Below are 68,654 nucleotides of genomic sequence, written 5' to 3' on the forward strand. Positions count from 1 at the left end.
TGTGACGCAGTGATGGCAGTTTCATGGTGTGATCACTGCTGGCCACACGCCGGAAGGTTGGCTGTGGTTTTGGAGTCAGGGCTTTCTAGAAGTTGTGGAAAGTTTTCTGGTGCTGAGAAAAGCCACGGTAACGATACAAGGGCTGGAAAAAAAAACCTTGTGAGGGGATGTTCAGCAAGCACAGCACACTCCATTGCAAGAGTTCAACAGAGAGGATCCATCTCCTGGTGCTCCCACAGAGACGTCTGGGGCTCAAACTGCCCAGCAACATAGAACTCTGACCAGGCAGCAGTGGAGATCAGGTCTTTCAGTTTCCAGCCTATGACAGACCAGGCTGAAAAGTCCTGAAGGCAGTGCAGAGAGCCACAGCCTGCCAACAGGGCTAAACTACCAGAATTTCAAGAATTTTGGTGATGGCTCACACCAGAAGATGTCATAACCATCGGTGTCAATGGTGCAATGTTTCCTTTTGTCTCCAACCCCAGAACCCACAACCCTGCAGCACCATCAGAGCTCTGCCACACAGCACAGCAAGAGCCAGCACTGTGAGCACCCACACTGTGCCCACAGTGTCACTGTCCCCAGCGGAGCACTGAGGCCAAGAAGGGCATCCAGAGAGCCAAGCTGTGCTGCCCAAAACCCATTCCCCATCCCTGGGCAGGCAGCTCCAAGGCAGCAGGCACCTCGCCTCCTAAGCACACGGTGAGAAGCAGATCAGCACGAGACATCTCCTTAAGCTCATCTGGGAATCGCTGCTATCAACGAGTGCTGCTTTCCCAGTCAAAGATGATTTAGTCTGATCTGCACTATTGATTTTATTGTGGGAAATGCGGTGATACCTTGAGAGAGGGAGAGACAGAGGTTTGACTTATGGGAGCGCGTGGGGAAGGCTCCCATCCCCGTCGCTGCGACGGCCTTTTCTGCATCTGCACCAGAATTATTTGTAGTGTTTTATGCACCCATCTGCTCCCTGCATGCTCTCTATAAATCTCACTGGCTCTCTCTCACACACACATGTTTGCTTTCCATGTAGATTACTTATGATGAGAGTCTAATTAGACCCGGGGAAGCCTGCCTACAGAGTGAGCCTGGGGAGAGCTTAATTAAAGTCAATGGAGAAAATTATAGGTGAAAAAAAAAAAAAAAAAAAAAAAAAAATTAGGGCAGAAAGGAAAAAATATCAAGAATGAAACCAAGGGATAAAAAAAAAAAAAAAAAGGAGAAGCAGAGAATTGAAAGCACCAAGAGCATGCACCACCACCGGGCTCTGAGAGCTGGTGGTGCTGCAGGGCTGGGATCCAATGGGGTTCCCAATGGTGTGGGGTCCCCATGGGGCATGCAATGGTGTGGGGATTCAATGGGGTACCCAGTGGCGTGGGGATCCCATAGAACACCCAGTGGTGTTAGGATTCAAAGGGGTACCCAGAGCTGTGGGGATCACATGGGGCATGCAGCAGTGTGGGGATCTCATGGGAACCCAGAGCTGTGGGGATTGCATGGCACTCAGCAGTGTTGGGATCCAATGGGGCATCCAGTGGTGCTCCATAGGGCATGCAGAGCTGTGGGAATCCAATGGGGCACCCAGAGCTGTGGGAATCCCATGGGGCACGCAGAGCTGTGGGGATCCCATGGCCTCCAGCTGCCCTGCAGCACGCAGCCTGCAGGGCGCAGGTTGGCCAGGCAGAGAAGAGCACTGCCCAACTCTGTGACTTCTGGTGGAAGGAGAACAACTTTTTCAGAAGGACTTGATTTAAAGACCACAAATGATGGAGAACCCGCCACATCCCTTGGCAAATTGCTCCGATGGTTAATTACACTCCCTGTTTAAAAGATGCATCTTCCTTCCAATTTCGGTTTTTCGAGCTCCAGCTCACAGCCATTGAATCTCATTACATTTTTTATCTCCTAGATTAAAAAGCCCTCCATTATCAGAGCTCTCCTCCCTCCGTCAGTACTGATAGATGTGATGGAGCTGTCTCTGAACCTCCCTGCAATCAGCCACACCGCTCCACCTGCTGCCACTGCTCCCACTCACCCACTGACCCGCGTCCCGTGTGGGTCCCTGGGTATGATCTTCCTGGAGAGATGCTAAACCCTCAGTGACACACAGCAGAGAAGGTTGGGTTGGGTTGGCATGGGTTGGGTTGGGTTGGGATAGGCTGGGATGGGTTGGGTTGGGTTGAGTTGTGCAGGGATGGGTTGGGTGAAGTGCTGACGATCTCATGGACGCTGTTCCAAACTCCTGATGCCTCGAACCCGCAGCATCTTGTTAAACCTCATCTGGTTCCTCTCTGTCCAACTCTCCAGCTGTCCAGGTCTCTCTGAATAGCAGTACAGCTTTCCAGTGTCAGCCATTCCTCCCAGCTTCATATCATCAGCAAACTTGCTGAAGATAGATGCTATCCCCTCATCAAGGTCATTGATGAAGATGTTGAACAAGACAGGATCATCAAGTCACCATGAAACCTCTCAGATCCAACCCCAGCCCCCCTGACATGTCCCCCAGCACCACATCCCCACAGTCCTGGTGCACACAGGGATGGTGATCACACTGCTCCATGGTGTCAGTGCATTGCCATCACCATTCTTTCAGAGCAGACGTATTTCCTGATGCTCAGCCTGCAGCACCACCACGCCAGGGTGCTGAACGTTCCCTGCCAGCCTCTCCATACCTCAGCCACCAATGTTTCATCCTCATGGGTAAAACACAATGTTGGCAGAGTGGTGAATTACTGGAGCTGGAATGCATTCTTTGTTCTTACGCCCTGTGCAAGGAGCTGCCCATCTCTGCACACTCACATTCTCAACAAGGCCAGTGGTAAGGGCAGCTGTGGGGAGAGGTAAACCACCAGGCAAGGGTCCCCTGGGGCACTGGGGCCAGACCTCCTGCTTGTGCCCTCTGCACCACCGTCCCCATGCACCCATCTGCTCAGCAACAGCACACGGACAGCAGTGAGAGCCCTCACTGGGGATGTGGGATGCCCACTCTCACCAGCAGACCTCCTGCCCCCCGCACACCCTCTGCCTGGAGATCACCAGACACTCTTTGTGAAGACTGGGAGCAGTTCCCCACACACAGCAGATCCAACCCCTTCCCAGGGCTCTCCAGGCCCACACCTGCAGCCCAGAGCATGCTAGATGGGAAGGAGAGTTTGGGGAGACCGTGAGTCTGAGCTGAGGAAGTACAGCTGAAGGAATGCTCTGTGTGATGTGGGGAGGGCATGTAGGGGTTCCCCCCGCCCAGCACCCAGACACGTGGCACTTCATTTGTCCTCTTCCATGTCACGACCACCAGCATCACTCCTTGGCCGCGGCCCTATACGGGGCACAGCTTCACCCCACAGCCCCAAACCCCACAGCGCTCCCAGCCCTATAGCACGAGCATCCATGGGAAGAACAGCGTTGGCATCCACAGATCTGCCACAGGAAGACAAACCACCACAAACACGTTGCATGCGGGGAGGTTACGGAGCGGTGCTCCCATTGCACGCCCCGCGCGTGTTTGTCTTCATTAGCGTGGTAATTCATGGTATGGCCTTGCTAACATTCAAATCAGAAGGAAGAATATTAAAAAAAAAAAAAAAAGAAAGGAAAAAAAAAAAAAGTAATTATGCTTTTCAAAGTAAGGCTTTATGGGTAAATTGTATGCAAATCACCGTCTAAATCAGGGCGGCATATCTTAAGCGGATCTAAAAGTTGCGAAGGCCTCCAGCGCATCATTGATATGTAATCAGCAGAGATGTATGATTCTGCTCCTCACTTAGGCAAATGTGAGTGGCAGTGCTCCGGTCGGTAATTGCTATTTATCACAGCGGCTGATGCGAGGAGCTGTCATCTGGCTGCGGGTGGGACCGGCCCACCATCCATCAAGCTGCTTGGAGCTGGCTGCTGCACGACGGTGCCACTCTGGGGTTTCCAGGTGCTCTGAATCCCTCATTGCAACCTGGATGCTGGGACGTGCGGGTCCTGCTGGATGGGGCCGGGCTGGGGGAGACCCACAGGTCCCTTCTAACTGCTCTGACCATAAGGTGCGGTGATTTTTGCTCCTGTGCCATTGTGTTTCGTGCCGTAGCTCAGCAAAATGCAAGGCAGAACTCATCCTAAGATAAGGGAAGAGATGTGCTCTCTTGCCAGGCTGCAGCTCAGGTCGGCTCCTGTCCAGCAGAAGGTTCATCTCTGAGTTGCAGCACGTGGGACCGTCCCAGCACAGCACTGCAACACACAGCACCCACCCAGAAAACCACACCTGTAATCTTCCCCCGCAAAGTCTGCCCACAGAGCCTGCACCTGCAAACACCCCCTGGGCAGTTAAAGCAGCTAACCGACCCGGCTGCCAGGCAGGGCTGTGGCAGTGGAGCAGCGCATGGCTGTGGCTCTGCTCACACCACTGTGTCCTCACAGCCCTGCAGCCATTCACCCCCACGCACCCCTCCCTCCTCCTGGTGAGCTCTGTCATGGAGGCAGCAAAGTGTTATGTATTTGCAAGCCCCATCATCCTTAAAAGCGGTGTGATGCACGCTCCAGATGAGAAAAGAGCCTCCATCCCATATGTTAATAGATAGCATTAGGGCAATAATGAAAAGCACTTGAGACAAGTAAGCCCCTATCAAACGCTGAGTAATAGAGATGCACAGAGTGAATCACAATGCACCTCCTCTGCAAAAGATATTAAGACGTCTGCTTTAGTGCAGGGCCCATTCACTCCAACAGCTGCTCCGTTCCTCTGATTGAAGCGGGACTGAGGAGCACTTTTCCAGCCATTTCCACACGCACACAGCTTTGCACGCTCGTCTGCAGCCCCATCCTGCAGCACACGCAGCACGGTGAGGGACGCACAGCGACGGGCGCAGAGCTGAGATCCCCCTGCACTCTGCAGCTCCGACTCCCAGCGCTGACGAAGGCGCTGTCCTGCAGTCGCAGATGGGCGCTGGGTGCGGGCTGCTGATGGGAGCGATGAGTAACTCCAGCAGAGCCCTGTGCCAGCACTGTGCAGGCCGGGAACATGGAGTGCTGCCCGGCACGGGGCTGGGCTCCTCCACTGCACAACCTGATGGGATAGGACTGCACTGAGAGTCTCAGCCCAACCCCAGCCCAACGCCATTCCCATTCCCAGCCCCACCCCCAACCCCAGACCCAACCCTAACCTCAATCTCATCTCCAATCCCAACCCCAACCACATCCCCAACTCCATCCCCACCCCCAACCCCAACACCATTCCCATTCCCAGTCACAACCCACAGGCGCAGCCTCATCTCCAGCCCCAACCTCAACCCCAGCCCCAATTCCAATCCCAGTCCCAATCCCAACGCCAACCCAGCAGCAACCCCATCCCCATCCCCAACACCATCCCCATCCTCAACCCCATCCCCAACCCCATCCCCAACCCCATGCCCATACCTAACCCATCCCCAATGCCATCCCCAAGTCCATCCCCACCCCCAACTCAAAACCAATAACCCCAGCCTCAACACCATCCCTACCTCCAACTCCATCCCCAACTCCATCCCCAACCCCAACCCCATGCCCACTGCCACCCCCAGACCCAACTCCCTCCCCCCCCCAGCCCTCCACATCCCCAGCTGCCAGGTCCCCACGCCTCCACCCAGGGCACAGCAATGCACCCCGAGAAGAAGCAGCATTTGTCACCGGGCTGTGAAATGAAATGCTGAGGAGGACAGGGAGTCCTTGGATGTGCAGCAGGAGTGGGGAACAGCACTTGGCTTCATCACACACGACCCAGCACTTGGCTGGCCAGCTTCTCCCCAGAAATGGCACAAACCTAGGAAATCGCTGGGGCTGAGAGGGGGGAGGAGAGGGGGTCAGGAACCCCAGGTGTGCAGTGGGAAATGAGAACCAGAGGAGTGGGTGTGGATCATGCAGGATCTGGGGGGAGTGGCACCGCTGTGTGTGGGACAGTGGGACAGTGGGACAGTGGGACACATTCTGCCTGCTCTGTGCTGGGCCACACTGATGCCCTATGGTCATGGAACTGCTGCCCCACAGCAGATGGGTCAGAATGAGCGTGGCACGCTTTGCCCTGCTAATTATGGCAGGTGGGGCCGGCTAATTGCCCACACACCCAGCGCTGTGGGGCGGGAGGTGCTGCACATCCCTGACCCCAATGCAGCACTGCTCAATGTGGGGCGAGGGCACAGCTGGGGGCACCTCCCAGACCACGCTGAGCAATCTTGTTGTGTCACATTGCCTCGTGTGGCATTGTGTTGTGTTGTGTCACACTGTGTTGTGTCCCACTGCATTGTGTTCCATTGCGTTGTGTCAAGTTGTGATGCCTTGTGTTGTGTTGCTTTGCGTCGTCTTCTGTTGTGTTGTGTTCTATGTGTTGTCTTCTGTTGTGTTGCACTGCAATCTGTTGCACTGTGTTGTGTTCTGTTGTGTTGTGTTGCACTGAGTTGTGTTGCATTTTCTGTCGTACTGTGTTGTGTTCTGTTCTGTTGTGTTGTGTTGCACTGAGTTGTGTTGCATTGCATTGTGTTGCACTGTCTTGTATTGCGTTGTGTTCTATGTGTTGTGCTCTGTTGTGTTATATTCTATTGTGTCGTGTTGCACTGACAACCCCACAGTCCCACAGACCCATGCCTCCAGTGTCCCCACTGCTCCAACTGACCCCATAACTGACCCCATTTCACCCAGAGCCCCATTGCTCCCAGTGTCCCAGTGCCCTCAGTGCCCCCAGTGCCCCCAAGCCCCACTCTCCCAATGCTCCCAGTGCCCTCACTGCTCCTGCAACCGCACTGCTCCCAGTGTCCCCACTGCCCCCCCCCCCAGTGCTCCCAGTGCCCCCGGTGCTCCCAGTGTCCCAGTGCTCCCACTGCCCTCAGTGCCCCCACTGCTCCCAATGCTCCCAGTGCCCTCACTGCTCCCACAGCCCCACTGCTCCCAGTGTCCCACTGCCCCCCCCCCAGTGCCCTCAGTGCCCCCACTGCCCCATTGCTCCCAGTGTCCCAGTGCTCCTAGTGCTCCCAATGCTCCCAGTGCCCTCACTGCTCCCGCAGCCCCATTGCTCCCAGTGTCCCCACTGCCTCCCCCTCAGTGCTTCCAGTGCTCCCAGTTCCCCATTGCTCCTAGTGTCCCAGTGCCCCCGGTTCCCCATTGCTCCCAGTGCTCCCAGTGTCCCCACTGCTCCCACAGCCCCATTGCTCCCAATGCTCCCACTGCCCCCAGTGCTCCCAATGTCCCATATGCCCTCATTGCTCCCGGTTTCTCTGTTGCCCTCACTTCTCCCGGTGCCCCCAGTGCTCCCAGTGACCCCAGTCCCGCTCCCCCCTCCCTGTTCCTCCTCGCACGGCCGCGCCGCATCCACGGACGCGCAGTGCCCTCTGCTGGGGCCACGGGGCCGCCGCCGGAGCCGCTCGGTTGCCACGGAAACGGGGCCGTCCCCAACAGAGATGGCACTCGGCTCCCCCCTGCATCCTGCATCGTGCATTGTGCACGCTGCATTGTGCATGCTGCACTGTGCATTGTGCATGTTGCACTGTGCATTCTGCGCGCTGCCTTCTACGCTGTGCATGCTGCATTGTGCGCTGTGCGTGCTGCATTGTGCACGCTGCATTGTGCACGCTGCACTGTGCACTGTGCATTCTGCACTGTGCATGCTGCATTGCGTGCTGCATGCCGCTCCCCTGGGGAAACGAGGAGCGCTGACACCGCGCTCTCCCCGGCGCTGCCACGCACGGCCGCACGGTTCCCTCTCCAGCCCCCCCGGGCTCTCCCCTCGGCACAGAGGGCTCGTTTCCTTTTTAAGCCCTGAATGTGCGGATCGGCAGCGGGGAGATGAGCTCCGAGCACAGGGAGGAGGATCGGGGGGAATTGTCCTTTGGTTCTTCCAGAGCAGCTCCGCTCCAGCGCGGCTGCATGCCGACAGCTGGGAACACAACGAGCAGCGCTCGGTGCTCTGCCCTCTGCAATTCCCCTGGGCGGTGTAAGAACCTGCAGGCAGCACGGCGTGCAGGCCAGGCATGGCACTGCAGACGGTGCTCGGTATGGGTGGTACACAGTGCACACAGAGCAGGACACAGTTTGGGTCACTGCGGGTACTGCAGGGCAAACCATGCACAGTGCTGCAGGTAGGGAGTGGTGTTGCAGGTAGAGAATGGTGCTGAGGGAATGCATGGTGCTGTGGGTAGAGCTCAGTGCTCGCAGTGCATGGTGCTGCAGGCAGTGCCCTGCAGATGCACCATGCTGCAGCACTGCATGCAATCTCTCTCCTGACTCCACCTCAGAGCTCAGGGCTGTTGCACATTTGTTCCACTCGCAAAACCCCGACTGCTGTACTGATGAGGAAGTAAGAAGGTACCCTGAGGAACAAGGAGGTTGTGCTGGTAGTGGGGATGCTGAGGGGGTGGAGATGCTGAATGCTTTCTTTGCTTCAGTCCTCACTTCCAAGACCACCCCCTTGGGACCCCTGTACCCCGGGGAGAACATAGAGAGTCAGGGAATGGAGAGCTTCCCTCTGGGTGAGGTGGGTGGTCCTGGAGCAGCTGGGTGGGAGCAGTGTGCAGGTCTGCAGAAGGGGCAGGAAGGAGGATCCAGGAAACCGCAGGCAGTCAGCCTCACCTCTGTGCCTGGAAAGCCACAGAGCAGTGTGTTCTGGGTGCCATCTCCAGGCGACTGGAAGAGAAGGTCATCAGGAGCAGTCAGCATGGGTTCACCAAGGGGAAATCGTGCTTGACCAACCTGGCAGCCTTCTGTGATGGCATCACCAGCTGGGTAGGTGCAGGGAGAGCAGTGGATGTCATCTGCCTCAATATCAGCAACGCTTTTGGTGTTGTCTCCCATGGCATCCTGATAACAGAGCTGAGAAGGCCTGGAGCATCTCCAGGGAGGGCTGTGTGACCTGGAGCTGCTCAGCCTGGGGAAGACTGAGAAAGAATCTGATTAGTGCTTACAAATATATTCAGTGTGGGAGACAAAGGCATGTGGCCAATCTCTTCTCAGTGGTCTGTGGGGACAGGACAAGGGGATGTCCCAGCCCCCCAGAGTCCTGCCCTGTCTGATCACTGCCTTTATTTACATTCTGTCGTGGGGGGAGAGGCAATGTGGGTTGTGCTTTGCTCTGAGGACTGATCCTGTTGGTTTTTCCTAAGGGCATTCCATGCACTGTGGCCTGTTGGCTGGGTCCCACAGGTCAGCTGCAGATCAGCCAGAAGCTGCTTGGCCCTGGGCAGGACCCTGAATATTGCAGAGGCTGCACTGAGTGCACACTGCAGCCAGGACAGCACTAGCACTGCTGCTGTGCTGCATCCTGCCACCAGCAGATGGAGGTCAGCCATCCATTCCTGCCATGCAGAAGTGGGCATTAACTTCCCCAAAGGAAAAGAGAGAAGCATAACAAATGAGCTGAGATGTCTCAGACCTTCCTGCAAGGGTCCCATCCCATCTCATCCCATCTCATCCCATTACATCCAATCTCATCCCATCCCATCCCCATTCTATCCCATTCCCATCCCCATTCCCATTCTATCTCCATCTCCATTCCCATCCTATCACATCTAATCTCATCCCATCTCATCCCATCCCCATTCCATCCCATCTCATCCCACTCCCACCCCATCCCCATCCATCTCCATTTCCATTCCATGCCATCCCATCTCATCCTATCACGTCCAATCTCATCCCATCCCATTCCATCCCAATTCCCATCTTATCCCCACTCCATCCCATCCCATCTCATCCCACCCCCATCCCATCCCCATCCATCTCCATCCCATCCCCATCCATCTCCATCTCCATTTCTATCCCATGCCATTCCATCTCATCCCACCCCACCTCAACCCATCCCATACCATCTAATGCCACCCTACCCCATACCCATCCCTATCTCTATCCCACCCCATCCCATCCCATTCCATTGGTGACTCCAAAGTGTTGTTTCCATATCCCTGCTGAAATCTCTTTGCTGTGTTCATCCCCCCTCAGCCGTCTTACATTCACTGCTGACATGAGCAGCTCTGAAGATGACAGCAGGACTCGTAGGTGAGCTAGCAAGCAGAGAGTGGGCAGAATCTGGTTCTGTGTGTGTGTGTGTGTCTGCCCCATCCCTGGAGGTGTTCAAGGCCAGGTTGGATGGGGCCCTGGGCAGCCTGGGCTGGTGTGAAATGTGGAGGTTGGTGGCCCTGAGTGTGGCAGGGGGTTGGAGCTTCGTGATCCTTGAGGTCCCTTCCAACCCTGGCCATTCTGTGATTCTGTGATTCTGAGGTGAAGGGCCTGGATGGCTGCAGGGAGCTCACACAGACAGAGCTGCAGGATGGCAGGAGATGCTTTGGAGTGCATGGCTGTGTGTGCAGCAGGGCAGGGGACAGCCCAGGGAGAGCTGGTGCTCTGTGTGCGGGTGGGTGGGAGAAGAGGAGGCTCAGAGGAGACCTCATTGCACTGCACAATTTTCCCAATGAAGACAGGCTGAGGGAGCTGGGCTTGTTCAGCCTGGAGAAAAGAAGGCTGCGGGGTGAATCATTGCAGCCTTCAGTATCTAAAGGGAGCCTACAAACGGGAGGGGAATCAACTCTTTGCGAGGGGAGATAACAGCAGGATGAGGGGAAATGGTTTGAAGTTGAAGGAGGAAAGATTGAGGTTGGATGTCAGGGGGAAGTTCTTTGCTATGAGAGTGGTGAGGTGCTGGAACAGCTGCCCAGAGGGGCTGTGGATGCCCCGTCCATCCCTGGAGGTGTTCAAGGCCAGGTTGGATGGGGCCCTGGGCAGCCTGGGCTGGTGTGAAATGTGGAGGTTGGTGGCCCTGCATGTGGCAGGGGGTTGGAGCTTCATGATCCTTGAGGTCCCTTCCAACCCTGGCCATTCTGTGATTCTGTGAGGGGAGGCTGTGATGAGGAAGGGTTTGGCCTCTTCTCCCAGGCAACGAACAGGACCCGAGGAAATGGCCGCAAGTTGTACCAGAGCAGGTTTAGGTTGGACATAAGGAAGAACTTTTCCTCTCAGTGGTCAGGCGCTGCAATGGCTGCCCAGGGAGGTGGTGGAGTCGCCGTCCCTGCAGTGTTCAAGAGGCGCCTGGCTGAGGAGCTGCGAGATGTGGTGCAGCGCTCGTGGCAGCAGTGGCGATGGGAGGGCGGTTGGCTCGGTGATCCCGCAGGTCGTTCCACGATTCAGCGATCCGGGACCACAGAGCGTCAGTAAGGCCGGAAAGCCCAACCAGAGCGCCGTGCCCAACCGCGGCGCCGCCGCCCCCAGGCCGCGTCCCGCAGCCGCCGCTCGCCCCATCGGCGTCAGCGCAGCGCCGGGCGGCGGGGGGCGCCATAACCCGGCGCGGCCCGGCAGGGGGCGGCTGAGCGCCGCGCCGTCCCGGCGGCCGCCGCGCTCCCCCCGCGCCGCCCCCCGCCTCAGTGCGCAGCGCAAACATGGCGGCGGCGGCGGCGGAGGCGGCGCGGCGCTGAGACGGAGCCCGCAGCGCTCGGGGCCGCGCAGGTGAGGGCCGGGAGGGGCGGGGGGCAGCGCGGCCGTTCCGCGGGGCGGGGCGTGGCCGGGAGCGCGGCCGTCGCGGCGGCCCGCTGTGCGCGCTCTGCCCGCCCGCGGCCCTCCCTCCGCGGCGCCGTCGCTCGGCCTGCCCTGCGGAGCTTCGCGCTCCGTGCCCGGCCCCGCGACGTGACGGAGCGGGACGGAGCCGGGAGCGGCACCTCTGCGCCGTGACCCCGCGGGGGGCGTCCCGCACTGCTGCACCGCGAGGCGTCCGTCCTCCGCCGCAGCCCCTCGGGATCCGCGGCTGGAGGGGAGAGCTGCGGGTCGGGGAGGGGCCGGGCCGGGCTGGGGGTCAGGCAGAGTTCGGGTGGAGGGCCGGGCTGCGTTTGTGTGAGGGTCAGGCAGGGTTGGGGTTGGGATTCGGGGCAGGGTTGGGACTTTTCGCACACAGCACAGTGTTAAAAAAAAAAAATAACCACCCTGCCAGGCTGGGTGCTGCCGCACGGCACGCAGGTTTAATCCCTGCGTTCTTCAAAGCCGCTGCGTGAAACTGCGGCCTCTTGCAAGCCGCTGGGATGGCCGTGCTGGGATGGCCGTGCTGGATGTGCTGCAGAGCATCACCCATCGCAGGGCTGCAGCCGGCTGCCAGCCCAGCTCCCAGCAGCTAACGCAGACACCCAGCGCAGGCCCCGGCTTTGATTTTTGCCTCCTTTTCTGTTGACTGTTGTTGTTTATAGCGAGCAGCGGGCGCTGAGTGGCTGCGAGCAGCCATGTGGCAGCTCCTCCTCAGCAGCAGCGGGAAGCCGCTCCCCCACCGCTCCATGGCTGCACTGCTGGCACGCCGCAGCCTCTCCTGTGTCAGATGCTGCTCGCAGACCTTCGCGCTGTTGGGTAAACCGGGTGATGGGATAATTAAAAGAGAGCAAACGAGCACGAGTGGCACCCGCTGCAAGCCGTAGAGCCGCGCTGGAGCCCAGCCAGCCCCTCTGTGCTGCCTTCCTGCGGTACCGTTGGGTAGCGTTGACCTCTGAGTCACCGGCCCAAGGAACTCGATGAGTTCTGCAGCACGGTTGGTGTGGTAACTGGGAGATGCTGCTGGGGTGCAAAGCGCCGACGTTATCCGTCAGCTGGCTGCTGTCAGCAGCCTGGGCTCGTGTCCTTGCCTTACGTTTAGTTTACAAGGATCTATAAAACTTGATGTCAGTGCTGGGGCACGGCATGCCTGGAGAGCAGCTGGGGCGGCCGCTTGGCTCCTGGGTGAGACACAGCCCTTCTGCTTCACGTTTCTTCTCCCACACATCCTCCTGCTGCCCGGGTGCAGCACTCAGCCATCCCTGCTGCTGCATTCCTCAGGGCTGCACCTTCCCTGCTCGTGCTTTGAGCCTGTTCCTTTCTTCACGCGCTCCAGGGCACGTTTTGCTCTCTCCACAGCTGAATTTAACCTCTTCAAAAGCTTTTTTCTCACATCCCAAGCTCTGTTGCTGTCCTCATTTTGTACAGGCCTGTTTTATACTCTGCATATCTCTGCCCTTCTCTGCATGCTGCTGCTGACCCGTGCTGTGGTCAGGCTGGGCACAGCAGCACTGCACTGCATGGGTTTCAGTGACCCCATTCTCAGTAGGTCTGAGTGCTGCTGTGGGATAAAGGAGTGCAGCTCTGGTGTTTGCATACTGAGCAGTGGGTTTGTGGCAAGGGAGCTGGCAGCACTGTGAGCCCCAGCGTGCTCAGTGCTGGGTTCCCAATGGCATTCTGTTTGCACTGGGGCTCTGATCACTTTCCTGCCTTTTGCTTGCTGCAGAAGTTTAGCTTAGGACGAGACAAGCAGGTCTGGAGATGCAAGTTATACATTTATGTTTAAAAACTTTCCTAATACGATGGCCATGAGAAATGGGGCAGGGTGTGCTGGAGTGGAGCAGCAGCTCCAGCTCCTCTTTCTTGCAGGGTTGGTGGCCTCCTCTGTAAGGCAGAAATATCCAAAAGGAAAACCATCCCCAGCAGCGGGCACCAGGGCTGTCTGTACTTCTGTCCCCAGTCCCGAGCTGGGGCTCCCAGCATTGAGATCTCACTGAGCTGAAGGGGAGTTGGAGGGATGCAGCATTGGTGATAGGGGACGGTCAGACTGGATGACCTTGGAGGACTTTTCCAGCTTTGGTGACTCGGTGATCCTGTGCCTTCAGGGAGGGGCTGCTGTGCTCCAGCCCTGTCCCATTGCTGGGGGTTATTACAGTGATGGCTTTGTGGTTTGGCTCGTGTTCCTGCACTCTGGGTTCTCTCTGCCCGCTGTGCTGCTGGCACAGCTTTGGCAACGCTGCTGGCCACGTGTGTTCAGTGCAGCCCGTGTGCCTCACCGCCCCGCGGCCGCTCTGTCATTTCATACTGCTGTCAGCTGGGAGTCTGTGAGTGCTGCTGAGCTTGCTGGCATTATAAACAATGCGAGTGCCCAGCACGGAGTTTAATGGCTGGCAGCCAGGCTGGGTGAGAGCACCATGTTTCAGTGAGCTGCTTGGCAGGCTCTGAGCACGCCTCCATCGCTGCAGGATGGCCTGCTGGTTGCTTGTGGACGTGAATTCTGTTTGTATTGGTGTCTGCAGTCTCACAGCACTGTGCACAGGATGGTGGAAGGCCTCGTGGTGCACTGCATGCTCTGCAACACTGTTGGTTATGTGAGCAGGAACGACCGGCTCTGCTGTGTGCCGAGCTGCCTGCTCATCCTCTAGGGGTTACACTGCTGTGATCTGCCATCTCACTCCTTCTCTTTGGCTAGGAGTGCACAGAAGTTCTGCTGAGCACTTGCTGGATTGCTCTGTTTGCAGCACAGGGTGCGTTGCCTCTCGAGAGATTTGAGTTCCTTCAGTCGCAGCTGAGCCTGGAGTTCTGCACAGGATAAAAATAGCAGGCGGTAATTAATGCACGTCCTCGGCGAGCCCAGCTCTGCTGCTCTCTCCTGACATGTTGCACTGCTGCAATTTCCTCTCCTCCTCCGAGGGAAGAGATGAATTAATCTCTGCACGGGTAGGAAGGAAAACGAGGAGGTCAGGAGCGGGACGGGAGCAGGGCTGTGCAGTGGGACGAGATGGGAGCAGGGCTGTGCAGTGGGACGGGAGCAGGCTCTCCCTGAAGTTCAGGTACATTCACTTCATTAATTACTGCTACAAAGCTCTCGTGCACTTATCCACCACCTGATACTTTTTTTTCCCATATCTCCCATCCCATAAAGAGATTTGTTTTTAACCAGGAGGTGCCTAGCAGAGAGTGAGGCTGATGAAGCAGGTTCTGTCACACAGACAGTGTGACACTCCAGCAACGTCAGCATCTCACAGCACAGAGCTCCCACTCTCCTGGAGCAGCCAGGGATGAGTTCTGGGATATGGCAGTATGAGCAGGGTGCTTCTCCCAGCCGCCTCGGGCTGTCCATCGGTCAGGGCTGCTCTTTGCTGCTTGCTTTGCTGGATTTCTGCTTTTTGTTGTTACCCCTTGAAGCTCTTCCCTCCCCATTTCTCAGCCTGTTCCTGGAATGCACCATGTGTGTTGGTTTTATTGAAGCTCGGTGGAGCAAGGGCTGCTCCTGCCTGGAGCTGTGGCCCGCCTGCATCTCTCAGTTGGCTGTTTTTTGGAGAGAGAAACAAAACTGTATGGGATCCTGCCAGGCTGTGTTCTTTTCTCCCTTAAGCTGCACTCTCCCCAGGCTGTGTCTCAGGGCTGGGAAGCTCACTGCTCATGGTCACATCATCAGCACACCTCTGCATCATAACGTCTTTCCCAGGAGTGCATTCCTGAAAAGTCTGGCATTTATCAGCCTGCCTCTCACGTGGCAGAAAGATGAAAATTCATCCCAGAGAGAGAGAAAAGAAATGTTGGGAACGGCACAGAATCTTAGTAGAGAAGTCATGATTTGCAGCCATCCCACCCCCCCCCCAGGGATCGCTGCCCCAGATGGAGAGCTGCCTTTGGCTGTGACAGCACTTCCTTGGCAGCTCCTGGTGTGATCCATGTGGGCCCTGGAGGGGCAGCGAGGAGAGGTGGCTGTGCTGTGCCAGGCTGCGCTCCCTTCATGCTATCCCTTATTTTTATGCCTCTCTTGAGCTCTCTCCTTTTTACTACTAATCAGACTCAGTCTTTTAAATCCTTCTTTGTGTGATATTTTCGTTGTATGAAAGCTGAACTCGTCTGTATCAGCTCCATTGATATGGTTGTGCCCATATCAGAGGTGTGTGCCAAGTGCAGCCCCGTGCGCTCTGAGCTGAGCTTACAGCGCGCCGTGCTCTGCGTTGCTGTGCCAGGGGGAACGTTTGTTGCAGCAGGCTTTAAATTTAAACTTGGGGTGTTTCCAATGAATTAAATATGAACATAAATAATGCAGCTGGTAACGTAGCTTCTCTGCAATTAAATGCAGATGCTCTCATTTTGTCTCTATGCTTCCAGGTTTAGATGCACTGTGGCATCCGTCCCGACTTTGCTTCTGGTAGGAGCTGGGGGGTGGAGAGCTGCTGACAGCACAGGGGTCTCAGTGGGAGGGGTTTTTTGGAGCTGTGGATGAGGCATTCAGTGTGCAACAACAGCAGTGGTTGGATGGGGCAGCATCCCATTGCAGCAGGTTGGTGCCTTTGGAGCTTCTAGGGCACATGTCATCACAGTGGGTCTGTCCTTGGTCTGTCCTTGCTGCTGGGTGACACTGGGGCTGGGAAGTGCCCTGCCCTGCCGTGATCACTGCCTTCAGGTGGAAGCAGATGGAAAAAGTGAAGAAAAAAAGCATTATAAGTTGTAGATGTAGGTGTGTAGATGTAGATGGCTTTCAGGTATGGAAAGGAAGAGAAGCTTTGCCCTTTTCTTAAGCACACCCAGCCACTCCACTTAGGAGATGAGCAGTAGAAGACTGCCACGTACCTTCTGATTCAGAGCTACAGACAGCTGTTGTTGCCTTTTCCCTGTGGTCTTATTCCAGCACCCAGGCATTGCTCACTGGGGGCCCTTTGGCTGCACTGCTGTGGGAAGTGGAGCTCTGTCTTCCTCTGCAGCTGCATCCCAGGGCCACACTAGAGCTGTACCCCACGGAGCAGAGCACTGAGCGTGGTGTCCCACTGCTGCTCCTCTTATGCCTGCTATCCCCGTGGGGAGAAGGACTGCTGGTTTTGGGGCTGAGGTGATCGGTCTGTGTTCATCAGGAGGTGTTTGTGCAACGTGGGGTGAAAGCATTGCTGTTCTCCCAGCGGTGCCATCAGTCAGCATTGCAGATGTTCGCATGCTCTGCAGCTGGGGGATTTTCTCATGGCTCTTTTCTTTTGTCCTAGGCATCTTCAGTTACGTAAAGGCGAGTCGCTCCCACGATAAAGACGGCAGCGGTGATAGAATGCGGAAACCAGGGCCCCAGAAAGGTGAGCAGTGCTGTGCTGCACAGGGCTAAGCAGAGCCACAGCTGGGGGGGCACAGGGACACAGGGAACGTGTTGTCAGTGCCCCACTAGGAGCAGAGCAGAGTGGAGCAGGAGTGCACATGGACATGGCCACTGCCAGGATACCCTGGCGGGTGCTGGGTCAACCCAGTACAACCCCTTCTGCACACCCAGCAAACCCTGCTGTGCTGTAGCTGTGTGCAGCAGTGTTTGTCTGGCTGTGTGCAGACGTGTGCATGCTGTGTCATAAGTGTGAATGCTGTGCCATGGCTGTGTGCAGCAGTGTGCATGCTGTGCCATAGCTGTGTGCTGCAGCAGCAGCAGGGCTGTGTCCATACCATCTGCTTGTGCTCCCAGCATGCATACACTCTGCTTCCCTACTGATGAGGTGTGCAGCCGTGGAGCTGCCTGCCCTGTGTGGCTGCAGCCATACAGTGCTGGCTGCTGCTGGTCCTGCTGCAGAGACAGGTTGCAGGGCTGTGCCATGCAGGCTGCGTGCAGCTGAGTGAGCTGACCTCGTGCTTTGCAGACCCCATTGGTTTCCTTCAGTGGTGCTCCATCCATGTGCATGGCCATCAGGGAGCTCATCTCAGCACTTCAAGCATGGGGGAAGGGAGCAGCAGAGCAGGGCGCATCCTGCACAGCCCTTTGTTCACAGCTGTGCTTGCACATGGGGCTCCTGGCAGGAGATTGCTACTCTCAGTTTATCTCCTTCCTTTATTTTTCTCAAGCATCTCCTTGGCTTCTCTTACAGTGGTGTTATCCTCTTCCCAGCACTGCTTGTCCTTTAATGAAGCATGAGCTGCAGGGCTGGCTGCAGGAGAGCAGGATGGGGCTGGCTGCAGGGCTGGTTGCAGGAGTGTGTTTTCCTTTTCCTTTTAAAAAACAGTCATTTTTTGGACATGTGAAGATGGATTTGCCAACAGCGACATTATTCTGTAGTGAGCTCTTACCAGGGTTGTCACTGCACGTGGGAGGCAGGGATAGCTGTGCCCCTCACTGACACAAGTGCTTTGTTTCTTGTCATAGCCATAGACTGGAAGGATGGTAAGAAGCACAAGTACGGCCGCCTGCCAGAGTCCTCCTCCCAGTACCAAGGTAAGAGCTCATGTCCCTTCCTTTCCCTTCCTTTTATTCCTTAGAGCATCATTTCAGGAGATTGATGCCCCTTCGGGGGCTGAAATGTACCAATGGAGCCCAAAGCAGGAGAAACTCCATTTACATTCTGAGCTTCAGACCGACTTTAAATGCAGCAGGATGAGAACATGGGCATGAGGGTGCAGAGCTGCACTGCTCACAGCTGCTGCAGTTTGACCTTTGGGTGCCCAGAGTGCTTTGCTTGTGGGAAATATCTGTGAAGGTGAAGACATCAGAGCACAAAGCTGATGCTCTACTGTGAGAACTGCCCATCCATATCCTACTTGGTCTGCTTAAAAGCGCTCCAGGATCAGTCCCTGCTCTACTGAGTGTCCAAATGCCATTTGTGGAGGCACATGGCTGCCTCTGAAACTGACACTGCACCATGTCAGATCGCGCTGAGCAGTGCCTGACAAACAGCTCTTAAGGAGCAGCTGTTGGGAGGGCTCCATGCAATCCCATCTGTGCTGGGCCAGGGCAGCTGTTCCAAAGTCCACTGGACATTGCTGGGCTCTGTTCTCCCCATCGCTGCAGCAGTTAATTTTGTGTGGTCATAAATGCCAGAGGGCACTGCCTGCAAGCAGCTCCTGTGCCAAGAGCACAGAACTGCCTGCACCGACGCTCAGCCTTCCCTCTTCCTGGCTCCTGTTTGAACTCTGTTTTCTCCCCTCAGGTCACTTTACCTGGGAGAAATACCTGAAGGAGACATGTGCTGTCCCAGCGCCCGCCCATTGCTTCAAGCAGGTGAGGGGCTGAGTGAGAATGGGAAACCTGGGGGAGATGGTCTGCAGCCAGGAGTGTTGTGCTGGGGGTGGTCAGCTTTTTGGCACAGAGGATGCTTCAGGGTATCAGAGGCTTAACAGAAATCAACATGTGCTGAAGCAAAGGTGAACATACAGGTTTAGATGCTGCAAATGCTAGCACAGCACCAAAGGGCCGGATGGCAGGGAGCTGTGGGGTGCTCACAGGGCTGGATGTGCTGGCTCTAACTAACGGTCCCCTCTTTCTCTTGGCAGTCCTACACTCCTCCTGCCAACGAGTTCAAGATCAACATGAAACTGGAAGCCCAGGACCCACGGAACACCACATCCACGTGCATTGCCACGGTGGTGGGGCTGACGGGCGCCCGCCTCCGCCTGCGCCTCGACGGCAGCGACAACAAGAACGACTTCTGGCGGCTGGTGGACTCGGCTGAGATCCAACCCATCGGGAACTGTGAGAAGAACGGAGGGATGCTGCAGCCTCCTCTGGGTGAGCTGAGCTTCAGTGAGCCCCGCATCGTCTGTGGGGAGAAGCAGGATTGGTTTTCTCACATTTCTGTCCCTGGGATGGAGCCCATCGCTGTCACAGCAGTGCCATCCCCCGCAGCTCGCTGAGCTGTTGGCCAGGTGTGCCCGCAGATCTGAGTCCTGTGCACACTGTGGAGGTGCTTTGGGGTGGAGATGCAGGAGCTGTTGGTGCACAGATGAGCAGCTTGCACTCTTGCAGTTCAAGTGCGGGCTCAGCATGTGCAGGCCGTGCTCGTGCGCTTCCTGAAGCTTTCCCTGTGTGCGTTAAAGGAGAACTGTGTTCTCAGCTGTTTGTTTGGAAAGGTCCCAGGGCTGCTTACATCTCCTGGAGGGCAAAGGGATTGCAGAGCCCAGCAGTGCTGGAGGCAGAGCAGCTTTGATGGCCTTGCCTAGGCGTTGTCTGTACACAACCAAGACAAGTCCAGGTTCTCCCTCCTTGGGCTGTGTTGGTGGCAGTACCACAGCCTGGCTGCAGAGCCCTGCTGTGCCCACAGCACATTCTCAGTGCTCCCCTCCCCCTCTGCACCAGTATCCACAGCAGTGCTGTGCTGGGGAGCTTGAGCTCCTCAAGCCAGGAGAGCTGTTAGGGCTCAGGCGCCTGCATCATCACTGCTGGCCCTGCCACTCATTGCAAGAGCATTTCCAGTTTCATTTTTGTGCCCAAGTGGCTCAGCAGCTATAGCAGGTTGGCTGGGGTCTGTCTGATGGGGAACATGATGGCTAGAGTCTGTCCAATGGGGGAGCAATGGCTGGAAGTGCTTTCAGTGATTTAAGTGCTATATAGAATGAAGGGATGCTTGCAGTATTCCATCTCTTGGTACTCATTGTACTCATCTGCAGCTTGATGAATAACCGGGAGAGCTGCTTTCTGCTGCCAGCCCCATCTCCACATACACACACATTTTCTAATACTGGCCCAAGAACAGGCTGATTTACCATTTTTCCTAACGAAGCACATTTTAACCGTGGTCTAGTCTGGTCTGGTGGTTGGCAACCCTGCACATAGCAGGGCGTTTGAAACTGGATGATCTTTAAGGTCCTTTTCAACCCAGGCCATTCTGTGATTCTATGATTCTTTTGCATTCTGCTGCTGGTTACTGTTGCAGTGTCTCCTTAAAACCCTCTCAGGGTCCCCAGATTAAATCAAGCCCATCTATAGCTAGAAGAAGCCTTCAGTGGAAAACCTTGAGTTAGAGGGATTTGGGTTTCTGGTTTCCCTGGAGCATCGTTTGTGAGCTGTGCTGGAAGCACATCTGCCCACCTGCCATGCAATGTGGCATGCATGTTGCTTGCATCACACCTTCCCCTTCGTGTTTGCTGCAGGTGGAGCCTGCTGTGAGCCTTAAAGCTGCCATGCTCTGTGTTGCCTCCTCATGTGCTGTTGTGTGCTTGCAGCCCTGGCCCAGGTGGAGCTCAGAGCTCCAGCACAGCCAGCCCTGATCCTGCTCAGTTCCTGCTCTGCCTTCTTTGAGTTTTGCCAGCAGATGGCAATAAAAGTAATCGAGCTGCAGAGCAAAAGTCAGAAATGAGGTCAGTGTGCTGTGTCCAGCTCTGTGCTGTGCCCCCCGCTGGTCTCAGCAGGAGTGATGCTCTTGTACCCAGCAACAGCACTCAGCAGAGCACTGTTCTTCCTGCCTGCAGGCTGTGTGAGCCTGCAGCTCATGGCATGTCATTCCTGCACTCCTTGTAGCACTGTGTGTGCACACAGACAGTTGCTCCCTTTCCTTGCACACTTGGTGTAAGAGATCCCATTGGTTTGTCCCTGAGGTTTGTGGCAGCTGCTGTGGGTCCTATGGGGGTGGCAGAGGGTCTGTGGGGTGTGCCAGGAGGTGTGTGCAGCAATGGGCTGCATGGCATCAGGAGGCTGTTGTGCACACACTGCAAATCTGTGTTGGCTTCAGGAAGACACTGTGTGCAGGGGCTCCTTTGTGCCAGATCCTGATGTGCTTCTCATGATTCATTTCTGCTTTCTCTTTGATCTGAATTTCCTTTTTTTTTTTTATTTCTTTTTTTTGTGTGTGTCTGTGTGCCTTTTCAAACAACAGAGCACGTTGGGCTCTGGCAGCTCTGGACTGAGTGCCCTCAGCCTTCCTGGGGTGCTCCAGCAGTGAGGGGTGCAGGAGGAGCAGTGCCGAGCACCAGGCACAGCCATTGTGCACTCATACACTCAGATCTCAGGGACTTGCAGTTTCCTTCTCACTGATTTCTCCCTGCTCTGTCAGAGCAGCTCTTTGTGGCTGCAGCCTGGGATCTCAGTCTGACAGTGCCCATCTCTGCTCCCTCCCCACAGGCTTCCGGCTGAACGCCTCCTCCTGGCCCATGTTCCTCCTGAAGACTCTGAATGGAGCAGAGATGGCTCCCATCCGGATTTTTCACAAGGTACTTGGCTGTTTGGGGGCACATTCCCCTCCTGCATGGGGGACAAGCACACTACCAGCATTGCCATGTGCTGCTCCCCCTGGCAGTTCGTGCCGCTGCTGCTGGCTCAGGGTAGGGCTCAGTGCTTACACAGCACTGTGTGGGCTATGCCCAGCAGCCTGGGGATGCAAGCTAGGCAGCTCACAGGGCTCACACCCACCCCATCTGCTCCATTTGCTCATGGAGGTGAGTGGCAGTCCTGCTCCAGGTGGGCACTGCCACTCTCTGAGCTCATTTTCCTTTTCTCATAGGAACCACCATCTCCATCCCAAAACTTCTTCAAGACAGGTATGAAGCTGGAGGCGGTGGACAGGAAGAACCCTCACTTCATCTGCCCGGCCACCATTGGGGAGGTGAGAGGTTCTGAGGTCCTCATAACATTTGATGGCTGGAGAGGTGCCTTCGATTACTGGTGCCGATATGATTCCCGGGACATCTTTCCCGTAGGCTGGTGCTCGCTGACTGGAGATAATCTGCAGCCCCCTGGAACAAAAGGTAAGGCCGCCTCATTGCTTAGCACTCTTGCACTTGAGGATACAATAGGGGAACCAAGAGCATTACTGATGTTATGCCGTGGGGCTGCTCCTGTTTGCACTCCTTGTGGTTATCCTGGTGTGCCTTGTGCCGTAGTCTCCTCTGTGAAAATGAAAAAGCACAGGCATGAGCAGGAGCAAAACGTGAATGCTGTGAAATGCTCCTGAAAAGGCCTTCGTGTGTGCTGTGCTGTTGCTGAACTTGCCTTTCCTCAGGGAGTCTGAGCAGCTCCAGCTTTCACTGCTCTTAACGGGTGGAGAAGGAAGCTGCTCCAGGGTCATGAGCAGCAGTGGAGCAAGAATCCAGAGAGCCCCTCTCCATTATGAATAGAGCAGAAAATCGATTCTGAGGGTCAGCCTAAAGAAGGAGGGTCGTGGCTCACTTACTTAAAAGTCACATCTGGAGAGGGTGAGAATGAGAGATGTGTGGCTCAGGGTACAGCAGACTGGAGAGGGAAGTAGTGGCTGTGATAAGAAGGAAGAGATGAGGGTGGGCTAATGGCTGTCAGTTCTGGGCAGTGCCCTGGCAGGAGTGGGTGGGGATGAAACCTCCCATTACCAGAGCACAGCCTTGCAGAAAGAAAATGTCTGCTGCTGGATTGGCATCCCTGGCTCTGCTTGTGCACACAGAGCACATTGCTGCTGAGGGGCAGGGAGGTGCTGCAGCCTTCCCTGCGGTGTGCCCTCCCTGCTGCAGCACTCTGATGGTGAGCAGTGGTGTAGCACAGCGTGCTGGCCTGGGCACAGCTCTCAGAGCAGCCTCCATCTCTCAGCACCCTCGCTGCCTTGGGATGTGTTTGTTAAGTGCTCGGTGTCTGCAGGTGGAGCTGATGCTCAGGCACCAGGCTTTTCACTTAACATGATGCAGCACTTCTCTTTCTGGTTGCTGCTGCTTGGTTTCTCTCCCTCCTGCAGAGGTGCTTGCTGGGAATGCAGGTGAGCACTACTCCCAGTGCTGGGAGCAGTGCCCTGCTGTGGGTGCTGCAGCACAAGTGGCCACACAGAGCTGCAGGTCCATGGCTCGTTGTGTGCAGCAGAACTCCTGTTTGGGAGCTGGTGTCACACCAGCATCACTGCTGCACTTTTCTTCTGTGGTCTACCTTGAAGCTTTCTCATAAGCTGCAGAGTTGCAGTGCTGACTGGGCTGGGAGTGCTGCTCCCTCCCTAACACCATGGTGTAGAAGACAGAGTCCTGTGCTGCTCGATTCTCTCCTGCAGATCAGACTGCTGCTGAAGAAGCAATCCATGCAGCCCAGGCATGCAGTGCTGGCTGCAGTGCTTCCAGGTGCTTTGGGACCCCTGCATTTGCTCCATCCGCAGAGCATCCAACGCTGTGTTCTGTTTGTACCCCATGTTTTGGAAGGGGAAGGAAAGTACCTTGGAACCCAGGCAGCCTCCTGAGCCCAGCTGTGGCACTCAGGGAAGCAGCATGTGTCCTTGTTGGTGCTGAGCATCCAGCCCTGCTCACTGCACAGAGCAGTGTGTCACAGTTCTCCTCTTGATCCTGGTATTTTTATAACTTCTGAACAGCTTTAAAAAGAACAAAAGATGAAACAAAGCACACCCACCCACCGGTCTGCTGGCTCCTTGTGCTCTGAGATATCAGAGGTGCCCGGCTAATGTTTAACCAGGAAGCCAAGGCTCAAAATGCACTTCAGACAAGAGCAGAAACTGCAGAAATGCCCCAGAGTGGCCTGAGCACCACGGGAGTGTTTTGGTTTGACCTGGGGGGTCAGAGTGACTGGGGATCACGCTGCAGTGTGCTTGGGGTGAGGGGGCATGGGGTGCAGTGTGGGGGAGACCTGCTGTGAAGGTGACTGCGGACAGGTGTGGTGTTTTCTTATCACTTGCATTGGAACCGTGAGCCCCGGTGGGCTCAGTGCTGATGGGTTGGGTTGGAACTGGGCTTCTGGCTGCTGCTGGCAGCTGCAGGGCCAAGCCCAGGTGCTGTGAGCTCCTGCGGATCACAAGCTGGGGCTGCCAGCACTGAGAGCTCCTTGCAGGGCTGCAGGCACAGCCGGCTGCAGGCTGCTGCAAACCAGTGCTGCTCCCACACTGAGAAGAATGCACTCTGCAGAGCAAATAACAGCAAAACACCATGCTGAGTTTGCTGGGAGCAGGAGAGGAGCTGGCAGGGGAAGGGGATGCAGAGACGGTGCTGCTGGCAGCAGGAGGTGTTCATGTGAGCTGCAGGTGTGTTGGGGGAGGGGGATGCTGATGGGCAGCTCTGGGGGACGCCTGCTTGGCACTGCCTTGTCCCATACCCAAACACTTTGTGTTGTGACAAAAAGGACATGTGGCTCAGCTCACCCACTGCTTTTTTATGGAAGATGGTTGACTCGGCGGGCAGGGTTCGGTGGGTGGTCGTGTCTGGGAGGTCCTGTGTGCACGTGGAGGTGGTGCTGAGTGCTATCTCCAGAGCTCTGCCTGGGAGCAGTGCTGCCAGCCCAGGGGGCTGTGGGGTCCCTTCCAACCTAACCGAGCTGTGATTCTATGACGTTACGCTGCTGCCTGGTGGGTGCAAAGCACTTCATTTCTCCCGGGTACAGGAGAGAAATTGAGAGCTGGGTTTTGGAGTTAAGCAGATCTGCGTGCTCAGCAGAATGCCTGCACTGGTGACAAGCATCTGGACATCCCCACTCAGCACAGTGCTCTGTGCCTGGTACCCAGCTGGTCTCTCATCTCACCTGGCTTGTTGCCATGCTGATCCCGGGGTGCTGGGATGAATTCTGCTGTTCTGCTGTGCGGCCATCCCGTGTGCTGAGCCACTCGTGGCACTTCACCCTGTGCCGTTGGTTCTGCCGTTCTGTGACACGTGAAAGGTCCCTTCAGCTGTGTGCTCAGCCAGAGTGGTGCAGTGGGACCTCTCAAACATCACCTCTCAGCAAAGGGCTTCTACCTGTGCTGGTGCCCAAAGGAGCACCCACAGAGTTGTGTTCTGCTGGGCTTTGCAGCCCGCTAACAAGGAGCACTGTGTGGATGCTTCTGCTGTGACATCCAGCGTGCTCACCTCACTGTTCTCCACAGCTGTGTCCCTCCCCATCTCCTGTGGGCTGCACTGATGCTCTTTGAGCTCCTCCTGCTGTGTAGGCACTGCAGGGCCCTGCTCTGTGTCGGTGGGGAGGAGCGCTTTGCTCCACTCACTGCTTTGTGCCTGGCAGCAGCGGGGCCTCCCAGCACCGAGCTGCCCAGGGCTGCAGTCATTCCTTCCATCCCTCATTCTGTGAGGAGAGCTGTTTGTCCTCATCTTTTTGACACCGTGGTCACCGCCTGGCAGCCCTCTCCTCGTCCCGTGGCTCTCAACCTGTGTGAAAGTTTTGCAGCTGCTCTGCAGAGCCCTCAATTGTAGAGTGGCTCTGTCAGGCACACTGGAGCCAGTGCATACTGTCCTGCTTCTTTTACTCATCCCTTTGGTGTTTAAAGTCTGTGCCAGGGTTCCCCTCACTCTGGCAGCAGCCCAGGACCTCCTCCTGTGCACACTCGTGTTGAGCACACAGCCAGGCTCCCAGCTCTGTGCAGTGTCAGAGGTGTCCATGTGTCTTGCAGTGCAGCAGGGGTTGCTGCTGTCTCCTTGCAGCAGCAGTCAGAGCAGAAGGGCTGTCCTGCACCACCAGCCCCAGAGGGGCTCAGGGAAGGACTGAGTGGTGCTGGGGGCTGCGGCCGCTCCAGGATTTTCCCAAATGACACTGTTTGAAGATGGAGGCTGCTCTTGTTTTCATCCTCGCTTGATTTAATTACATTTGCTTTCTCTCTTTTTATTTCAGTTGTGATTCCAAAGAGCCCTTTACCTGCCTCCGAAGTAAACTCGGAGAAGCCTAGCATGCACAGTAGCACAAAGACTGTTTTGGGGCATCAACAAGGGCAAGGGCGTCGCAAAGCAGGGAAGAAGCGTGGTCGAACGACCAAAGCGCTCATCCACCAGCCCATGCCTGCGCCCTCCAAATCAGTGGAGCCTTTGAAATTCCCCAGAAAGAGAGGCCCCAAGCCTGGCAGTAAGGTAAAAGCTGGTGCTGACGCAGGCGGGTGCAAGGCAGTGCTGCCATGGGAAGCTGCATGCGTGTGTCTGTGCACGTCTGTCGGCAGCGGTAGGAGAGCAGAGGGGAGCGCGGGGCTGGGAGCACCTTGGAGCTGCCGTGCCCTTTGGGGCCTCCCCATGGAGAAGCCGTGGCTCTGGAGCCGTGTTGGCCGTGGGGTAGCACGGCTCGGGCTGCAGTCGTGGCAGGGCAGCCTGGCACAGGGCCGGCTCTCTGCCCGTGGTGCAGGGCTGGCAGGTCTGGGGCTCGTCTCTCATGTGTGGGGCAGACAGGTGTTGAGTGCGTAGGTTCTCGAGGCTCCCCGTCGTCGCCGTGCCGTGTCCTATGGTGCCTTGTCTGTTGGATGCACAGCAGCATGTAGTAATCGTGGGTGGTGGAGGAGAGTGGGGGTAAAAGGAGAAATATCCTCCTCTTTTTCTGCAGAGGAAACCTAGGACATTGCTGAGCCCAGCACCCACCTCTCCAACCACCAGTACCCCTGAACCCGACACAAGCACTGTGCCCCAGGACGCTGCTACAGTCCCCAGCTCTGCCATGCAGGCTCCCACAGGTAAGGCTCTCGGGCCGCATCCCTGGAAAGATTGCACGCATGGGACTGCAGCCATCAGGACGCCGCAGGGCACTCCTACTTCTTCGTGAGCGCGTGTGCCGGCAGTAGGAGCAGAGGTGGCCCAGCTCTGCATAGGGAGGACAGGAGAGATGCATGAGCTCAGCTCAGCCTTTCCTCCACCCTCATCCATATCAGAGATGTGCAGTGGCTGTGGGTCCGTCTGATGAGCACGGGGGTCCCAGTCCCTGAGCTGCCCCCTGCTTGGCAGAGACCACAGAGCCCTGCAGGGCCTGCACAGCCTCAGGGCAGTGGGCTGCAGAACCTGAGCAGCGAGGCTGTGCTCAGGGCAGGGTGTTGGGGCACAGGAGGGAGCAGAGCAGTGGGAGCTCTGTGCAGCTGGGTGGTAAAGCTGGGTAGGAACGCAGCGCCGGTCCTCATACATTTGAGCAGTGGATGTGAGTAGGGCTCTTTGTTTCCCCAGAGCAAAAGCAGCTCATTCTCAGGCACCTGAAGCATCCTGCTCCCCTGCAGCTTGGGCTGCATCCCTTTGCTTGCTGTGCATGGTGCAGCTGTGCTACCTGGCTGAAGCAGGCCCCTGGGGGCTGAAAGCTGGGGAGCAGCCCCAGGAGGAGTGGCAGCAGCAGAAACACCTGCAGGAACACTCCAGAGTGGTTCCCCAAAGCGAGACTGCTGCCAGTTCATGGGCAGTGGCTGTGCTGGATTCACTCGCGTTTTGGGAGCACTTTGACAGTCTTTGAAACCCAGGCATCCCTCGGGTTGGATGTCAAGCATCTTTCCTGTGCGTTCTTGAGTGGGTTAATGGCAAACACATTTCTCATCTTGGCAGTTTGCATTTACTTGAACAAGAATGGCAGCGCTGGGCCCCACTTAGACAAGAAGAAAATTCAGCGGCTGCCAGATCACTTTGGACCAGCTCGAGCCTCTGTTGTCCTGCAGCAAGCAGTGCAGGCCTGCATCGATTGCGCTTACCATCAGAAAACAGTCTTCTCTTTCTTAAAACAAGGCCACGGGGGAGAGGTCATCTCAGGTGAGAACTGGCCTGCAGCACTTTGCCTTCAGAGATGTTGTGGCAAGAATCTGCTCACTGGAAGATGAAGCTTGGCACAGTCCTGGGCCAGGAGCAGACAGATTTCTGTCTTCTCTTCCTTGCTGAGCAGCTGGTTCAGGGCAGGGGCATGTCCTTGGGGAGCAGGCATCACCTCCATACCAGCACTGCTGGGCCCCAGGAGAGGATGGCACAGCATGGGAGGGCACTCCGCAGCTCCTGGTAGAAGGAAGAGCCGTGCCACGAAGTCTCTCTTCCCCAAGCCCTGGTTTTTAATCCCCCTTGAGCCCCTGCTGAGCTGGCCATGGGAGCACAGCCCCCCCGGATGGCCATTCCTCCCCCCATCCCACGGCCCCACTCCCACAGCCCATCTGGGCTGTGCTGGTGGCTCTGGTGCAGAGCGGCGATGCGGAGATGCAGCAGCTGGTGGTGAGGCCACCTGCCCTTGCCAGGGCCTTACGTGTTGGGCTCTGTTTGTTTCTGTCTCCAGCTGTGTTTGATCGGGAACAGCACACTCTGAACCTGCCCGCAGTAAACAGTATCACCTACGTCCTCCGCTTCCTGGAGAAACTGTGCCACAACCTCCGCAGTGACAACCTCTTTGGGAACCAGCCTTTCTCCCAGCACAGCCACGCGCCGCGCTCACACGAGTACGACCACGACAGGTATCTACCAGGTAGGAGCTGGGGCGGGGGTGGCACCGAGGGGACCCCAGGTCCCGTACCCAGCTTTCCCCATCGCTCGGGAGGCGGCAGGGCGTTCTGCAGCGACGCCGTGCTGCTGCCTGCAGCTCAGGGTGCCACTGTCTGCAGCTCACGGTGCCGTGCTGGACTGGGGGTACATGGGTGAGCAGCAAGCACAGCTCAGCATTGAGCTCTGCAGGGAGCAGGTGCTCCAATATCTTTCTGAGGTTCCCAAATGCAGTGGTTTCTGGTGAGGGTGAGGATCGTTCCGTCGTTTGTAGAGGTTGTGTGAGGATGAGGACGTGCTGAAGTCAGGCTGAGCATGAGGGCTGCTGCTGTGTCACCTCCCACCCTGTGTGCCGCCGTGGGGCCGAGCAGGAGTGGGTCAGTGGGTCAGGGAGCAGTGGAGCTGCCAACAAACAGAGAGCTGATGGCTGCTGGTAGGAGCAGGGCTGGTGTGCAGTGCTATGCACGGGTCAGTGTGAAAGCAAGGGCAGGAGGAATGCCAGGACCACCGTGTGTGGGCACCACTGTTATGTGGAAGCTCTGCTGCACAGCAGCCAGGGCTGGTTCCTAGCCTGCATCTGCTCTTGGCAGCTTGGTAACCACGTCTTCTTGTCTCAAGCAACACTCAGGGTCACTGTGTTCACTGCCATTGCTGTGTCTGCAGCGCCAGCAGTGTGCCCTGCGCCTTCAGTGTCTGCATTGGCTCTGGTGCTCAGCTCCTCATATCTCTCTGAGCAGGCACTGTCCTGCCTGGCCCAGCCTGGGAAGGCAGCAGTGGATCTCTGTAAGTGTGTGCCACACACAAAGACACCGAGCAGTGCTGTTCTGCAGTGGTGTGCAGCTTTGTTGGTGGGTGCTGCACAGCACTGCTCGGCACTGCTGTCAGTGGAGCAGCACAGTGCTCCCACTCTGCCCCATGTGTGCCCGCTGCCTGCACAGCTGTGGGGGCACAGCTCACAGCTCACAGCACTGCGCCCTGCAGCCCACACTGCAGCATCCTGTGGGGTGGGGGCTGGGCTGAGCCCCCTCAGAGCTGCCTGCTGCTGCTCCATGCCTGCCCAGCGAGCGTCTGTGTCCATCGTACCCGGCGTCCTCCTGCCTGATCTCCCCCGCTGCTGGAGGGTCTTCATAGGGTTAAGGTGTCCGTTGCACTGAGGGTGTTTTCCTTCTGTTGTGTCCTACTCTGCCCATCCCCTCATTAGCCCCATCGCTCCTTTGTTGACTGTAACACATCTCCTGCTGGGCGAGCACCCGTCCTCTCTGCCACCGTCCTTTGTGCCATGATATGGTGCCAGCCCCGTGCAACTGGCCACCACGGGGTGACTGACTGGAACCTGCAGAGCACTGCTGGATGGCCTGGGGCTCTGAGATAGAGATGGGACGGGGCTGAGCTGAGCAAAGGTGGCACTTGGGGTGAAGATGGCAAAAAGCACTGTGGCCCCTGGTGAGCTTTGGCCCTGCGCTTTCCGTCTTTAGAACTCACAGAGCGAAATGCAGAGTGCTGTGCGGGCTGGCTGCAACTTGGGGGGTGGTGGGGCACATGGGTGCCTGTGGCACGGCCTGCCTTGCTTCCCAGCAGCTCTGAACAGAGCTTGTTCTCTTTCCCTAGACAGAAGCAGTTCGTTAGACGGCACTCTGCAGGGACCAGGCCGGGGTACAAAGCGCTATTGCCAAGATTCCCCTCCGTACAGTGCTCCTCTCTCCCCAAAGTTACCAAAGAATGACCGTCACCCACTGGAAGGTGAGCACAGCATCTCTTCCCAGCGCTGCAGGCACAGAGCTGGGAACAGGAGGGGTGCAGGAGGGATGCTACTGGCATGGGAGCTGCATGGAGAAGGACAGAGGAACCCCCATAGCAGGGTGAATGGAACATTTAACAAGGTGGTCCTTCCCATCTTGACAGCTGACAGCCAGGAGCACTACAACGGGGCAGTTAACCCACATCTGGGTGCCATTGCTGTGTCACTGCTCCTAATGCAGCCCCATTGCTCCAGTCTGCCTCTGAGGTTTGCTGCGGCATTGTGCATGGGCTGGTTGTGCACAGGTTGGTTGTGCAGTGCAGCCTCATGGCTGGGAGCTGCCCTTCCCTTCATGTTCCTCGCAGCTACGCTGAGCCGTGTGCTGTCCCTCCTTGTTGCACCTCCCAAAGCAGCCGCAGTTGTTGGTTTTGGGAGAAGTGGGAGTTTGGCTTGTGCTGGGGATCCATACAGCCTCACACTGCTTCTTGAGCACACCACTGTAATGTGTGGGAGTGTGGCCACATCAACACAGTGACTCTGTTCATTGTTGGACTGGAGGTGTTATGAGGGTGAGCTTTGCACCCACAGTGCTGCGCCACTGCAGCCCTGCGTGGCCACTATCCCTGCATGGGGGTGCAGGGCCTGGCTGCAGCATGGCAGCCTCACAGAGCCAAGATGGATGCTTGGGTGACGGAGGGAACGACCTCACCTCTCCTCACAGCATTGTTTGTGGCATGGCACAGTGCTATGCAGCTGATGGTGTGCCGCCACGGGTGGCAGCAGCACAGGCAGAGGGGCTCCTGGTGCACAGAATGCCCCATGTGTGGTTGCTTTATGGACACTGCTCACTGTGACATGGGGCACTATGCACTGCCAGGACTTGCTGGGGATTCTTTGACATAGAAACTGCATCTCAGAGGGCAGCTCATGCAGCACTGGGTCTGCCTGGGAGTTGGGTGATGTGTGCTGTAGTAAATGCACAATTGCACTCCTCATGTCCTCCTTTGTGCAGAGAGGTGGACAGCACTGTTCGGTACCCTGCAGGTCCGTGCCATATGCTGCCCTGCAGCCCCACAACCTGCACTGCTGCCCCCAATTTATGCAGGGCTGCAGTGCTCAGGTTCCTCTCTGGGAGCAGTGGCAGGACACTGGGCTGCAGGCAGTGTGGTCAGCAGAGCAGCCACTGCGTGAGTCTGGCTGTGGGGCAGCTCTGGCTGTGGGGCACTGGGCCCAGAGCTGGCAGCACTGCTCACTGCCCTCAAGGTGGGACAGGACAGCCGCATGCACTGACTGCAGCATGTTGCATTCCAGGTGAAACCTTCGTGCTGGGAGACGGCCCTCCTGGGCCCCTGGAGCCTCGCATGGACCCCATGGACTCCGCCCTGAATGCCGTCAATGCCTCCGGTCACAGCCGAAGCTCCAGGGAATTTCGCCTGCAGGGATACCGGCACCTGCACCAGCCCTGCAGCCTCAGCCAGGGTAGCACCTCCACGCTAGGCAGGCTCGGCTCCACGGGTAGGAGCACGTGGAGGCACTGATGGGGGAGGGAGCGCTAGGCAGTGCCAGAGCTGGGGTCCATTGGGGGGCTGCAATGTGTGCTTTGTCCATCTGCGCCCTTGCTTCAGGCAGGTGGGGAACGGGAATGTATGACTGCAGTGCTGCTGCATGCCTTTGGGTAACACTGCTTTGTGCACGTGGGGTAATGCTGCTGCATGCACATGCATAACTCTGCCATGTGCTGTGCCCCAGGCTCCGAGCGGTACCGCGATGGCACACGGCTCAGCAGCCGCGACCCCTCGTGCTGGACGGTGGAGGAGGTGATGCAGTTCATCCGGGAGGCAGACCCACAGCTGGGACCCCACGCTGATCTCTTCCGGAAGCACGTGAGTGTGTCTCTGTCTGTACCGGGGCAGGAAGGGCAGAGCAAGGGTGGCAGGATAGGGCACAGCCCAGCCTGAGCTCTGGTGCTCTTTGTGTTCATGGAGAGCTCAGCTCACGGCAGCACTGAACCACACAGAGCTCTTCCTCTTGGAATCCTAAAATTCACTTCATTGCAAATTTCTTCCAGCAAGAAGCACATTGCAAGTACAGCTTAGAGTGCCCTGCTCTGAAGCTCCTGTAGAAGGGCTATCCGTGTGCCACTGTCAGTAGGGGCTGGGATGGTGCTGGGTTGCCCGGCTCTGACGACACTTCATTTCCTCATCCCGACAGGAGATTGACGGGAAGGCGCTGCTGCTGCTGCGCAGCGACATGATGATGAAGTACATGGGGCTGAAGCTGGGCCCAGCCCTGAAGCTCACCTACCACATCGACAAGCTGAAGCAAGGCAAGTTCTGAGGACGCTCAGCAGGACGGCCCCCGCGCTCACCCGCAGTCCGTCCACACGCACCCACCCACGCCACCGCCACAGCCCGGCTGCAGGGACGCACCATGCAGAGCCCTGAGCCCTCAGCCCCTCCTGCCCCCCTGGATGCTTGGCCACGTGGAATAGGGTGGGTGTCCATCCCCAGCCCCCAACACTGCCTGTCTTCCACGCCAGCACGGAGCGGCTCAGCACTGCCCCCCCCTGGGGGTCTTCCATATTTATTTGGGACTGGGGAGGCCCAGGAGATGGAGCGAGCTTGGAGGCGGAGTAGCAGAGCTGGGCACCATGGGACTCATCAGCCCTTCTCTCCCCCTCGCATTTTTTATGATGAGGAGTTGTTGAAAACTGACTTTTTTTGTACCTGATGTCGAACTCACAGCTCCTGGGGATTTATAGCTGGAGGTGCAGAGCCCATCTCCCCACAGCTGTCCTCTCCCTGCAGCTCCTTCCCAGCTGGGCAGGGGGCTCTGTCTGATGTATTTATTTGCGATGGCACTTGGGCTCTGAGCTGCAGGCCGGGGACTGCAGGGTCCATCCCTGCACATCCCCATGCAGCAGCAGGCAGGACCACCAAGCAGAGCCCCTGCGCTGCCCCAAGAGCAGCCAGGGAGCTCCCCTGAGCTGCTTCATCCCTGGATTACCCCCAGTGCTGCCCCCCACTGCAGCAGTGGGAGTTCGGGGGGAAGGGGGGGTTGCAGGTTTACCCCTAAGGGGAAAATTGCAAAAAAAAAAAAAAAAAAAAAAGGCAAAACCTGCAAACCCAAAGTGATAGAAAGGCATTTATCATACAGCACTGCCAGCACTGAGCTCCCTGCTCACAGGGGGGGTCCCACAGATGGCGGTCCTGCACCCTCACCCGTACCTGCGCCGCTCCCGCTGCAGCCAGGCCCCCACATGGGCTCAGCCCATGTTTTCCTCTGCACTTATTTTACGTCGATTTGTTTATAAATAAAAGAATAACGCAGAGCTGCTGTGTGTGCAGGCAGGAGGGGAGCAGGGGGAGAGGAGACACTGCTGTTGGGAACTTCCTTTCTCTTCCGTGGCCACAGAGCAGAGGGTGCAGTGCTCACACTGCAGCAAGAGGCAGGAAAAGAAAGGAGAGCACAGCTGCTGCCCTAGGAGTGCAGAGCAGAGCTAGGGGCACCCTTCAGTCACAGTGCACTCTCCTGGCAGCTGTGCTTCGTGTGCTCTGTGCTAACAGCATCCCCCCAGGAAAGAAGACAAGATTCCCCCTGTACCCAAACTCTTGTACCTCAAGGATGGAGCACTCTGTGCTATGCTGAGCTCTTTTCCCATTATGATTCAACATCAACGCCGAAGGACAAAAGAAGAGCTGAGGAAACTGATGCAGTAACAAAAGTGTATAAACCATAAGTTAGGGAAGGCAGAAGCGGAGAGCGGTCACATATTGCTGTGAGAGGGCCCAGAAAACCAAACGGGGGCTCTTCAGCCACGACACAGCTGAAGGAAAAGAGGAAAAGGAATCAGTGATGCTGAAGGGCAGCAGACACCCATCCACACTCAGAGCGGAGCAGCTGAGCTTTCCTTTCCATAAGGGAAGGGGTTGGGAGCACTGGGAGTTACCGAGCATCAGTCGTGGTTGAAGGATGGAAACTTGAGCTCTGTTATCTCCGAGTCAGGTGAGCTGCTGCCACTCCTGTCGCTGTAGGTGTCCCTGCAGAGGACAGAGGCAGTGCTGTAGGATGAGTGCTCGCAGAGGGCTCTGCAGTGCCCCCTTCTGCCCGAGGATGAGAAGTGAGGCATGCAGAGCTTCCCAGAGCCGTCCCTCTGGAGATGGGGCTCGGCCACATGTGTTGATTTCAATTGGCAAAACCTAAGATTAATTCTGTAGCAGATCTTCTAAGACCACACTAATCAACACAAAGCTAATAGCAAATCGACTGGTAGCCACCTGCACTGTGCATTCCCTTTCAGCCTCCTGGTGACAGCCAGCTGCCTTTAATCCATCAAACAGCTTTCAGAATCAGTCAGTGGCTCCAATGGGAAGCATCCTGGGAACAGCACAGCCAGCAGTTGGGCCTCACTTACATCTCTGCCTATTCTGCCTCATCCCATCCCACACGTTTATAGTTCTTTAAAAACCTGTTCCTGAGCACTCTGGGATGCTGTCAGGTCCCTGTAAAATCCCTGTGAAGAGAATTTCTCTGGAGCAAAGCCTCCTCCCAGCTGCTGGATACCCAGCACCAGTCCTTCAGGGTGAACTCCTCCACGTGATGCACACACACACATGCTGCACAGTCCCAAACCATGCAGGGATCCTTCAGGATGCTCCCCCAGCACTCTGCATTGTCCCTGCTGGATTCCTTACAGTTCTCTGCCCAACCCTGTACCCACATCCCTCTAAAGCACTCTTCAGAGCACAGACTGTTGCACCCCCTGCTGCCACCTGCACCGGTGTGCAGAGAGGAGCCTTGCTGATAAGAGTTGTGCCAGCACAGCAGTGAGGAACAGAGGCTGTGCTGTAATGACCACACGTGTTTTGTTCTCTGCTCACACCAACACAGAGACTCTCCAGACATTGCAATGCTGCCTTCAGCTGCTGCAGGAAGGATGGAACTTGGTCTCTCTGGATGGAAGGAGCTGCCTCATCCCCATGGCCAAAGCAGGAAATTAAAACATCCCTGCAGCTGCAGGGCACTGAAATGGGGCATCATGACAGGCACTGTGCTCAGAGATCAACCAGAGCACAGGGGATGGCTGCTCCCCAGGCAGCAGCACAGAACAGCTGTGATACAGCTGTGCTGCAGCTCAGTCTGGACAGAGCAGCGCTCTGCATTACACCTTGCACTGTTTCAGTGCTTCAGTACCCTCTGTCTTTGGCACTGTTAATGGTCTTTTGTTGTGCAGTTCAGCGAGCACGAGTGCTCCTACTGTAAAAGCACACCCTCTGCATTGCTCTTTACAAGGAGAAAAGATCTAAAAGGAGAAAATCATCTACAAGAGCAGGCCTGGCTCAGTTTCCTTACAGCTCCCAGCAGGGCACCAGGCTGAAGCTGGCACATCACAGGTTTCCCACAGTGCGAGAAGCAGTGCTGCACACCCCATTATCCTACAGCCCCACAACAAAGCCTGGCTCTGTGACTCTCCAGTTCATCCCATGGGAAGCTGTGCTGCCCCACAAGAGGCCTGCTGTTATCCTCCAACCCACCTGGGTGAGAGCCTGCAGCCCTTCTGCAGGTAATGTGCGAGCCTTCCTGCAGACGCCAGCAGCAGCCCGAAGTATGGCGGGGATGGCTTGATGGGTCTGGAGAGGAATTCAGGGTGGTACTGAACACCCACAAAGAATGGATGCTCTACAAGGGAAAAAAAACAGGGCACGTCACTGACAAGTCTGCAGGCCTGCAGCTGAACATGCTTGTTGATGATAGGGTCTTCCCTACCCTGATTCTTGCTCCTACAAGGGCAGGCCCATGGCACTCATGTTAGTGCAATTCACCATGCATGGAATGGTTGTGAGGGAGCATGGCCCCATGTGGGAGCATGCTGTGTCCCTCAGCAGGTTCCCTGCAGATGCTAACACGCACAATTCACCCTATGACACACTCACCTTCTAGCTCAACTATTTCCATCCGCTCTCCTTCTTCATCCTGGCCGACAAACTTCAAGCCTTGCTCTTCAAAAGATTTCTTCAGCTCTGGATTGACCTGAAGGACGAGAAGCAAGAGAACCCATCTTCTTTTGTGCCTGGGTTGTACAGGGGAGCCCAACACCCACAACAGCAATCGTACCTCAAATCTGTGTCTGTGCCTCTCTTCCAAGAAATCGTGATCGCCATACAGCTTCCCTGCACCAAAAGAAAGGTGAACATCTATGAGCAAACATCAACCAGTTCATACAATGCCATGTTCTGACAAATCCCTATGAGCACCAGGAAGCACTCAGAACACACAGGTAGGAAATGCCTTACTCATGACTGAGTTCTTCGTTTGGAAGAGCGTTCTCCTCTTGCCAAGCCTCATGGTTCCACCCATCTGCCCGGGGTTGTGTTCTGGCATGTCGATCACCTGGGAAATTCAAAGCAGGATGAGGCTGAGGGACACACAGCCTCACAGAGAGGCTGAAACATTAACAGGGGACAAGCAACATCCAGGCAGAAGACAAGCACAGCAGCCCAAGGAACACAGTCCAGACCAGGCAGAGCAGCAAAGAGAGCGATGCTCCAGAAAGGCTGTATGGAACATAGTGTGGGTGTGGTGGGACTGCATGCAGCCTGCAGGCTGAGAACACAGCTCAGAGACCACCCACAGACTTTCCAGGCAATTCCTGTCTGCTTCTGTTAATTACTGAGGTCATCAGTGAGTGATACTGATGGCAATGGACCCAGATATCACCACACATGATCCCATGAAATCAGACAGCAATCCAAGTGCCAGTTAGGAGGGGCAGCTTTGTCTTTCCCCTCTGAAAAAACACCTTGGTTTCTTGAAGAAGTGCAATGAGATAAATCACGTTTTAAAGAAATCCCTGTTGCAGTCTACCAAGCACTGCAGAACCCTCAAAAGCAGCAAGTGCCATACAGCCACACAGGAAACAACACTTTCCATGCAGATAAATAAGTGATGAAAACCAACTTGAGCACAGTGAAGATACAGCAAGCAAGTCATGGCATACTCACCACTGGATGAGTGGTGTTGGGGTCAAATTCTGTTGAGTTCGCATCTGCAATGTTATATCCAGGGGTTAGAAATACCTTTAAGTCCCTCTCACAGAAGTTCACAAACACAACTTGGGACATTCTGCATAAGGTGCAGAATGAGGGAGGGAGGAGGGCTCAGAAACACGTTCCTCCCTCTCACCTTCACTACCCGTGAAGGTTCACAATCAGCCTGAGGCACTGAGTTCAGTTTGGCACTCTGGAGGAAGGTCTGACAGCAGAGACCTGCTCTATTTGAGCCCAGAAAGCACTTCGAGGCAGTAAAGCAGGCACTGCTGCCTGCCCAGCTGAGCTGCTGCTCTCTGTGGCCATGGGCTGTGAGGGCACACAAGCTGACCTGCACACACAGCTCTGCTCATGTCACTCTGAACACTGAGTGAATGCCCCCATGCATTCTGCCTGAATGAGATTATTCTTTTTCCTTTGAGCTGGCAACGGGGGAGGGGAATTTTCTACAAGCCTAGGAAAAATAAAATGCAATCTATGTGCCAATGGAAAATGGAGAGCATTACAGGCGTTACCCAAACATCCAAAAGGAGATGTCCATTGCCTGGGGATGGTTCTGTGCAATTACCTGACCAACCAAGAACATTGCGTGCGAACTCCACAACTGCTAACTGCATTCCCAAGCAGACTCCTGTAGAAGAAGAGGCAGAACACAGATGAGGTATCTTTGAGCCCACGCAGTGAAGCTACGGACACCATCACTGAAAACACAGCAAGACCACCACGGCCTCGTCTGCAGCTCAGACCCCAGCACAGGGATCTGCCATCACAACCCACAGAATCACAGAATGGCCTGGGTTGAAAATGACCACAATGCTCATCCAGTTCCAACCCCCTGCTATGTGTAGGGCCACCAGTCACCAGACCAGGCTGCCCAGAACCACATCCAGCCTGGCCTTCAATGCCTCCAGGGATGGGGCATCCACAACCTCCTTGGGCAACCTGTTCCAGTGCCTCACCACCCCAGCCAGCCCTGACTACATAAGAGCCTGCTACAGTGGCACAGCTCAGCACAGAGCACTACTGCCCTCAGCACTTATCTTTGACATTCTGAAGTCTGGATAGCAATGGAAGTCAGCAAAGCTCATGCTGAAGTCCATTACACTGTTATTCAGTCTCCTTTGCTTTACTTCTTTATATGGATGAAAAACATTTCTCACCTAAGAAGGGTTTCTTCTGTTTTCTTGCCCAGGAAATAGCTTGGATTTTGCCCTCTGTGCCCCGAACACCAAATCCACCAGGAACCAGCACGCCACTGTACCAGGATGAAAGACACCATTCACACAGTGCTCACCAGCACAGCTCCCACAGCCACACACCACTTCTCCTCCACAATATTTTGGAGCTGCCCCTCTGCTCACTTCCTGGGATAACTCTTAGCATTTCTGCGCATTGCAAAACAACTCTTCCCCTCCTCACATCTCCCTACAGAACTGCATGGCACACTTCCACCCTCCTTCCCTCTCCTTTTGGTTTGAGCAGTGCCCACCACTTCCCTTCTCCCTCTGTTTCCCTGTGCATATCAACTTTCCCTCCTGCTGCCCTTCACAGGATCCCCCACTTTGTTAACAGCTTTTCTCCATTCCACCTATCATCTCTTCTGCCTCTATCCTAAATTCCATCAAGAGGACTTTGGGGCAGCATGCCCGTGCACAGTGCCTAAGACACAGGTTTACAGTGCAGCTCTTCATTCCCAGAGCATCAGTAGCAGCAAGCTTATCAGCCATGGCCCAAAGAAGCACAAGGATCTTACTGAGCACCACACAGCTTCTGCCACGCCTCATGGTATCGGACAGGTTCTTCCTGCAGAGTGGCAGGCTCCAGGTCAGCAGAATCAATGTACTGGGGAAAAAAAAATCCAGAAAAACACAATGAGACAGCACCAGAGGGACACCAAGACCAAGACTCTTCAATTCTCCTCCTTCCCTCCCCTGGATTGCTCTCAGTCTGTGTCCTACTCAATGCTTTTGAGTTTTCCACACTCATTTCCCCTTTGCTAGCCAACAGAACTGCTTCCTCCCACTGTCACACTAGGTGTGCAAAAACTGAAGCCATGTCTTTGTATCCTCCTCTCACTGCTGCAAGAGAAAATCCCAAATCCACGTGGCTCAGTGTCACATCTCCACAGAGCACCATGAGATGCAGACAATCACAACGCAAAAGCATCATTCCACAAACACACCTCATCTAACCTTCAACAGGTACCAATGAAACAAGAGGACATTGTGAAACATAGGTCATTATAGTTAAATAATGCTGTCATCAGTGCTAGGCATGGGAAAACTGCAGGTTTTCCAGTTGCAACAACCATCCTGCTCTTCCTGAAGCCTGGAACACAGCTACATAATTCCATAAGGCGATGCAAGGCCTCTGTGTGTGGGCACCAGAACCCCTTCTCCATCATCAAACACAGCTGCTGGGAAGTACCTACAGATTTTGCTGTTCTATGCCTGACTGCAGATGTCTGGATGCTGTAATCCAATGCAGCTTCAAGGCTCGGTGGCATAATCAACTCTCCCACGCGGTTTATGAGAAACCTCATGAAGAGGGGTGGCAGTGCAGGTGGATTTGGGAGTGGGAAACACACACCTTGATGTCAAGTTTATGGTTGATAGCCAGTGCAGAATGTTCCAGTGCTTTAATGACAGAGGCGTAGGAGTCTGAAAACTTGGTGTACTTGCCAACAAGTGCAATGGAGCACGTCTCAAGGAGACGGTCATACCTGAAGGAAAAGCAAAACACAGGGGTTACTAAGAGAAAATGGGGATAAAAATCACTGACGATCTTTTCCAAGTGGCAGAAACAATTCAGCTTCTACAAGTCTGTGGGAAGAGAAACCTCCTGTGGAAAAGCAGGCCTCCCATGGCAACTGGGACCTAAAAACGTCAAAGCAAGAACGTAAGAAACAAAAAGCAAAGTGAGAGGAAAAGCTGTTAGGAATAGATCCAAACTGTCTTTCTGGGAGGATCCAAAAAGTCAGCAGTAAATTACGAGCAGAGAAGATCAAAGCACAACTCTGCATGTTTCTCCTGTTCAGCATACCCACGCTGCTGACAGAGCTCACTGCAGCAGCCAGGAATACAATACAAAAATCTTATGCTGTGCTGCCTCCTTTGTGCCCCTAGCACCTGACGTAGTGAGCTTCCTGCTCACAGCTAAGGGATTCTGTTGGAAATTTGTGCCAGAGTTGCTAGGTACCTTCCATCACACTGCTTAAGGAGGGTTGTCCCTGCCCAAATAAGATGCTCTTTGCAGCAATGCTCTGTTACAATGGGAGGGAAGCATCACTCAGCTCTGCTCCTTCCCAGGGCAGAGACATGTAAGGAGCAGGAAGGACTCAGGTGCAGACTGAAAACCGTCAGCTTGGTGTTTCATGAGGACAGAGCACTGTGGAACCTGTGGTGTCTCAGAATCTCAGAGTTACAGAACAGCTGCCTCACTCTCTTGAATGCACACCCAAAAGGCACTGCTTTTAATCCATACAGCCAATGAATGCCATGCACACCCAGACACGGATTTCAGTGCTTTGCCATAACAGCTTTTCCACCTCCATCCTCTCCCCCAGGAGGAAAATAAGGCAGGAGATGGCACTGCAGAACACTGAATGGAAACGGGGTAACACTCATAACCCAATGAGCTACAAGCAGAGGAATTCCACCAGGCTCCCAACTCCGCAGCTCACCTGTCAGCCATCTCCTTCCACTTCATGAGCATCCTGCGGGGCTGCCTGCCAATGGGGAGGTCCAGCCTGCGCCTGAAGTAATCCACAACCCCCTGCTCCTCCAGCAACAGAGGAACCCGGTAGATAGAAGAGACATCATGAACGCAGATGACCTGTGCAAATACCAGCAGGGTTAGAGCTGAGCTGAGCGTCTGGCAGATTATTTTTAGGCAGTTATATAGAGATATAGGCACAGCTATTTTTAAAGTATCACTTCTCCCGACTCGCATGGAAGCAGAGCTCAGCACCTCACTGATAAAACTCCCTGAATTGTAACTTTTCTCCTTTGTATTCACTTTAAGTGCAACTGCAGATAGTTAACAACCAGGTGAAATTGTATTAAACTTCCTGGGAAGCGTGTGGTGAGATCCAGATTACTCACAGCTCCTGGCCAGCAGCAGGTTAGCCAGCCAGAGCTGAGAGCCCCACTTAACTCCTGTTCAATTCTCTTCACACAGGCTTGGGTGGAGGAATAACAACATGAGAGGAGCAGCAAGCAGAAATGCATTCATATCCTTTTAATTTTGGGCAACTGCCCTCTGGTGTCACAACACTGAAAAATACTCATTCTTCTGTCTTTGTAGAAGGAATAACTGAGGTCAAAAGCTATTCAGAGAATACCTTGGATACCACTGAATTCCAAGCCTAAGTGTATTTACTTATAAAAAAATGCCAGCATAAAAGGGACCATTGTTGTAATGTTTACTGATGTAAAGAATGTAAGTAAGACAAAGAAGCAAATGAATTATGCAGCTCCCAGAAAGGCAAAGCTGGAACACATCAGCTCTGCGCTCAGATACAGCACCCAACAAACAGCCAGAACATTTATTGCATGTATCTGCAGACAGCAAGCCTTACCTGTTCTGGTTCAACATGACAGAACATGGAAATCTTTTCTTTCACGGAGGTATCCAGGGGAGTGGAGCACCTGCAAACGATCTGACAGAACAGCAATGTCACCCTTGTGAAGCAAAACAGCAGCACTCAGGCACCCACATAACAAAGCTGAACAACAGTCTCTGACTGGGAGAGAAAACAGCTCCATTCTGCAGGACCAATGCAAAAGCTCCCAACCTCAGCATTAATGAGGCCAGGCTTCTGCTGCAGCACAGGGACACGCAATCACGAAATGGCTTTGGGTTGGAAGGGACCTGATGGATCACAGAGTTCCAAACCCCAGCTGCTACACTGAGTGCCAGATGACAGTGTCAGCACTTCTTTTCCAAACCCAAAGCCACACAACAAAGCTTACCAGATCGGGGGAGAGACCAAGACCTCTGAGCTCCCGGACGCTGTTTTGGGTGGGTTTTGTCTTCTGCTCTCCTGTGGAGCTTGGCTGGTCAAAGAGCAGAATTGGCTGCATTAACTTCTAATGCTACAAAGCACCACACTGCATTACTGGGGACTCTCCAACCTTACTGGGGACCCTCCACTCTTATTCATCTTCTAAAACTTTGATCTGGCTTCTAGACAATTCACATCAGCTTCAATTACTCCTCTGTATTTTAATGCCAAAGGCTGAGAGCAACCGGAAGAAACCAGAGCTGAAGTCTGCACACTGAGCAGGAATTCATCCAACTGCAGGACGGAGAGCCCACTATTTTTTTCCCCACTGTTCCCTCTGAGTACCTCACATTTTCCATTCCTTGTTTTCTCCCCCTAAATCACCCAATCTGGATGCAAAGGGAAGGAAAGAAAGGACAGCAGAAAAGGGAGCAATCTGCACTTCAGAAACTCAATCAAATTACTCCAAATCCAGTTCCATGATGAGGAACTCTCATCTACAGAGTTCTAGTGCTACAGAAGATGCTCTCTGGTACTGTCAAAAACCATGGAAGAATTGTTCTTTCAATGGTGATTCAGAATAGAGCATTTTCGGGTGGGTAAGATTGTAAACTGCCTTCAAAGCCAGGTCAGATAACACAGATGAGGTTGTAGCAGGCATTGCATGCCATGAAGAAGCTTCATTGTGCTTTTCGTATTGACTGGAGCTTGCACCGCCAATTGGGAACATAAGAAAACTTTGTTTTCCTTCATGATTTCTAATTACATTTCTCTTCTCATAGCACTGCTTCACAACAGCTTTTTGGTTGCATTTCTGAACCAAGCCCTACAAAGCATGTTTACCTATAAAAGCTTCCCATGTTTCCATAAGGAATAGCAGCAGTTAAAGATGGGAGAAGCAGTAAACTCAGGCTTCCAACTATTTATAACGCATTTACAAACTCTGAAAACTTTCTGTTCACTTCCTGTTTATAAAATACATAACCAAATATTCTCTGCATTTCACAGAACCATAGAATGGCCTGGGTTGAAAAGGACCACAATGATCATCCAGTTCCAACCCCCTGCTATGTGCAGGGTCACCAACCAGCAGACCAGGCTGCCCAGAGCCACATCCAGCCTGGCTCTGAATGCCTCCAGGGATGGGGCATCCACAACCTCCTTGGGAAACCTGTTCCAGATCATCACCACTCTCTGTGTGCGATTTCTTCTACAAGTTTCTACATAAAGAAACCCAAATACAACAGTGCATGCAGAGAAGGTGTTTCAGAATGCAGTTATACAGGTGGCTCAGGAGAAGCACCCACCCAGCCCACAGCTGAGCTCCATACCTGTGGAACGAGGCTAACATGAATGTTACAGAAATTCTCTCTCTTAGCTTTGAACTGGAACTGGCGGAAGGCCTCGATGAAGGGCATGCTCTCAATATCACCCACTGTGCCACCGAGCTGGGAAAGACAAAGGTGTTTAGAATTCAAGTTAGCATCATGACATCCTCTGCTACAAAGGCCCACTGAAGTGTACTAACACATACATACAGTCACACCAACACATCTCCCAGCACCATCTCCTGATTCCCTAAGGGAGCATCAGCTAGGAGCACAGACAAGTGCCTCGAGGTGACTGCCCTACCCTTCCTCCACCCACCAGGTGCAAAGAGGGCACAGCATGATTAACGCAGCCTTCAAAGTATCAACTTCTAATTAAAATTCATTCCATAGATTCATCTGAGGCAGAGGGCCTCAAAAATGCAACTGTCAGAGAATCATAGAATGGCCTGGGTTGAAAAGGACCACAATGCTCATCTACTTCCAACTCTCTGCTGTGTGTAGAGTCACCAACCACCAAACCAGGCTGCCCAGAGCCACATTCACCCTGGCCTTGACTGCCTCCAGGGATGGGGCATCCACAACCTCCTTGGGAAACCTGTTCCAAGACCCAAGCCTTTCTGTATGTGGATTCAGACACAAAGCACTGAAAAGCTTAAGGCTAACAAGGAAGATTCGTAAGAACCCAACAACAAGCAGTCAACTCTTCCTGAAAGGTGAGTTTTGCTAAACAAAACATGCACACACTTGGGTTTAATCCATCCAGAGCTACACACCTCAATCACACAAACTTGGGGTTCCACACCATCTTCATCCACAGGGATGCGTGCCTGCCTCATCACCCATTCCTGTATGGCATCCGTGATGTGGGGGACCACTGAGAAAGAAGCCAGGAGAAGAGTTAGACCACAACTTCACTCACTGAAGATGAAATCATCAAAAATAAACAGCTAGTGCTTCCTAGATCACTTCCTAAAGTACTGATGTGCATTTTTCAAGGATGAATGTTTGGAATGGTTATTTTTGGCTGCCATTTTCAAGAGGTGCCTTGGCAGGAAATGCAGCCCCACTGCTCACATCTGTTTAAATGGAAATGTTTCTTTTAAGTTGGAAGCTTCCAGTACAAACAGTTCCACACACTGAGCTCAGAGAGTCAGCTTGATTTAAACTGCCTCCAGAAATCTTTATCCAAAACAGCTGTGGAGGATTCTTGGAAAGGATAGAGACTGATCTGATCCTCAGAGATCCTTTCAGTCTTCTAATGACACCACAGTATTAGTTAAATGAATTAAGCAGTAATAACTGTCTTAACCAGCTAGCAAATTATCCACATCAGTCTGAAGTTCCCATTTAGGATTGCCTGTGTCAGAAAGTCGGATCCAAGTCCAGGATACAGGTCAGGCAGCACGTCCATAGAATCATAGAAGGGCTGGGGTTGGAAGGGACCCCAAGAATCATCAAGTTTCACCTCCCTGCTGCAGACAGGGCTGCCAGTCTCTACGTCAAGTGCTAGACCAGGTGCCCAGGGCCCCATCCTATCCTGCCTTAAACACCTCCAGGGACGGAGCATCCACAGCTCTGGGCAGCAGTGCCAGCACCTCACTGCCAATCAGTTGAAAACTTCCCCCAACATCCAATCTAAACCTTCCCTCCTCTAAAACCATTCCCCTTTGTCCTGTCACTTTTACATGTTACTACATGTAAAAGGTTAATTACTTTCCTGTTTATAATCCCCTTTTAAACACTGGAAGGCTGCAATGATTCACCCCACAGCCTCCTCTTCTCCAGGCTGAACAAGCCCAGCTCCCTCAGTCTGTCTTTGTAGGGGAGGTGCTCCAGCCCTTTGAGCATCTTTGTGGCCCTCCTCTGGACCCTTTCCAACAGCTGCACATCTTTCCTGTGTTTGGGGCTCCAAACCTGGACCTGGTCCTCATTAGGGCGTAGCAGAGGGAACAATCTCCCCTGCCCACTGCCATCCTGATGGAGCCCAGGATACCACTGGCCTAAGCACACACTGCTGGTTCACGTTAAATTTTTCATCTACCAGGGCCTTTAAATCCTTCTCAGCAGGGCTGCTCTCAAGGAATTCTCCCAGCCTGTATACATATTTGGGATTACCCCGACCCAAGTGCAGCACCTTGCACTTGGCCTTGTTAAACCTCATCAGGTTCACAGGGACCCCCCCTTTGGAGTTTACCACAGTCCCTCTGGCTGGCATCCCTTCCTTTTTCTGTATCAACTGCACCATTCAGCTCAGTGCCATCAGCAAAGTGCTGAGGGTGCACTCGATCCATCATTAATGAGATTGGTAAAGATGCTGCATAGCACCACTGCTGAGATGGGCCCCTGGGGACAACACTTCTCATCACCCCCACCTGCGCCCAGAGCTGTTGACCACAATGCTTTGGCCACAACCATCCAAACAATTCCTTATCCACCAAAAACAGTCCACCCTTCATCTCTCTCCAATTTAGAGATGAATTCCCAAGCAACAATCTGCAGGACTACAGTTAACCTACAGCATCTACAGCTACACTCACACTGCTATGCCTTCTACTTATTACAGAATCACAGAATGGCCTAGGTTGAAAAGGACCACAATGCTCATCTAGTTTCAACCCCTTGCTGTGTGCAAGATCACCAGTCACCAAACCAGGCTGCCCAGAGCCACATCCAGCCTGGCCTTGAATGCCTCCAGGGATGGGGCATCCACAACCTCCTTGGGCAACCTGTTCCAGTGCCTCACACCCTCTGTGTGAAAAACTTCCTCCTAATATCTAACCTAAACCTCCTCTGTCTCAGTTTAAAACAATTCCCCCTTTTAAGAACAAATCATACTTATCACAAGGACAGGACAGACCACAGAAAGACCTCAAACTGAGACAGAATCCAAAGGAAAGAAAAAAAAAAAGCAGGACAGAAATACAGAATACATTCCTCAGCATCAGAAACAAAGCTTCACATCACCTTGGACAGTTTTGCCGAGGTAGTCTCCCTTCCTCTCCTTGTTGATGACATACTGGTAGATCTTCCCAGTCGTCAGATTGTTGTCTTTGGTGAGGCGGATGTCAAGGAAGCGCTCGTAGTTACCGAGGTCCAGGTCCACCTCCCCACCATCATCCAGCACAAACACCTCTCCTGCAGCACACAGAGAATCACACACAGCTCAGAGCAATGCAGCCATTGTTTGGAGGCTGCGTGTGACAGGTGGGCAAGGGTCTGCAGCAAAAGTCTCATGGGGAGCAGCTGGGTGGTTCGGTCTGGGGGAGGCTCAGCAGGGACCTCAGTGCTCCCTCAAGGGAGGCTGTGGATCATAGAATGGTTTGAGTTGGAAGGGACCCATAAAGGCCATCTGGTCCAACTGCCAGCACTGAGCACAGACACCCACAGCCCCATCAGTGCTCACAGCCCCTCCAGCCTCAACTTGGTTGTCTGCAGGGATGGGCACCACCACCTCTTTGGGCAACCTGTGCCACTGCCTTCCTGCAGAAGTCCTTCCTTACATCCAGTGCAATCTCCCCTCTTTCAGTTTGAAGTCATCCCTCCCCATCCCATCAGTTTGAAGTCATCCCTCCCCATCCCATCAGTTTGAAGTCATCCCTCCCCATCCCTTTTCTTACAGCCCCGCTGGCACTGAAAGGATCGAGCCGTGCTCCTGGGTGACAGCTGGTGAGAGGTGAGAGCCTCAAACCGCACAGGGGAGGCTCAGCTGGGGCATTGAGAGCCATTTCCTCTCCGAAACACCAACGATGCAAGGCACAGGGGTCAGCATCCCCGCCAGCATCCAGAACCACGCGGATGCGGTCACTGGGCACGGAGGGGAGGGGTCGGACCGGACGGCTCTGCGCAGCCACCGCGGTTCTATGGCAGCAGGAAGGGCTCCGTCCGGCACGGAGGACGCAGAGCCGCGCGGATCCCCCCGGCCCGGCGCTCACCGTGTTCGTACGGGGAGAAGGTTCCGGCGTCGATGTTGATGTAAGGGTCGATCTTGATGGAGGTGACGCGCAGCCCGCTGGATTTCAGGATGGTGCCGATGCTGCTGGCGATGATCCCTTTGCCGATGCCCGAGATCACCCCGCCCGTCACCAGGATGTACTTCATCTGCCTGCCGGTCTGACAGCGCGCCTCAGGAGGGGCCGCGCAGCCCCCGCCCCGCCGCGCCGCCCCGCCCTCCCGCCGCCTCGCCCCGCCGATCCCCCCGCGCTGCCGGGCGGCGCTCACCTGTTCCCGCGCGCGGGTTCCTGCGGGGAGGAGCGCACACGCACGCCGTGCCGGCGGGGCGCACAAGCGCATGATGCCGGCGGGCGGCAGGGCGCATGCGCGGTGCTCCTCGGGTGCATGCGCAGTACGGAGGGGGCGGGGCTTAGGGGGCGGGAACGTTCCCGCCCTGCGGGGCTACCTCAGGGGCTGCGAGCGTAGGATCATAGCATCATAGACTCTTAGGATCATAGAATCGTAGAATTACAGAATTGTAGAATTGTAGAATCACAAGGTTGGAAAGGACCTGCAAGATCATCCAGTCCAACCGCCCTCCCATCACCACTGCTACCACAAGCACTGCACCAGATCTCGCAGCTCCTCGTCCAGACGCCTCTTGAACACTGCAGGGACGGCGACTCCACCACCTCCCTGGGCAGCCATTCCAGCGCCTGACCACTGAGAGGAAAAGTTCTTCCTTATGCCCAACCTAAACCTGCTCTGGTACAACTTGCAGCCATTTCCTCGGGTCCTGTTCGTTGCCTGGGAGAAGAGGCCAAACCCTTCCTCACCACAACCTCCCCTCAGGAAGTTGTAGAGTGCAATGAGGTCTCCCCTGAGCCTCCTCTTCTCCAGACTAAACAATCCCAGCTCCCTCAGCCGCTCCTCATAGGACTTGTGCTCCAGACCCCTCACCAGCTTCGTTGCCCTTCTCTGGACACGCTCCAGGGCAGTATCACAGCTCTGGGTTCAGCCCTGTTTGGTGCTGCTTCGCCATTCTGCCCTTGCAGTGCTTTACCCTGTGTGTCCCCCAGCAAAATACAGACCATGAGCGTCTTCCTTCCAGATGTGTAGGATGCGGTTCGCAGCAGAAAGCTTGAATTGGAATTGTCCCAGTGGGAGGCAGCCTCAGCTCAGTGCAGGAGCCATCAGGTGGCTCTGCTGCAGTGCAGAACCCTGCTGAAAGGCTCGCCCAGCAGTGCCAGCTCTCTCTTAGCAGAGATGCCTACAGCCCGAGCTGTGAGACGCTCTTTCTTCTGCTGAGTGTGAAAATTAAAAAATCTCCCGATTTTGATGCTTTTCCTCTCCTGTTCCCATCACTGTGTGGATCCCAGCCACTGCAGCCAGCAGGGTGTCACAGAGATGCTCCTCTGTGTTTGGTTTCTGCTCTGTGCTCCCCAGGCTGTGTCTGTGCTGCATTGCAGTAAGCTTAGCAGAGGGGATGCAGAGTTATTGGCGAGTAGAACATACAGAAATGATTTAGGAAAGTCTTTTACTAAGCATTCATTGGGGGGTCCACCCCACATCCCCATAGCAGGGGCTTTTTCTACCACTCCTTTATGCTTTCAGACACCTGCAGAGTGCTGAGCTCCTTACCAAAGGTGAAGCTGCATAAACTTTTGCTCTGAGCTTGGTTAGGTGTTCCCCAAAACGCGAAGTTAACCTTGAATGACAAGGGGAATCGGGCAGGTCGGACAAAGGATGACGTGAATTACGAGTAAGAGCTGTTTGTAGAAGATGCGTAATGCACTGCAAGGCTGCTGTGTCTTCTGCAGAGATGTCCACTAGATGGTGGCATTGAACAGGAAAAGAAGAGTTTCTGGAGTCAGGAAGGAGCAGAGCCGGCGGTGCTTGCAGAACTGAACAGCAGCATCTGTGATGATGAACCCCGTTGTGCCTTTGAGCAGAGCGCAGGACTGAGCTGACCTGTCCTTGTATGCAAAGTGATTGAGCTCCTTAACAACCTTAATAAGGGGCAAGTCTGCCAGTCCTCTGCTGAGAGCAAGCACAAGGCAGTGCAAGGGTAGAGAAAAGAGACCTCCTACCCTCCCAGGGGTCACAGAGCTGATCATCAGACATGGGCATGGTGCTGAGAGATGCTCTGGCGAAGAGGCTCAGTGCAGGGAGGTGAGAGGGCAAGGTGGAAGGTTTGCTGGGACACCTGGGGGGTGACTTCTCCCTGGGATGCTGTGCATGCCAGCAACTTCCACAGGTGAACACAAGCCATCCCTGCTACTCATGTGCTCACCAGTCATGTATGTCTCACCATTGTAACAAAGTGCAGGAGAGCTCATCTGTCCAGGTGTCAGCCAACACTGGCTGTGATGGTCTCTTCTGTGTGGGGACAGAAAGGTCTTCGCTGACCACAGAACAAACGGGCTCAGTGCCATAGGAGATAATGCAGCTTGTTGAAGAGCCAGATTTAGAAAACCTGAAGTGTGGTATCTGCATGGCAGGACAGAAGCACTCAGCAGAACAGCGAGGTGCCAACAGGCAAAGCAGGTCCTGGTCTCGTTATTTGCAATGTACAATGCATAAATGTCGTCTGGGCAGTGTGTGACAGAGCCCTGTCCTCACACTGTGCCTGTGTCACCTGGACAGGACATGGCACAAGCTCACAGCTCATCGCTGATGTTAGTGGTGAGAGGAGGAGTGTCACAGGAAACCTCTGTGAGTGAGCACTGATTCTGAGCACAGCTCCAGAGGAGATGTGAGAGATGTAAAGTACACCTCCCCTCATTCATGGGTGTGGCCAAAGACCTGGCCTTCATTTCATTCACTGCAGCATGGCTGTGTAAGGGTTACCAGCCACAAGAAATGATCCATTTCGAGCTCATTCAAAGCCCTGCTGGCATGTATCCTTATTTCTGCACACATCTTCAGACGCTTACTGACAATATTTGCCTTATAATGATTGAACTCCTTGTCTCACGTTTGCCTGGCAGAAAAAGTGATTTTTGGATGAATCTAGAATGCTGAGGCTTCCTGATTCCCTGCAGGACTGTCAGCTCAGTGCACGGCACAGGGAACCACTGTTTCCTAATGGCAGGGAAAGGTTTGGTGCTGCAAAGAGGTGTCAAGGTGTAAGAATACCTTCCAGGGACTGGTGTCAGGGAAGCAGCACCAACTTTCTCCCACGGTTTTGTGGTAACGTGGGGCTGAAGGCACTCAGACCTTTGCTGAAAGTCGCTTGAGATTTCTGGCAGAGCTAAGGACTGAGATCAGCTGTCTGTGTTCTGCTCCACGATGTAAATCTGACAGGATCTCTCCCTTGCAATGAGAACAGGAGATATGGACTCTCACCAAAGTGTCACCTTCCCTCAGGTTCTTCTGACTGGAAAAACAAATAGCATCCTTCTTCCATTTCAGGAGCAGAGCATATGTGATTGTCAGCAGGAGAGCACATACCATGAGCACGGCAGTCTGCACAGAGCATGGGGATCTGACCTTGGCACAAGGACAGCTCAGCACACAGAGGGAGCTCCGCTGCTCAGGTGCAAAGGAAACAGAACTGCTTTGAGAGGACAGCAGTGTGAGCGGAGGGTGTGAGAACTGGAATGGCAGGCAGAAGATTTACAGGCAGTGCATCTGGCTGACAAACACCAAGTCACACAGCGATGCCTTTGTGAGGTTCCTCCAGGAAGGGAAAAGATAGGAGAAAGAAAAGGTAGACAACAGAAGGAATGAAGGAAATCCAAGTTGGCACTGAACCCTGAGATAAGAGTGCCCTAGGGCAGTGGGATACCTGAGAAACTGACTTTCAGCTCATTTGATTCTCAGAAAACTGGAGCTGCTATTTAATGTAAAGCTCCTGAAATAAAGCTCTCTGTATTCCTGGAACAAAGCCATTTGTGCTGTTTCTCCTCGGCTGGTGCAGCTGTAAGTGGATTTCTCATTTAGAGGCCACTTCACAGCTAATTTTTACCCTGGTTTTGCTTAACTGTCAACGAAGAAATATGTGCTTGAGGTACTAATTTCTGCCTAAATTAAAACATTTCCCTGCGCAAAGTGAGTCGTTATAGAAGAAACCTTCAAGTGCAGCCAGAGGACTGCGGCATGCTGAGCTGCAGCCAAACAGATGCTCCCAGCTCCTTCTATTCAGCAGCAATGCAATGCACACCCCATGCCAGCAGGTGAGGTGAGTAGGTCGTACACATGGATCCTCACTGAGAAGAGAGCAACGTTAGGAACGACATGGAGAAATCAAGAGCTCAAAGGAAAGGAAAAAGGCAGCAGCTGCGTGCTGAGCTACCCAGAGATCAGCACAGACACTCCAAGAGCAGCTGCCAGCTACGTGGCCTGAGGTACTTGGGGTGCAGGGGGAGCAAGATTTTTTTGTTTCATTCTGAGACAGCAGGAGAAGCTGGGTCAGGAACAGCAGGGAGCTCTGCATGAGCACACCTAGGTTGTTTTGGACAGAAGTGAGTGCTACTCGTTGCCTTTGTTTTAGGAGCAGTGGAACAGCGAGTGGTCCTGCAAATGGCCAAGCCAGGTGGCAGGACTGTAAACTCAGCAATATTCACTCCCCCGTGAAACAGTTGGCATTTGTATTTGATCTCTCTCTCTTGATCTCTCTAGCATAAGGCTGAGCATGGCCTTAAGTGTCCAATAGTGAGAAGGAGATGTGCTGCCAAAGCATATGAGAGGGCAAGCTTTTGTCCCCGCCAGCACCTGAGGCCGCTCTCCTGCTGTGTTTGCAGAGGACAATCCGGATGGGCCAGAGGAATTTTAATCCTGAATGATTTCCACATTCCTTCCAGCATGGCAAAGGATTCTGCTGAGGCATCAAGCACCTCATCCAGCTCAGTCTGTCCTACATCTGATAAGCTAATTGAGGATCTAATCGAGGAATTAATGAAGGCATTCTGCCGGTTACCATAAGGTAATCAGTCAACTTCTCAGAGCCAGAGCTTCCCAGGGCGTTTGGACACAGTCCTGTAAGCTAAACAACAAAATGCCATCAGCTTCCACTGCAGTCCTGGAGCAGTGGGCGCTGGAAGCTGCAGTGCTGGCCCGGCTCTGTGTGCCCCTCTTGCAGTGATGGCTCGGCTGCTTTGTGCTGCCCACAGCCCAAGGGACAAAGTTAACTTTGGAAGCAGAACTGCTGAAAAGTCCTCTCTCTCTCCACGTGCAGCTGCTGCTGATTGTGCTTTTTGTTAGATCTCATTCTGGCCTTTGTCTTAGAATCACAGGGAGATGTTCAGCTTTTGTTCCAGGAAGGTTTCTAGCTTCATTGTGCCAATTGCAGCTGTAATATGTAATGCAGCTGTAAGCTAAGAACTCTTCTTTGATTCATTTTGCCTTTCCAAGGTATAACATGTGAAACTGGAAATTTGAAGGGATTATCTGAGAGCCATAGGGGCTCTTTCTGGTCTTACTCCAATTGGTGTGAATGGGAAAAAGATGAGAGGATAATCATGGGTCAGAGGCAGAAGCAGGTGTGCAGTCTCTTTCCTTTACTGGTGTGCTGTGGTCCAATGCAGAATGTTTTCCAAAGCAATTTTAAAGGATTCTTTTTGCCTTGTCTTCCTTCCTGAATTACAGTGTACTCCAAGGAAGCTGAAAGTGGGAGCAAACACTTGGAACTCACCACGTCCTTGCCATGGTAACTCACCTGTCTGAGAGGTTTCTATCAGCTGACACCACGACTGCTTTATTAGCATTAATGAAACATCTGATGCTTTCCAACTTTACATCACCCAAGCTACTAGCAGGCTTTTCGCAGCCCCACTTGTGTTGTCCTCCTGGCAGCACAAAGCTATTGCTGCTGCTGGTTCAGATACAGTACCCAGCTGTCTGAATTTGAACGACCCAAAAACATTTTGTCTCCTAGCAAGTGATAATGAAAACTTGAAGAGTAAAATTGTGAGTCCCAGCACAGATTTTCACCTTGATGATTTCTAATGGAGCATCAGAAGATTTTCCTTTCAGCTCCTGAAAAAGAGACAGCGTTTCTCACCAAGCATCAAAGGTGAAGCTTTGTGTCTTTGTCTCAACTACTCCTGGCATAATCCAATGGGATTGCAATGAAAATCTGAGATTCCAGGAGGCCCCTCAGCAATCAGCATTGTTTTTTTCTGTCTCTGCCTTTCAAGACAAATCAGTTTGTTTCAGGATTATACAAAGTGAAAAGCCTGTGTCTTCTGATTTCTGTGTTGTGGCCCTGAGTGCACTGTATTGAAACAACATCATCTTTCTTCCATGACCATGTGGCTCTTCCCATGACCTCGCACTGTGCCCCAACCTGGATTCTTCAGCCCATCCATACTGCAGCCACTCCTCACCCCACATTGCACCACTGGGTGTCCCAGTGCTGCTGTGTAATAACTGCCCAACCAGGGCGAGTGTCTTGGTTGGCTGCCCAGCAGAAAGCAAAGTAATCCTTTAGGAGGATGCTTGTGTGCTAGCCAGCTGCTTTTTGTGTTTTTGTTTTGTTTTGTATTTAATGAAGTTAGGGTCTTTGAGATCATGGCCCCAAGCTGCCTGAGCTCAAAGAGCATTTGGACATTGCTCCCAGTCATAGGGTTTGATTTTTGGGTGGTTCTGTATGGAACCAGGATCTGGACTTGGTGAACCCTGTGGGTCCTTTCCCTATGGTCTCTTCTCTCTGGCTCATTGCACCTTGCAGTGCTTGCAGGAGGGGAACTACAGTTTAATAAGCAGAAGATCATAAGCAGAAAGACAACCTGAGGACTGGAGAGTTGATACTTGGAGAGACATACACACAGTGCATTATCCCCTGTACTTTCCAGCTTTGCTGTGCAGGAGCCCTGCTCTGACATATGGATTTCTTTTCAAGGAACAGTATGAGTAGCTATTTACATATATTTGTAGCAATGCAAAGATTTGAAACGGAGGTTTGAAGCCAGGATCACAAGAGAAGCTTCGTGCCGAGTGGAAAGTGCTGCCTGCATTCTGCCTCTGGAGGGCAGGAATGTCTGCAGGAGCTGCAGAGGACGGGAAGGCCTTACACCAGGTGATAGGGAACGGCTTCCGAACGGAGCTGCCAGAGGCACTGCTGGCACCAACATTTCTGTGCTTACTGCACGCTGCCTGCCCTCCCTCCAGGTCTGCACTATTTCTGCATTTCAGGATCTGCTGCTGCTCATTTGCAACCTTCATCTCCCACGAAATTCAGGCTGACAATGTCATAAAAGCAGAGCAAAAGTAAGAAAAATGAAAGTGATTTTTTACAAGCCCAGTCACTTCACACAGCGATTACATGCATCAACATTTTTATCTTGCCAAATTACAAACAATCACATTATCCTTATCAAGGATGTGTCACCACAACCACCTTCTCCAGCCTTGAGATTATTTTTCTCTTCTGTATTTCTGTTATTTGGGTTTCAGGAGAGCCAGGACACGGGCAAATGGGATTACAGACCAGACCTGCTCCACCAGGAGTTAAGGTGCAGGAGCAGCTCTCAACCTGTGGAACAGAGGAGCTGGGTCCTCAATATTTATCACTATAATTAACTGTTCTTGTTATCTATAATATATTTAATATGAACATGACTTACTGGGTGATAGTTTTATATTTTTCATGGTTTGCCCATTCTTACAGCTGTAGAAATGTTCACTTCTTAGTGAGCTCACATAGATCCTGTTGGCCCAGTCCCCACCTCCTGAGCTCCCTGTGGACTGAGGTTACCCCATTTGGTACATTTGACACATCAAGCACTCCCCCAGTTTTGTGTTGTGTGAGCATTCGGTGAGGGTGAGCTCTGCATTTCTTTCCATGTGTTGAATGATGTAAACCCCACAGGGGTGACACCAGGGGTACCAGTCCCTTGTTGCTGAGCACTGGGCCCAGTGTGCTGGCCAGTTTTCAAGCACCTCAGTGTAGCTCTGCCCAGCCTGAACTGCATTGCCTTCCAGGTGATACTTCTTCATGAGGCAGCATCAGAAGCTTTAGTGAAATCAAGACATACTGCATCAACCACTTTGACCTCATCCAGATAATTGTTTAGCTATAGAAGGCACGGCTGTTGCCTGGCCATGGTGTGTCTTTGGTAAGTCCATTCTGTTTCTGGCTGCTGCCTCATCCCACACAACTTCGGATGAGGACTCCAGGAGGCCGTTCTCCATGACTTTCCATGCATAGAGGTGAGGCTGGCACATAGTTTCCAGTCCCTCTTCTTAGACCAGCTGAAGAACATAAAACCCAGGAATATAAAACCCTGCCCAGCTGTATGAGTGTTTCTTGCTTCAAAGTAATGCCTTTCTGATGAATACATGAAGAACATGGCCTGAAGTTTGCAAAGCTCTTCTGTGTTGGAGGTGCTTCTCAAACCAACTTGTTCTTTTTCTCCCTTCAGCCAGGCAGCTGCTTCAGCTGTGCTTGTTCCAGATTGCTGTGTGATGTTTTTCTAAGATCTGCCTATCAAGGAGGAATTCATTTCAGTGGGTGAAAGACAATGCACTGAAACAGCTACAGCTGAGACAAAGACGGAAATTAACATTTGTAAAGGAAGAAAGGGACAAAAGAAATGTTGGTGACAAGGAAGAAAGTGAAACAAAAATGAAATCATTGCCATTATCCAACTACAAAGGGGAAGGATGCTGCTCCAGAGATGAAGACTCCCACCATGCAGCCTGCTGCCTGGGCCCTGCTCCAGGGAAAGAAGTGCATGTGCAGCAATGGATGGGGCATGGCTGTGAGCACGGAGGACTGATTCACCCATCATCACCACTGGTGAATGGTCTGTTCCCATGGTACTCACCAACAGATTCCCATGGAGTGGAGCTCGGCTGGTCAAAGAGTAGAATTGGCTGTGTTAACTTCTGATACTACAGAGCACCACACTGCATTACTGGGGACTCTCCAACCTTATTGGGGACCCTCCACCCTTATTATTCCTCTAAAACTTTGATCTGGCTTTTAGACAATTCACATCTATGATGTTCACCAACAGATTCCCATGCTATTCACTGGCAGATCTGTGTAAATACGTTTCTTAGGCAGGATATTTCAAAGTACTTCCCAAGAAAGGAAGTCCCCCAAATGATTGCTCAAGTCTGCTGATCCTTCATCCTCACTTCTTGCTGGGAGGCTTTGAATGACTCAGTCCTAGGGCAATGCCAGGAGAATGCAGCTCACGCCCTGTGGCGGTGTCTGATGAAGCATAGATTCCTTCTTTTCTTTCCAGGAGCTCCTAGAGGTGTTGGTGGTCGCTGCTGATGGCATCATGGCATCCATTGTGGCACAAGGCTCTGTTGTCATCCCACCATGGCTGGATGCTCTCTTGCAGGTTTGCAGTTATGGCCATCCTGTTGGTGCAGATGAGAACCTCCATCAGGGATCAGAAAACACTTAATTTGGGGTAGGTTCAGCAAAACCACAGGCACCAAGCCTGGAGTGTGCAGATCTCCATATGTACAGCCATTACTTCGACTCCTGGCTGAGGGCTCACGGGTAGGCTGACTCCCTGTGACACTGTCCCGGTTGTGGATGATGAGGGCATTATTTTTCATTCTTTTTCTGTGCTATTGAACTACCTCAGCCCGTGAATTTTGCTTTTTTACAGATTCTCTCCATGTGCTTTGCTGCCCTGGGAGGCAGGAGCTTGCTGGGCACACCACCCTGGAGCTGGCAAACGACAACAATATCTATGTTTCCAGGGTGTGATGGAACTTCTCTGTCCATTTCAGCTGAGCACAAATCATTGCCCAGGGATCAGCTGGGGCCCTGCTCCAGGATCAACAAAACCTTTTGGACCTCAGCAGCAATTTAGCAGTACATCCACACGCTTTAGCAGCGAAAGCTCCGCCAAAGGGCAGAGGGGAGGATTCCTGCACAGCTCGGAATGAGCTTTGCCAGGGGAACCGTGCAGCCTCATTGACAAGTAATGAATCATGAAGCAGCAGGAAGCAAGCGAGCCAAGAAAAAGTGTGAGCTCTGCAATTAACTACGGGGTGCTTAGGTGAATAATAAAGGGATATGATACTAAGGCACAAAGCAGTTGAAGCTGGGAGTGTTGCAAGACTCATTGCTGTACACCATAGCTTTCCCAAATTTTCCCTATTTTAGAGAAATAAACTGCTTGCTTATCTTGAGGAGAAGCAAACCCTGTGTGTGTGTGCTGATGGGGCAAGGCAGCGCAACTGAGAGCTTCAAACTCATGTTTAAATTGATGAGCAACCCAGATGAGTGGAAGCTAGAAGTTATCTACACCAAGACAAGGCAGCAGGCACGAGAGATGGCAGTGGAGCAGGGGAAAGGATGGGTTTCCACTATGTAAGAGACACTTGCTGTGGGCGATCAGCTTACAGAGCAGATGGGAGAGAGACAAAGGAGAAACTTGCGTTGTGTCCTGGATTTGCGGAGGGGTTGGAGTTTGGGTGGTGAGGTGCTGCCAGAGCTCTGCTGTGGGCACCCTGCAAAACGGGACCCCTCGCTGGAAGGATCTTGGAGGTGCAGACAAACTGCTCATTCAGAACTCCTCTATTATTCATGTCACCCCAGTCCCAGTACATCCACCTCCTCCTTCTCTAAGGCACTGTGCCAGGAGCAGCTGTGTCACAGCAGCCAGCTCCCAGCATGGCCATGGCCAACTGAGGAGGAGACTTCTTCAGAAAACATTAATTTCAGCAAAAATCCCCTGTGTTTTGTGTCCTCACCTCCCATTCCATGTAACCCCAATGATACCAGTGAGTACAGGTGTCTCTCCTGGGCAGGGAGCTTTACATGTGCCTCTCAAGAAGAACAAGGGGAGAGGACACAGGAAGAGCAGAGATGGTTTCTTTTTCTTTCCCTGATGCAGCATCACCTTTGAGAGAGGTGTCAGTGTGCATGTACAGATCAGGTCTTTGCCTAAGCACTGAGGATAACCTGGATAATTCTGAATGCCCATTTGCTAGAACAATTTCCTCCAAGCATCCAAAGGATGGAAGGTTCAGCCAGAGGCATCACTGCAAACTTGGAATCAAGCATTCAAGGGACCTGAGCAGAACGCTGAGCCTGGTGTCTGTGGCCTTGCCTGCGTGGGAAAGGCAGAATTGTCACACTGTGTTCACGATGCTCCGCTGCCCTCAGTGACTGCACTGCACTCGCCGCTGCTCCAGTGCCTCCTGCTGCTGCAGGACAAGTGCTGGGTGCCGCGTCTCTTTCCATTGTTTCTCACTCTGCTTCTTCTCTAAGCTCCTTTTGTTTGCCCTGCACCCTTTGCCGGTTTCCCAGACCCATGAGGCGAGCAGATCAAACAGATGGATGCTCCCTGCTTGTCTCCAAGGACGGCTGATCTACCAGAGCCAGGAAGTTAGTGCTTGTGCATGGAAGTCACTCAACCCCCGTGCAGAGGCTGTCACTGAGAAGCAAAGCAGCCCTCGCTCCCTGTAGCTTAATCCCCTGACCTCAGACCTGCATCGTTCCAGCTGGAGCAGTAATTCCTGCTGTTTACATGGGTCAGCAGCTAGACAAGGACTTGACTTAGATTTTCTCAGCAGGTCACGCGGCTGTTTGCTAATCAGCAGTAGCATAAACACTGCCGGAATCCTCACGGGTCACTTGCTAGGGACAGGCTGAACAAACCAGCACCAGATGAAAAGTAGCACGGGTGAGTGGGTGAGGTTTGAAGCAACTGCATTGGTGCCCCAAGTCTGTGCCTGGAGGGCTTCCAGGACTCGTGAAAGGGAGAGGCATTGCCCACGAGACCCATTGCTCATCCGTGGTCCTTGACTAGATCGGAGAGTGCACGTGGGGCAGCTCCCAGGCAGCATTTGCAGAGGTGTGAGCTGCCAGCAGCACGAGGTCGGACCTTGGATACTGCAGGAGCGATGGCTGCAGCTCTCATCACATTGCCAGCTGTCATCCACATCCTCAGGTGCAGAGAATTCTTGCAGTGGACGTATAAGGGAAGGGCAGCTCCCTGCATGGGGACTTGCTGGGTCCTGCCAGCCCTGTCCCTGGTGATTGGCTCTTCCACCAACAAACCTGAATTGCTCCTCCAATGGTAGGATCTGGGAGTTACTGCCATCCCGATCCTTTAATAATAATACAGCTGTGGGTATAGGAACCAAGAGATTGTGGCACACCTGGGTCCAGTGGCTCACCAGTTCTGTGAACCAGAGAGGCCAGGAAGGGTTTCATGGGGCTGAGTGGTGTAACAATCGCTGCAGGAAGGAATGCCCTCTCTTCTTCCCTCTGCAAGCTGCTTCATACCTCAGTACCCAAGGATCTAGGGCTTATGCTTTTATAATGCTGTCAAACAAAATTACGAGTCAAGTTCAGGATAAGCTATATCTTGATTTTGTCTTTTTCCTTCTGAAGAAGCCCTGGGAGTGGTGGTGGTGGTGTTGAGCAGTGATGGATCTTTTCAATCTCTCCTCCATGCTGACCCCGTTGTGGCCTGCCCCAGTTTTGCTGCATTTCTCAGCACTGCTTTACACAGCAGCTCAGTGTTCCAGAACTGAGGGCAAACACAGAGGTGAAATGCACCACATGTGCAGGTTTCCAGCCCCAATCACTGCCCTGCCCACCACGATCCTGCAAGCTGGAGCATGGGCCAGCCTCGGGTTTCCTATAAGGGCAACACTGACCTAATTAGTGTCTGAAACAAACAGCAGAGAAAGACTCACAGCCGTATGGTGCAGCACAAACCCTCTCCCTCCTTTCACTCTCCCAGCCCCAGGGATCCATCCCAGGCAGGTGCTGCTGTGATTGCAGCAGGTTGTGAATCCTCTCCCCTCTCCTCACGGGGATGCCACCTGCTGTCTTCTGACCTCGTTAGCTTCTCCTCCTGTTCCACTTCCCCGCTCCCAGCCCCACCCTGCAGCTAATTACTGCAGAGTGATCTGCAGGAACATGCTGTACAGAGCAGGGCGAGTAAAGTGCTCCTCATCCTGCCTGGTCAGCACAGTAGAGGGATGTGCTGGCCATCAGGACGATGCCCTTATCCCGTTCTTCCCTTTCTTCCCTCTTTATTACTATCCTAATAATTTGCTTGATGCTCTCCTGCAGCCTCGGCCTTTCTTGGACATTTTTGCACATTACCCATTACTCAAAAAGCAAATGTTGCTCTGTCCATTTGCACGTACTCACACCCACGTTGCCCCTCTTTATTTCAGATTGAGATTTCTTGCTGTTCATTCCATATTCTCTTCTGTAACTCCAGGGTTGTGGGCCGTATCCCAAGGTGGCGGAAATCACGCGTGATTCAGGGCGTTGTGCTTGTTGGAATCCTGGGCACTTCTTCTCAGGTTCTGCTTCTCTTGCATCGTTTGTACTCTGCGAAGGGGTGTCATGTTGTGTCAGCCTGCTTGCATGAAATCTTTGCCTGAGACTGCTGCAAGCAATTCATTGTAGAGGCCTAAGAGGGCTACCGTGGCTGTTCTACCCACTCTTCATGCTCCTCCAGCAGCCAGCCAGCTGCTCTCTCCCAAAGATCCCTCTGAGGACATCTGGGGCTCTTCATTAGGAGACTGTGGCTAATTTTAGCCATTTCAGTATACAAAGTCAGACAAGAAAATCTAAAGGAATAGCGTGGTATTGTAAGTGGTGGAATTTAAGAGACAAGGTGATTCTCTTTCCTATATTTCTCCATCAGCCCTCTCTGAATGGCTGAACGTCAAATGGGAGATTCTTTTTCTATCATTCACGTGGAACATGCCTGCACAGTACAGGTTTCTCTTAGACTTGAATTTCACACTCTTCAAAGAGACACACAGAGCAGAGCCATAGGGAAGGCTGGGAGCACTCTGCAGACACAGCAGTGCAGTGTAGCAGAGGTTCAAGAGCTGGGGAGCATCTCCATGTCCGCAGTGGGCAGCACTTTCATCCTGTGTCCTCTCAACCTCAGGGCATTTTCTGTCTCTCTCCAACACTGCAGCTCCCCAGGCAGCACAGGAGGTGGATGTGCAGCAGCAGTTTGTTCCTTGGAGATCTCTGTTTCTCATGGAGGCATGGTGTGAGCTCTGCCAGATGGCAGAATTAACATCTGCCCTCTCCTCAGACCGTCTTCACTGCAGTTTGGCGTTCAGACAAGCTAAAACATTCTCCTTTCTGTGACATTAGCTCCTTCAAGATCGCAAACTATAATCTTTCCATTCAAGAGCACTGATGTAGAAGCCAACTGAACTACCAATGAGTTTTTGGAGTATCTGTGGCTGTAACTTCCCCAGGTTAATCCCAGTGAGGCTTTCTGAGCCCTTTCCCATCTGCAACCTGAGCCACAGTGCAACTGTGTCACACCATGCACAGGCCTGGCCATGGACCCGCTGAGCCCAGCCCCAAGCTGAAAACTGACTTTGTGATGTTTAATGCTCAGTGTGTCTGGATGGGGCAGATTGCTGCTCTGCCCTCGGACCCGAAGCTCAGCTCCTGAGCCCACGGGGTGGCTCACCTTTCTGGCTGGAGGGGCTCTGAGCACTGATGGAGCTGCAGGTGTCCCCGTTCATTGCGGGGACTCAGACCAGATGGCTTTTGAAAGTCTCTTCCCACTCAAACCATTCTATGATCCTACAACCCATTGCTGAGTGGTCCCTTTAAGAAAAAGTTGCTTTCTCTTTCTCTTTCTAAAAGCTTTCGCTTTTAGCCCACCGCATTCCCACAGCCATGAAGACAGAAGTTTTTCACTTCAAGAAATGGACAAATTATATATTTTGGTACCAGAATCGCTGTTTTGAAATTAAGGACAGGTGGCTCCACTACTACTGGTAAGTCACTGGAGAGGGGAAGCGATGTGTGGCACAAAGGGGCTGACTGGGCAGAGCCCAGCAGGGCTGTAACTCCCTCTGCTCCGCAGGGAAAGCAGAGAGCTCAATGCAGCGGGACAGAGGCTTTCCCAGCTTGAGAGTCGAGGAGGTGCTTTGCTCCCTGGGATTTCCTCACTCTCCTTTCTCACGTTGCAGGAATAAGGATGACATTGGCTTTGTTATCCGAGGCAGCATGAATCTCTGCAACGCCACTGCACGAACTGTCAACCCGAAAACACTGCATCTGTCCAACCACAACCTAACGTACTACCTAAAGTCAGACAGTGAGAAGGAAATGAGTGACTTTCTCTACATGCTTCAGCAGCTGGATGTCTGCATCACTGGCCCATAGAGGTGCATCTTGTACTCTTCCATGCAGTACTCCTTTTCTTCTTGAGCAAACAACCGTTTCATTAGGTTCTATTTATGTTTGGAAGCAGTGATTCCTCCAGCTGAACACTTGAACTTGCCTGTTGTTGTACCCTTGAAGGAAATTCTCCTATTATGTGCTGTTTATTTGCAACACAGCAATGAAAGGGCACAAGGTGTGCTGAAAAAGTTAGGATCTGAGCTAGTGAAAAATGTCTTCAGCTCTGAAAATATCACACTATTTGCAGTTGCTGACTCTAATGCTGCCTGTGGGGGGCTCTAGGAATTACTGGAAACTGAAAATGAATATTGCCTTTCACTCACACACTGCAAAATGTTGCAAAATAATAATAAAAGAAAAGCTGCCATCTGGTTTTGAATGCTTTCTGGTGTCTTTTTTTATTATTATTTTTGGGGGGTGTTTTTGTGCGTCCAATCCACAGCATCCTATGTGCTGTGACTATGCGGTCATAGTGTCATCTGATTTTCTTTGTTTTCCAAACTTTTCAGGCATCCAGGATTTAATTTTACAGATTTACATTTTAATTTTGAGATTTAATATTTTAAAATTTTAGCAGAGACTGATTTCTAGTCCCTGTTTTTTAAAGGCTGTAAAACTGTTCCTCCTCGTTAGACACTCTTGCTTTCTGTGCATCAAATTGCTCGCTCATCATTCTGCTTTTCATAGAACCATAGAATCACCAAAGTTAGAAAAGACCTACAAGATTATCCAGTCCAACTGTCTACCATCCAATCCAAACCTTTTTATGGAGGGTGATGGAGTCCCATTTTGAGGGATCAACAGAGCTTGTATGTTTATGTCGCACTTTGAACTCCTGCTCTTCCCTTTCTTTTTTATGCAGGGAATTTCTTACATGGGTTCTTATCACACTGAGATAGTGCTCCGGGCACTATCCGGGCAAAGGGGGCAAGAATGTTGATCATGAAGCAATGAAACAAATGGCAAAACCAGTATTCCAAGAGGAGAATCGGGACCCTGGCAGGTCCGTGTGTCCGTCTGCCCCACACTTGGCTCCAGCACTGCAGCTGGGCATTAATTTTTAACTGCAGAGGGAGCTCTCAGGGAAAAACACGCGTCCCTTCCAATTAATTGTGCTCAAATCCAAATGAGTGGAGGGAATGCAACACTCAATTATTCCCAGCAATCAAATTAAATTGATGCTTGTCATTAAAGAGTCACCATGTGCCTTCGGCTGCCTTGCTGGGAGCTCTGATCGTGGCTGCATTGTCACCATGGTGGTGGTGGTGAATGGATTCCTGCACGTGCTTTATCCCCAGTCAATCTCTACAGCCTTCATTTGCTAGCATTTTAACGTTCTCATCACAGGATTTGGAAAATACCCCCCTGTCTGATATGCTGTAAGGATGACCTAGTGAGTGCCCTGTGTGATTTGTAGTCAAGGGGAGGAAAATCAAAGCACTCTGGCTTGCCTCCACCTTCCAAAACCAAAGCCAGCAGCAAAGCACAACCAGCAGCCCCAGAGCTCAGGAGCCATCCTTTGTGGAGTGCTGCACATGCACTCAGACTGCAGTTCCAACATCTCCTGGTTCTTGAGCTGGGTGAAACGTTGGGCTCAAGCCATCACAAAGAAAGAAGAGACTGAGCAACACAAGCTGTTTGTTTGGGAACGTTCATCTTTGCTTCGCCAAGTTTGTGGTCATATTTAAAAATGATGACCTGACGGCCTGAGGACATGACTTTGTGCAGCAGTGTTGTGTCTTTCTTCCTTTCCCAGCGTTGGAAGCTTTTTGCTATCACTATAGAATCATAGAATCATAGAATTGCTCAGGTTGGAAAAGACCTTCGAGATCATTAAGTCCAACCACAACCTAACCATACTACTCTAACTCTAACAACCACCACTAAATCAGGTCTGTTTTCACCACATCCAGATGGTTTTTAAACATATTTAGGGATGGTGACCCAACCACCTCCCTGGGGAGCCTATTCCAGTGCTTAACAGCCCTTTCTGTATAGAAGTTTTTCCTGAAAACCCGTTAAACTCCTGTCTGTCCTAAAAAAATTGCTATCTGGAAGACAAGTGTGCCCACCAGCTTTCCTCCAGTAAAGGTAACAAATCAAGCAGGTATTCATTAACACATTAAATTACTATGACAGTGATAGTTCATTGTCATTTCCTTTTGTTCCCTGTGAAATGCATCCACCAATTATAATAAATACTTTTAAAATTATGAAATGCCTCTTATTTCTTGCCTGGAGAGGCTGTGGATGCCCCATTCTTGGGGGTATTCAGGACCAGGCTGGATGGAGCCCTGGGTAACCTGGTCTGGTACCAGATCTGGAGGTTGGTGGCCCTGCCTGTGGCAGGGGGTTGGAACATGACAATGAGGTCCCTTCCAACTCAAGCCATTCTATGCAGCAGCAGGACTGGTGGTGCAACTGCCTGGTTTTGGGGGTAGCATGTCTGGGTGATAAATGGAGTTGAAGAGGAGGATTTATGCATTAATGTTATTGCTGTTATTGGGCTGGAAAAGATTATCTCTATCTGGACTAGTCTAATGCTGGCCTGATCCTGTTAACCAGCTCCCACAGATGTTTAGACAAATACATCCATAATCTCAAAATGAAAAATTAAAGGATCTCAGATGGGTTTTCAAATGAGACAGGAAAACAAGGTGATATTGTCTCTTTGGATTTCTTTTTAGTGTACCTTTGTTTAATGTTCGTGCAAAATAATTGTGTTCATGTAGACAGTTCAGCATATAGGGGGTGACCTTGCAGCCAAAGAAAAACATCCTCAGCACATTAAACCTGTGACCACAGGGAAAGATCAACTGCACTTGGAACTAAGTGTGTGCCTGCAGCACAGATCTGTGTCCTGCTTGCACACTGGTATCCAAAATTATAATGTGCCATAGGCGTGGGTTGTTAAGGCAATGCAAAATGAGCTCATGCTCAGTGCCACTTATCTCATGGCTGCAGTGTGGATGGGGGGAGTCACTGGGTAAGCAGGTCTTCCTGACCTCGAGTCTCATTGTTTCTTAGAGCCATAGAATGTCTTTTGTTGGAGGGGACACATACTTGTCCCCTACTTCTATAGAATGTCACTTGGGATCAGTCTGAACTTGTAGAGACCACACGGTCAGGAGGATGAAGTGTCTCTGACCCTGTGGGCTTTCCTGGTGGGTTTGGAGAGGAATCCGTTCCTGACAAAATTCTCCCTTACCCACAGCAGTGCAGGTGGAGGGAGGGGATTTCCGTGCAGCCCAGCAGTACAGGACCAGGCAGGGATTCATGTCCTGCACGTTGGATGGGGTTTCATGGGAGCTGTTGGGACACTGATCTGCCTGGGTCCCCAGCTCAGAGCTGGGCAAAGATGTGTGGAGGTCTGCAGTCCGACCTGCCATTTGGAGCAGGACAGCCCCAGCATTACACCAGGATGGCTGTAAGGCTTTGCTGAGCCAAATCTTGGAGAATGGAGACCTCCATCTTACAAGGCTGGGCCGCCTGCTGGAGAGGAAGGCTCTCCTGGTGCCAGCCCTGACCCTCCCAAACCTGAGCCTGTGGCTGCTGCTCCAGTGTCTTCACATCAGTTCCCTTTCAGATAACTGTAGGGTTGATGTCCTGCTATTCTGCATAACACCCACCTCACTTGGTTTTTCATCATGTGTGTATTGCTGATGTTGAGCACCATGGCATCATCCAGATGCTAAACAAGGAGTCACTCTGGGGCCCTCACCCATTACCAGTTTTGAAGCAGACATCAGTCCATCACTCACCACCATCTGAGCCTATTTTCAACCACCAAAGGGCCCATTCTGCCTCAGCTTCCAAATAAAAGGTAGAGAGAGCATCTTGTGCCATCTGACCCACAGGAACCACAAACACAGTTACACTTATATTGTGCTCTGTCATTACAGACACTCCATTGGTTCTCTGTGAGCATCATTTTAGATCCTAAGAATGTATTCTGGATGTTTTTGCTTTAATTAACTATCATCATCTCCTGCTTTCCCCAAAAAATGACCCACTGATTTCACTCCAGACAGACCAATCACTTTTCTTTCCCTGAAATCCTATTAATTAATATTAATATTTGTAGAAAACAGTACATGTAATTTGACAGAATGTTGTTAGCCTGATCCCTGTGAGCCCAGCTCCAGCTGCAGCCCAAGGAGAGCTTTCCCTTCTGCTCCCTTACCAAGCCAGTGAAGGACACTCAGAATGTGGTTTCTTTTACACCTTGTGTGTTTTCTCACACAGATGCATATTCATGGCTGTTTGATACAGGACCTCACGTGGGTATGTGTATTTGCATAAGCATTCAGATGAGAATATTTGCACGAGTAATTAGGACTTGTTTGCTTTTCACGAGTGCTTATTTTCGAGGGAATGTTTTTCTACCAAATATTCATGAACAAAGGAGGTGGCAAACACAACCAAGGCAGTTCATAGGGATTAGCTTGCAAGGAGATTTCACTGTGAGACCATAATATCCCCACCCACCTCTGGTGGCTGCATAGTCAGTCAGAAGCTGCTGGGCTCCAACAACACATTTCCAAGTGTGCAGCATCATCTGGAGTGCAGATGGAGGCAGTCCTATAGCAGAGATTCAGCCAGTAATTAACTATAAGAAGTAAGAATATTAATTATAATAAAATAATCCTTGCCTGGCATGAGAGCCTGAGTCTGGACTAACACCTGTTCTTTATTCTCAAGGTGCTGTTCCCTGTTAATTCTTCCTGAGCTGAATCCAAAGGACAGGGTGCTGCTCTGCTTCCCATAAACCTGGGGGACTTATTGTGAAGACAAAGGTCGGTGGGCATGATGGGGATGGAAGGAAGATCTTTGAGGTCTTCTCCAACCTTAAGGATTCAGAGATGCTGTGAGTGGGCATGGTGGGCTGATGCCTGGACTTGATGATATTGGAGGTCTTTTCCAACCTTAATGACTGAGTCTATGGTTGTATGGGTGGACATGGTGGGAATGGGTTGACGGTTGGACTAGATGATTTTAGAATCATTAAGGCTGGAGAAGAACACTGAGGTTCTGTGTGGGCATGGCAGTGATGGGTTGGTGGCTGGATTTAAAGATCATAGAATCATAGAATGGCTGGGTTGAAAAGAACCACAATGATCATCTGGTTCCAACTCCCTGCTATGTGCAGGGTCACCAGTCACCAGACCAGGCTGCCCAGAGCCACATCCAGCCTGGCCTTGAATGCCTGCAGGGATGGGGCATCCACAACCTCCCTGAGCAACCTGTTCCACTGATCTTAAGAGATTTTTCCAACCTTAACAAGTCTACAGTTTTATGTTGCTTAATCTTTCTCTTCCACTTAGGGCATGCTTTGATTCCAGAGCTCCCTGGGGTGCAGCCCCCTCCCCCTGCAGGAGCTCGAGCTGCACGGTGCAGTGCTGATGGTGGGGCTGGCCCCACACGCTCCTCCTGCTGAGGTCTTGTATGCAGTGTGAGCTGCTAACCTAGTAGTGAAATACAGAACAAGATCCTTGAACGGGAGATGGGGCAAGGCAAAATGAACTTAGAAATAATTGCTGAAGCAGTTTTCCCCTTGGATTCCAAGGGAACAGAAGCCTTCTGCAGAACAGCTCTTTGAAATGACTGCTGCCACTATGCAGGTGGTCACAGGAGCCTGGAAAACTGTGGCTGTGTGATTCCAGACTGAGCTCAGACAGGGTGAACAGGAGCTCTGTGCCCTACTTAGCTGGTGTATATATTTGTCACTAAGTGGGACACTCAATAACCTGAGATCTGACAGCCTTCACATCCCGTATGGGGAGATGTCAGTCATGCTGGCTTACATCAAACACCTTCCCAAGCGTCTGGGCCATATTACAAAATCCCAACAGGGCCAAATTGTGGATGTGAACCACACGTGCTAATCTCTTGATCCTGCCTTATTTCCCTTTTGGACAGTCCCCAAGGAAGGAAAAAAATCTTGTTAGTGAGCACAGCCGTTGTC

General features: G+C 53.0%; 4 protein-coding genes across 7 annotated transcripts; 2 read left to right on the plus strand and 2 right to left on the minus strand.

The window, feature by feature from the left end:
• Nucleotides 1–3,634: 3,634 nt before the first annotated feature.
• Nucleotides 3,635–9,743, minus strand: LOC149915116 (uncharacterized). Its single transcript, XM_090124002.1, has 3 exons — nt 8,695–9,743; nt 7,326–8,582; nt 3,635–5,047 (listed from the first exon to the last, which is right to left on the minus strand). The coding sequence occupies exon 2, from the start codon at nt 8,440–8,442 to the stop codon at nt 7,516–7,518; it is 927 nt and encodes a 308-aa protein (XP_089980128.1). The 5' UTR covers nt 8,443–8,582; nt 8,695–9,743; the 3' UTR covers nt 3,635–5,047; nt 7,326–7,515.
• A 1,569-nt stretch (nt 9,744–11,312) lies between these two features.
• Nucleotides 11,313–34,271, plus strand: SCMH1 (Scm polycomb group protein homolog 1). Of its 3 annotated transcripts, XM_031595077.2 has the most exons (15): nt 11,313–11,433; nt 16,713–16,796; nt 17,843–17,911; nt 18,624–18,694; nt 18,967–19,201; nt 21,530–21,618; nt 21,909–22,152; nt 25,955–26,187; nt 26,648–26,774; nt 27,622–27,822; nt 28,331–28,516; nt 30,139–30,270; nt 31,580–31,783; nt 32,018–32,151; nt 32,480–34,271. In XM_031595077.2, exons 2-15 carry the CDS (start codon nt 16,772–16,774, stop codon nt 32,603–32,605), a joined length of 2,076 nt encoding a protein of 691 aa, XP_031450937.2. In that variant the 5' UTR covers nt 11,313–11,433; nt 16,713–16,771; the 3' UTR covers nt 32,606–34,271. The 3 variants fall into 3 exon arrangements, with proteins under 3 accessions (XP_031450937.2, XP_089980409.1, XP_089980408.1); XM_090124282.1 differs by lacking the exons at nt 11,313–11,433; nt 30,139–30,270 and adding an exon at nt 11,639–15,886; XM_090124283.1 differs by lacking the exons at nt 11,313–11,433; nt 32,018–32,151; nt 32,480–34,271 and adding an exon at nt 11,614–15,886 and having other exon boundaries at nt 28,331–28,505; nt 31,580–31,717.
• CTPS1 (CTP synthase 1) lies at nt 33,980–48,002 on the minus strand. Of its 2 annotated transcripts, none has more exons than XM_090124284.1 (19): nt 47,869–48,002; nt 47,583–47,752; nt 46,615–46,785; nt 44,424–44,524; nt 43,651–43,767; nt 42,288–42,371; nt 41,894–41,974; nt 40,997–41,148; nt 39,904–40,036; nt 39,068–39,156; nt 38,475–38,569; nt 37,883–37,945; nt 37,270–37,313; nt 36,562–36,658; nt 36,383–36,438; nt 36,202–36,298; nt 35,803–35,947; nt 34,218–34,308; nt 33,980–34,094 (listed from the first exon to the last, which is right to left on the minus strand). In XM_090124284.1, the coding sequence occupies exons 1-18, from the start codon at nt 47,985–47,987 to the stop codon at nt 34,224–34,226; spliced, it is 1,899 nt and encodes a 632-aa protein (XP_089980410.1). In that variant the 5' UTR covers nt 47,988–48,002; the 3' UTR covers nt 33,980–34,094; nt 34,218–34,223. The 2 variants fall into 2 exon arrangements, with proteins under 2 accessions (XP_089980410.1, XP_031450939.2); XM_031595079.2 differs by having other exon boundaries at nt 47,583–47,760; nt 47,869–47,978.
• Nucleotides 48,003–62,124: 14,122 nt separating this feature from the next.
• On the plus strand, nt 62,125–63,065 carry LOC116230134 (oxysterol-binding protein 1-like). Its single transcript, XM_031595076.2, has 2 exons — nt 62,125–62,280; nt 62,476–63,065. The coding sequence occupies exons 1-2, from the start codon at nt 62,180–62,182 to the stop codon at nt 62,669–62,671; spliced, it is 297 nt and encodes a 98-aa protein (XP_031450936.1). The 5' UTR covers nt 62,125–62,179; the 3' UTR covers nt 62,672–63,065.
• Nucleotides 63,066–68,654: the final 5,589 nt, after the last annotated feature.

Source organism: Phasianus colchicus, chromosome 24 (assembly GCF_987193195.1).
Source record: "Phasianus colchicus chromosome 24, bPhaCol1.hap1.1, whole genome shotgun sequence".
Classification (NCBI taxonomy): Eukaryota; Metazoa; Chordata; class Aves; order Galliformes; family Phasianidae; genus Phasianus; species Phasianus colchicus.

Bases quoted from the DNA above. Each gene is read 5' to 3' on its own strand.
- CTPS1 (XM_090124284.1), bottom strand. From the start codon at position 47,987: ATGCACCCGAGGAGCACCGCGCATGCGCCCTGCCGCCCGCCGGCATCA. The intron at 44,525-46,614 runs GTGATGTGAAGC...CTTCTTTCTCAG, and splicing joins CCTCGGCAAAACTGTCCAAG to TGGTCCCCCACATCACGGAT. The intron at 41,975-42,287 runs GTAAGCTTTGTT...CTGTTCTGTCAG, and splicing joins TTGGTCTCTCCCCCGATCTG to ATCGTTTGCAGGTGCTCCAC.
- LOC149915116 (XM_090124002.1), bottom strand. From the start codon at position 8,442: ATGTTCTCCCCGGGGTACAGGGGTCCCAAGGGGGTGGTCTTGGAAGTG.
- LOC116230134 (XM_031595076.2), top strand. From the start codon at position 62,180: ATGAAGACAGAAGTTTTTCACTTCAAGAAATGGACAAATTATATATTT. The intron at 62,281-62,475 runs GTAAGTCACTGG...CTCACGTTGCAG, and splicing joins AGGTGGCTCCACTACTACTG to GAATAAGGATGACATTGGCT.
- SCMH1 (XM_031595077.2), top strand. From the start codon at position 16,772: ATGCGGAAACCAGGGCCCCAGAAAG. The intron at 21,619-21,908 runs GTACTTGGCTGT...CTTTTCTCATAG, and splicing joins CCATCCGGATTTTTCACAAG to GAACCACCATCTCCATCCCA. The intron at 26,188-26,647 runs GTAAAAGCTGGT...CTTTTTCTGCAG, and splicing joins GCCCCAAGCCTGGCAGTAAG to AGGAAACCTAGGACATTGCT.